The 72,089-nt window shown below is 43.5% G+C and overlaps 1 long non-coding RNA gene across 1 annotated transcript; it reads left to right on the forward strand.

Moving 5' to 3' along the window:
• Positions 1-34,886: 34,886 nt before the first annotated feature.
• On the forward strand, positions 34,887-35,883 carry LOC308480277. The gene is made up of 2 exons (XR_013987986.1): positions 34,887-35,067; positions 35,302-35,883. It is a non-coding gene; the product is annotated as an uncharacterized lncRNA (long non-coding RNA).
• The last annotated feature ends 36,206 nt before the right edge of the window (positions 35,884-72,089 follow it).

Raw genomic sequence — 72,089 nt, forward strand, 5'->3', positions numbered from 1 at the left:
TCCTGTTCCTACTCCTATCTTGGAGCAAGAGGTCACTACTTCCGAGAACATGCTCTGGCGTTAGTCCCAGACTTGGGTCTCTGCGTCATTTGTGGTCAGGACATAAGATATGTCTGTGTCTGTTCAACTGGTAAAGTCAAGGCCAGTCTTGCCATCAAACTGATAAGGGAGAGAGCTGTGTTCTTGTTTTGCATTTGCTCAACGGCTAAAGTTTATGCATTTTAGCTAAGGAGAAATGGGGATTTTGGTGCAGTTTAAAAACTGCCTGCACAGTCAGTTTTGGGGTTTGGGAAACCCATTCCTTCATTGGAAGGCCTGGAAGGGGCACCTAGGCAAGCACAGATAGATGCATGATCATGTGGACCACCTGTGTAAAGTGTACATGTGCAGTTTGCTGCTTTCAGACCTGTTGGTGAATGCAGAAAGATCTGGAAGCAGTAAAACCTGGACACAGCAACTTGAGATGTGGTCAACTAGGTGTGATACAACTACCCTCTCCATCTTTTAGTCAAGACATATAGAAACAGTTGTGCTGCAGTGGAGTTAATCATATGCAGAGATCAGTGAGTGTACAATATTTGGCACGTTTGGCAAATCCTCACCATGATCAACACCAGCCCGGAAACCTATGTCCCCACTGTGGAAGGACGTGTGGGTCCAGAATTGGCCTCCACAGTCACTTGTGGGCACACCGTTAAGACCGTGTTCATGAAAGACAATCTTACTCGGCCACGAGTGATCGCCAAAGAAGAAGAAGACGACAGTCTGTGTACCTATATATATGGTAGTTGAGCAATACCTAGTGGTAGTTGAGCAATGACCCATCTAGTTCAACATTCTGTTCTCACAGTGGCCAACTAGATGTCTATGGGAGGCCTTCGAGCAGGACATGAGGGCAACAGCTTGAAAGACCTACAATGGCTCCCAGTACGTTTCTGAGCACAATTCAAAGTGTGGGTGCTGACCTTTAAAGCCCTAAACGGCCTCGGTCCAGTATACCTGAAGGAGTATACTGTTTATGGCAGTGGAGGTAGAACATAGACACCCTGGCTATTAGGATGGATGGCCTTCTCTGTGAATCTGGCTAATGCTATTCTAAAGCCTTCCAAGTTGGTGGCCATCACTGGCTCCCGTGAAAACGAATTCCACAGCTGAACTATGCGCTGTGTAAGGAAAGACTTTCCTTTAATTAGTCAGTATACACTCTTTCGCACGAACACACATCTATATGCAGAGAGTGCTTACGTCTGTGTTAAAAGTAATGTGTGAACAAGCCCTTATGTTTGTAATAACTGGGTGGAGGGGTTATTCTGGTTCAGCAATCTGTTCAACTAACCTCATGACGTCCAGACAGCTCCTTCTTCAATGGTGGGCGGGGTGGAGAAGAGAGAAATCAATCCAAGAATGCTCAGTGAGCCTCTTAAATTGCAAAATTTGTCCAGAGGAGAGAACCTTACGGTAATATGTTGCTCACCATCCTTAGCCTCTCCTGAGTAACTGAATATCTCAGAGTGCCTTGAACTCCACTGGCCCTGCAGGCAAATGATCCAACACTCTCCCAGTGAAAGGCTCTCTCTGTCACATCACAGCATGTCGTTTTTTCTCAGATCAGAAAGATGCTTCACAGTCTTCCTGTATGCCCATAGAGAGGCTACTTTGCCAAGGCTTTGGATTAAAATGGGCAGTTAAGAGGGAACCTTTTGTTTAAATAAGCATGCTAGGAGGAAGGCATATATATATATATATATATTCATGAGACATAGCATTATTGAAAACCATGGGAATCGCTCCAACAGACTTCTGCTTTAAATTACATTCAAGGAAACATTTGTCTCACCTTTGAAGAGCCGCCAGAAGTTTCAGGTACAACAGAAGCATGGCTGTAAGCGGAACAAGCTTTCAATGGGAGTGACCATCAGTTCAGGGGGCACTAGAGAAATTCTGCAGGAGGCCATGATCAGAGAAATCTTCCACTTCTTCTATTGAACAACAGAAAAAAACCCAAAAAACAAACCAAGAGTCTGATGCTGTTACTGAAGATGTTTCTTTCAGCTACTCTGACTGTGCTATTGACATATATTACAGGATATAAAATCCACAAAGAGAACTAGGATATAGTGTCTCCCTTTTTGTTTTTCTAAAAATGAGCACTCACACTTCAAATTGTGGGTGCCCTTTGCGAGATTGCATGTGGTGCTACAGTTCCCAGGGAGCTTACTGGCAAACAGGGGCTGGCTTGCCTCTCAGTGTTAATTTTTGGAGGTTCATGCCCAGCCTCAGCAGTCAAGTTTCTTGCTGGGAGGTGGGGCCAGCCCCATTTATAAATAGCGGGTGGAGCCCACAATAGCCAGGCAGTCGGCTCTGGCGATTCAGCAGTGAGAAAGATTAACAGGGCCATCCATGTAGCAATTTTGTGCGAGTTCACAGTCTCGAGTGGCGGTTATGGCCTTGGGTGGAATCCTTTAGTCTTTTCTTCCCTATGGGGATGGGGTGGGGCATGAAGTGGTGACTCACCCCCCTGTGGTGGCAATTCCAGGGTCCCCCTCTTAAAGGGATTATACATATGGGTGTCACTGGCCATACACTGAAAGGTTGTCGGTGAACTACCCTGCGTGCGGGGATATGGGCTGGGCTGCCTGCTACACTTAACGTCTCGCAGAGCACATCCATATCCCATTTACCCTGATGAGTCCCATTTCCCCCCGGCTAGGGGGCTGGGAAGGATACACACCCAAGGCCTAAACCAAGATCTTCCTACATTCAGAAGTTTAATAAAGTTGTGGTCTAATTTTAATTCCATATAATGTTGTCAAAGTCTTTATTCCTTCCTTATGATCCCTGGGGGCTGGGGCTGTCACTGCCTGGTCACGCAAAGGGAAGTACTGAGGCAATATACTAGGACTGTGCCCCAGACTGCATGAACTCTGGTTCAGCACTTTGGGGGAAAGCCTACTTTAGTCCAAGGTACTTCATAGGCTGCCTGATTCAGCTCAGTTCTATTTAAATAGGCATTGTTTCCTCCTCAGGCATGATTATGAGGATTCATTTATCTTTTTTCTTTTCTTTTTTAATGTCCCAATTGGGAGGAAACTGGTCTGAAAATTACAGGCACCAGAGAGATGATTTATGGCAAGAAACTCTCCATAATACAAACAAGTATGTCCAGGGATTTTGCTTTTTTTTTGCAGTAGGCACCTTTAAACTTTATTTTGTGGTAAGAGGATTCACTTTCCAGATAAAATAATTCCCTCTGATTACAAGCTTGACCAGTTGGTGAGAATGGAGTTTTCCCTCTTCCTTCTCTCAACTCTGGTCTTCGCTCTGCCTTTTTCCACAATTCCACCCTGGCTTTATGGCATCAATGTAGGTTTGGAGATTTTACTGTTGCTTTTAGCAGATGCTTGTCAGCAGCATTCTTTTTATGCCTGTATCACCAAGACCCCCTTCATGGATCACTGCCTTGCTGTGGCGAAGGGGCTTGAATAAATCAGAGAAGCTATGAGCTATGCCGTGCAGGGCCACCCAAGATGGACAGGTCATAGTGGAGAGTTTTGACCAAACGTGATCTACCTGGAGCAGGAACCGGCAAGCCACTCCAGTATCCCTGCCAAGAAAACTCCATGGACAAAGGCAACAGACTCCCTGGAAAAGACCCTGGACAAAAACTCCACGGACAAAGACTCTTTTCCAGGGACCCTGATGTTGGGAAAGATTGAGGGCACAAGCAGAAGGGGATGACAGAGGACAAGATGGTTGGACAGTGTTCCTGAAGCTACCAGCATGAGTTTGACCAAACTGCAGGAGGCAGTGGAAGACAGGAGTGCCTAGCGTGCTCTGGTCCATGGGGTCACGAAGAGTTGGACACGACTAAACGACTAAACAACAACAAATCACCAAGGCATCCCTGCTTTGACTCATGCCATCTTGTACAAATCCTGTTTTGCTTCTGACCAGCTAAAAATCCTTCTGTGATACCTTAGGATTCAAAATTCATCCAGATCTGATGGACACCACTAACTGAAATAAACAAACAAATTTCTTTGGTCTCCTGGGAAAATTAGTCAATGAAGCCCACTGTTGTATGAGAATTAGTTATCCATATGTACGTGTATATACATGCACACAAAGATAATTGCACACAAACCAGCATCAAAAAATCTACCAATTAACAGGAACTCTGGTGCAGATATTAGTTTCCCTGTAATTGAAGAGACATACAGGATTGGTCGTCTGAGTGGAATAAATTGATACAGGTGGGAATACTTGCCTATCCATTCTATTCAGAGGTGCAGGTGGACTTAACTGCCTCCAGTGGTGGCAGCAGGAGCTATCTTTAATTGGAAGCTGTGGTTAGTTTTCCCCATAATGCTTAATGACTTGCTGTTTGGAAGCATGGGGGGGGGGGAGAGAATGGCACTCATCTGGGGAGCACTGAGCCTGATGAAACATAAAACTGGGAGGAGAATAGCAGAAGGAGACCTTGTATCAGCAGCTGTTGAGTGGAGGGAGCAATCTAGAGTGTGTGATGCTTTGCAAGAAGCTCCCTTTACCTTATAGCAGGGGTTGGAAAACTAAGGGCTGCGGGCCGGATTTGGCCCAATTGCCTTCAGGATCCGGCCCGCAAATGCTCCATGGATCGGCCTAGGCAGTGGGGTTCTGTTTTTTTTTTCCTTTTTCTTTTCGGCTTCCTTTTTTTTATGCCGCCATTTCCCCCCTCCCTCTTACGCACCTCCTCCTCCATCCCTCCTACTTAAAATGCAAGCAAAGGCGGGTGCCAGTCATGGCCAATCGCCTGCAAAGCTGTGTGAGGCCCTGGCCAATGGGTGGGTGGCAGCTGCACAGCGGTTCAACGAATGAAAAGCCGCGCCAGAGCCCACCTCAGCATGGTGCAAGGACTGACCAATCAGTTTCCGCGCTGCACTGAGGCAAGCTCCAACGCGGCCCCTCACTCGCCAAGCCACCACTGACCCTCAGGCCAATTTGACTCAGGCCTTGGCCAAGTCCAGTGGACAATCCTAATGGTTTTTATTTCCAAAACAGTAATATAGTGGATGTTTGCAACATCTATAGAAGAGACACAATCCTACTGGAATATATATTATCTGTATTTGATGTATAGCATTACATACTCATTTTCAGTCTTGAGTTGTTGCTGAAAGTCCGAGCATGCCATCTTCCCTTTTATTGTTGCAGCGGACCAAATTTCTGAACGTTTGCTGATGAGAATGGAAAGCTGTTTTGTAGGGTTGTACGTTGGCCTTCGTGTGTGAGCATGCATGCATGCGTTTGACCTGAAAAGGTTTGCCAAAATCTTCAATCAGTTTCGTTGCCTTCTAAACTCCATTTCAAAGGAGCACATTTGCTTTCAACTAAGATTTCCCAAATCCTTGTTCAACACATGGATATAAATCAGAAAGATTTCATCCTGCAGTCAAGGGTCAGGATCTACCTAGAGAGTGGTGTTGATGATGTGGATGGGATACAAGCCAACTCCATCACAAAGGCAAGCTGGAAAAAATATTAAGATTAGAAACATTTCAAGGTCAGCTGTCTTAGCAATGTAATTGGTAAGCTATTGCTGGAATTTTTAGAGGTGTATTTTGAAGATAGCTTAGCACATCATCAATTGAATTATAAACATGAGGGCGGTACCCAGTTCTGCTGACACAACATGAGCCCCTGAGCTGACCTATGGACCACCCACTCTGCCTAAATGATCTAGGGCCCATTTACCCAAAGTAACATATTTCCCTGTACACATAGGAATCCATAGGAAGCTGCTTTATACTTAGTCAGACTAAAGGTAAAGGGACCCCTGACCATTAGGTCCAGTCGTGACCAATTCTGGGGTTGTGGCGCTCATCTCGCTTTATTGGCTGAGGGAGCCGGCGTACAGCTTCTGGGTCATGTGGCCAGCATGACTAAGCCGCTTCTGGCGAACCAGAGCAGTGCACGGAAACACCGTTTACCTTCCCGCCAGAGCGGTACCTATTTATCTACTTACACTTTGACGTGCTTTCGAACTGCTAGGTTGGCAGGAGCAAGGACCAAGCAATGGGAGGTCACCCCGTCGCAGGGATTTGAACCACCAACCTTCTGATTGGCAAGTCCTAGGCTCTGTGGTTTAACCCACAGCGCCACCTGCATCAGACTATTGGTCCATATAACTCCATATTGTCTACACTGACCAGCAGCAGCTCTCCAGGATTTTAGCAAGGAGTGTTTCCCAACCCAACCTGGAGGTGCCAGGGATTGAACCAGGGACCTTCTGCTTGCAAGACACATGCTCTACCACTGAGCTATGGCCCTTCTCCTAACATGTACTGTTCCATATGCTACTTGAGAGCTGCTGCCTATGGAGACCCTGCTGACAACTCCATTATTTGATGAGGTTATTTATTTATTTATTTATTTATTTTAAAAATTAAATTCTTTATTGATTAAAAATTTACATATCTATACAAACATTGTATGCTATCTCTTTACATATGAAGAAAAAGAAAATTATGTAGAGAATAGAAAATTTATAAAGGAACAAAAAAGAGGAAAAGAAAAAAATAAAGAAATAACAAAGATACGAAGTAAACAAATCAAAAGAGGAAAAGAAAAGACAAGACAACATTATTTACACAATAAAACTGTTCATCGACACAATCCTTCCCCTCCTGCTCATTATATTGTAATATAAACATTCTTTTTTAACACAGATTTGTATTGTATAATATCATTTCTTTCTACTTTGTATATATTCCTCTAATCGTTTTCTTTACAAATATCACTCAGTTTCTGCTTGGAATTCTGGAATTATTTGAACAATAAAGTTTTACATAGTTCTTGAATATTATCCATTCTCTAGTTGTTTTTTGTTTCGATATTCCTCTAACTGATCCCGTGAGGTGACTGCCTCAGGAGTCAGGATTCACAGGGGCAGCAGATCCTAATGTGGATCTTCAACCCCCCCCCCCCTAGTTCCTGATGTAAATCTTCACACACGCCTTGTTCCCTGGAAGACATACTGGTGCCATTTTGTTGTTTGCTTCAGGTGCCAAAATGTATTGGGCTGGCCCTGGGTTTGGGGGTCTGCAACTTATCATAGGGCCTTCCCAGCAATATCACCCCAGTTCTGGCATTCACTCCCCTCACAGATCCAGGAAGACTCATCTTTTAGGAATATAGAAAGATGCCTTATACTGAAGCATTGGTCTTCTCTCTAGCACAGTGGTGACTATATTTACTAGCCGTGGCTCCCCAGGGGACACTCCCAGCCATACCTGAAGATGCCAGGAACTGAAAATCAGACTTTCTGTATGCAAAACAGGTGGTCTGTCCCTGCGTTATGGCCCTTCCCCCTTTTTCATGCCTTCTGAATATTAAGTAATTGGCTTGCGTGTCAATAAAGACAGATGCTTAATGTTTTAAACTTGCAGAACTGTACTGAACACTTATGTCTTATCATTTATGTCTTAGAGTTGTAACCCTGAGCTTATAGAACAGAGGCCAAGATATCAGTCTTAAAATAGATAGATGAATGAATGAATGAATGAATGAATGAATATACTCTAGTGCAGGTACAGCAAGGGATGGGGGAGGAATTTGATTCAGTTTGCATTTAAAGGAAAACCTACCTAATTTGCAAAACAAGATGCAAAACAAAACACAGCCATTGTTTTGAATTCTCAATTCTCTGAATTTTGCCATGCACTTCTCCAGAAAAGTAGCATGTACAAAATTGCATATATCAAGGTAAAGTGTGCATAACATTTCTGTATAACGTACAAAAATGCATTGTATTCAGGAAAATCTCTTTCCAAAGATGTGCATTTTAATCTGCAGTGAAATGCTGAGGATTTTCATGAGGACCTTTCATAGAGGAGAAAAACGAACTGATGTGAAAAAGTGGATAACCAAACAATGAGTTGTAGCCAATGCTAGTCTTACACAGAGTAGACCTGCTGAATTCAATGAACATGGCTAGTAAGAGTTAGTTGGATAAAACCCTTAATAGTGGGAGAATGAGAAACTGAAAGTTTTGTCCATGCCTAGTTTTAGCAAAACCATATCATTCTTAGGAAAGAATGGAAAATTTGCTTATACACTGGTCCCACCTCTGGTTTAGACATCAAACGTGCCAGCTTTGTAAATGGGTTTAGCTTCTGCACCTCCATTTGTGCCCAACCAATCAGAGGCCTTTGTCTTCTGGGCAAAATCAGGCTCCTCCAAAACCCTCTTTTTTTCTGGCCCTTTACATTTCAATTGAGAAGTCAACAAGAGAAGGAAGAGGGAAGCTATATTTGGCCTACAGAAATGCCTGGGTTCTTGACAGCATACCAATTAACTGGCTAGGAAATTGGATAAGACAGAGGAGGGTGAACAATGAGGTGTTGTTTGGATTGATTACAGAGTGACTGACAGAGGCTGACAAGGCTTCCTGTCTCCTAAATTGAGTTTTGGACTTTTTACAATGGTATCACTCATGTCAAGCTCAGGCCTATCACATTCACACCTCTCCTTCCCCTTAATTTTGACATCATCCTAGGTGTTTCCAGGAACGCCGCATTGGATGGAATAGGCAATGAGGAGAAGTCACACAATGTATAGATGACTGCTTCTTCACTTTTTATGGAGGTCTATGAACACAGATTCCCTCAAACACAGTGGTACCTCAGGTTACATACGCTTCAGGTTACATACGCTTCAGGTTACAGACTCCGCTAACCCAGAAATAGTGCTTCAGGTTAAGAACTTTGCTTCAGGATGAGAACAGAAATTGGGCGGTGGTGGCACGGCAGCAGCAGGAGGCCCCATTAGCTAAAGTGATGCTTCAGGTTAAGCACAGTTTCAGGTTAAGTACGGACCTCCGGAACGAATTAAGTACTTAACCTGAGGTACCACTGTAATGTCATTTTTATCATGCACTAAAGACACACCTCTTTTCCCTGACTACTGAGATTCACTTTTATATTTTATATCAGATATTTGGCTATAAACCTACAGCCCCTCCTAGCCCATCCCAGCCTTTTCCTCCATGCTAAATACTGACAATGGTATTAACATTTCTGCTAAATCCGTCTAGAGCTCTGTTCTGCCATCAGCTCTGTCACCTGCCATCCTTTCCTTATTGAATTCCCTTCCACAGTCACCTTTCCCTTGTTCTGGTTTGCCCCGTCATTATTTTAAGAAAACATGAATGGTTGTCAAAGTGGCAGGCCCCTTTCCACGCTGTCTGCAGTATATCAAAGGCAAAGCCAGTGATAACTCATAACTGTTTTCCATTCAGTGATAGAATGCACCAATTTTCCTGCTGAGTCGCCTCAAATTCAATTTCCCATTGAGAATTCATCTAAATTACTTGTCCATGAATTAACAATGCCGAATGCTAACAGAGACATTGAATTATATTATTTTTCAACTGCTAGTCTTGGAAAATGTAATTGCAGCTGACAAGGTGTGCTTTCCTCTTTTTATTTTTGACTCATCTCACCTTAAAAAAAATCCCGACCCCCCCAACCCCCCCCAAAAAAAAACAATGAGGAAGAAACCTGCTCTTCTCTCTCAACCAAGTCTCAGTTTATTTCAAATAAATCAAGTATGTCAGAGTGACCACAAGAAACCAAAGCTAAACTTTGCTAAACTCTAGGGCAGATTTTTAGACTTCAGCCTAGAAGACTGGGGTGTGTGTGTTTGTGTGTGTGTGTGAGAGAGAGAGAGAGGGGGGGGGCAGAAGCCAGGGAACCCAAAAAGCACATGTCTCCAGAGTCAAAGATAAGCAGAGCCAACGAATTCTAGTTTTGTCCCCATCCTCTTCCCTGATGAGTTCTACAAGGGCAAAAATAAGGCTTAGGAGAAGGAGGTGGCAGACAGGCAATTCCACCCCCTGGACTGGGTTCTAAGTGAGAAAGCAAGTAGGCAATTGCTGGCTGAAGGCAGACAGAGGTTGTAGGGGCAGTGCTTTAGTCTCCTGAATATACCAACCACCACTGATCCCAATCATGGTGATGGTGACTCCACGTAGCCTGATTTGGCAACATGGTGATGTCACTGGGCACGAGTAATTAAGCTTTCGCAGCGAATGGGTGGAAATTCTTGTGCCCACTGCTGCAGATTTTGCCTGGAAGGGAGGGAGAGCTCTGCACAAACAGTCAAATTTCACTTTCTAAAGAATATGAAAATAGAATCAACCCCATTTCACGCTGCTGCAGCTAATTCTCCCCAAGTTGGTCTGGTCTCGTAGCTGATGCCACAGCTATATTCTACGATGCACGGCAAAGCATATTCACAACACATCTTTGGCATCCGAAAAGCCCCTAGAAGGCCAGAAATGACTACGGTGGCATTTTGATTTGTTTCAAATTCATTTTGTATTATTTATTTTTCATCAGCAGACACTAGTGCCACATGCAGCAAGCTGCGCTCAAGGCTCCAATTCAAACAGCTCCTGGAGGAATTTGGGCAGAATTCGCAACTGCAGTCCAATACAAGAGGCAAGGAGGTAGCATCTCATAACCAGTTCTTGGCTATGGCAGCCGCCGTCACAAAGCTGAGAAATGCTGCTCCAGAAATCTCTCAAGCATATGGCATCTGAAATCTGAACCAGTCGGAGGTTCCTGCTTAAAATGACGTTTTGGCAAGTTCTCTTGCTGGAGAGAGTTCAGCTTTTTCTTTTTCTTTTCTTTTTGGCCTTGCAGGGATAGGCAAACTATTGTCAGGTCTGCTGTGCCATGTTTTCTGCAATAAGCCTTGTATGACATGCAAAGGCAGAGGGTCTGTAAGCTGAAACCTTTCACGTTCACACTAAGGCACGGCACACATACACACATTCTGTTTGCTAGCAACGTAATATTTTCTTTATAAATGAATTCTAGTTGATTCTGTGATATTCTGTATCCAGGGTGGGGAACACTTTTCAGCCCTGAGAGACAACCTTCTGAGGACCATGGGTTTGTGGTGAGAAGGACAAAGGCAAAAGTGGGCAGAACAAGTAACACAGACTTTACTTTTCTTCACTAGGTCAGCTTCTTCACTCTCACACTTCCTTCTCTATCTCCCATCCAGGGAAGCAAGAAGCATTCTCAGAGTTCCAGGAAATATTCCAGCCAGGGAAAAACACTCAAGGAGGGTGCAAAGCAGGAATGGTGTGTACTGTGGCTCGGGGTGGTATGTTGCTGAAGTAAGAGTAGCAAAAAACACAGCTAAGAAGCCATCCTGAAGCAAAGTTCTTAACCCAAGGTACTATTTCTAGGTTAGCGGAGTCTGTAACCTGAAGCGTATGTAACCTGAAGCGTATGTAACCTGAAGCGTATGTAACCTGAGGTACCACTGTACATACAACCGATTAAATAGGTTTGCGCTCTCTCTCTCTCTCTCTCTCTCTCTCTCTTTCTCTCTCTCTCTCTCAGATTATAGCTGGTTGTCTTACTACAAAAAGTGATTGACCACCCCCAATATGATTTTAGCAGCAATTGTTTTCTAGTCAATTTTTTATGCTTGAGAGAATACCAATTACATTTTGATTATGTGCATTATTCAGGTGTCACACTCCAGCTATCAGGATGTGTTCATAGCATTTCTTCTGTCTTTAGATTTCACATTTTCCTCTTTCTCCTCCACTCTATTTCAGTCCACTTTATATCCACCACATTGTCAAGCTGTGTCATGCATCTATAGTCTCATAGTCTCTTACCCACACATGTGCAATATGAGTTCCTAAAATGGATTTATACAGAAAGGCTACTGACTCAGTTAAACAATAACTAAGTGTGCTCCTATAGCACTTTGCTCCTATAGCACTCTTGTACAGTGGTACATCGGTTTAAGAACAGTCCTGTTTACGAACGATTTGGTTTACGAACTCCGCAAAACCAGAAGTAGTGTCCCGGTTTGCAAACTTTACCTCGGTCTAAGAACAGAATCCGAACGGTGGAAGAGCACCAGTGGCAGGAGGCCTCATTAGGGAAAGCGTGCCTCAGTTTAAGAACACTTTCAGTTTAAGAATGGACTTCTGGAACGGATTAAGTTCGTAAACCAAGGCACCACTGTATCTGTAGCATATGAAAGCATTCCTGTCTGTTTGGGATCTACTCTGGGTTATTTCAATCCAATACTTTATTTGGGCACAAAACTGATCTGTTCCCATAATTCCTGACCAATGGACCTGACAGTTAGGGATGATGGGAGTTGTAGTCCAAAAACAGCTGGAGACCCAAGTTTGGAAAACACTTCCATAGAGGATTGAAAGTTTGGACACTCTCTGATTCACCTCAACACACCTTGTTGAAGAAGCAATCTGACTCTGTAATGTGAAAGCTATCCTGTATCATTCTAATTTGCCTTGTTTGGGGTGCACCCCTAAACTTTGCCTTGGGGTGATTTTGTGGTGTCAGTAGAATTCATTATGTTGTTTAAGGATGTGGTGAAAATTCTGATCACATTTAAGGACAAGTGTATCTAGTTCGCTTCCCAAAGGATACTTAAATTGATATGTAGTGATCCTCCAAAATTTTCATACCTCTGAATTTTCCAATGCAGTTTTCCAACCAAACAATGTAAACAAAATGCATATATTAGGGGAAATAACATGCAGAATGCATATTATATGCAATACAGCGACATTGCTTGCAGAAAATGAGTACATTAGGCAAAAATGGTTTATGTAGAGAAATTCACTCTAGAATGTTCGTGAGGACATCAGGAGTGGGGAGCTGCAAAATGATGTGAGGAACTGAACTTGAGACTGGAGAAATGTGAAACTGAGAGAAACTGACACTGACAGATTCACTCATCTCTAATGTTGATAGAGCTCTGTCTCTGCATGATTCCTACAGGACCCAGTGTGGCTCACTGCTTTCTGGTGCAACTGAGTTTTCCCCTTTCCCTTATATTGCCACAGTGTTTCTGCAGAATTAATTGCAAAATTAAAATGTGTTATGCAGATGCTGGTTTTGATAAGTCCCAGGGGTTGTATACAAAACTGGAAACTGATTCCTAATGTTCTTCCATCAAAAAAACATCAATCCCACCAACAGGTGACAGTAGGAAATCATGTTTGAAACCAGATAAGTATATCTCAGGATAATTGATTGCACGAGTAATAGCACCCAGAATGATTACACAGTCTGGTACTTACAAAAAAATAATTACACTTCTGAAAATCTAAATTAATTTGTACACTCCTGCAGCATTTTTAAAAGTTGTTGACATTTCATTGTAGTGCTCCTAATGAAATGAAAATTATTAATAATTGTTTCTGTTTAAGTGTGACAAATGTCATTTAACTGGAGACAGGAAAGAGCCATAGACAGGGCATTGCCACACAGCTAAGCTGGCAGCTTTTCATTCAGAATCATATTCAAAACAGCATCTGCCTGAAGGCCAGGCCAAAAACAAAACAAAACCTATGCTAGCCACTCTTTTGCTGGCTAAACAAGCCCATAATTAACACTTTGTCTTAGTCAATCACACTGTTCCATTCAAGACAAATGTACAGTTTACTGGGTAGTGAAAAATCTATGCGGTCTAGATTCCATGGGTCCGGTTAGTCATCTGCTTGACCAATTAGGTGAAACTGTCAATTTTAAGGGGAATTTGAGCCAATCCTATTGTCAATACTGTGATTTTTGAAGAAGGCTAACTTTTCCCAAATCAATACTCTAATTCAGACAAGGTTGCTTCAGAGACCACTTGCTTTTCCGAAGGCATCTTTAGTCATAGAACACTCAGGACAAACAAACTGGAACAAGAACAGTAAAAAAATTGTGTGTGTGTGTGTGTGTGTAGCCAGAAACAGATCTGCAGAAACAGATGTCTTAGGATGTTCCTATTTTCATCCGAGAAATGGTGCAGGGTATGTAGTAATGCTCATCCAGCATCCAGCGATATGGCTCAAAGCATATTTTCATGCAGAAATAGACATGCATTCCCATCCAAGGCCACCAATTATTATGTGCAACTGGTTATCTGCAGCTCAAACTGGTTCAGCCTACACTACAAATGGGAGCTTGGCACAAATTTTATGTAACAACAATAACGTTTCAGAGAGAAGAAATCTGAATCATATTTTTCCCCAAGAGAAAAGGATACAGCGTGGGATCTGAAAAGCTAAATTGCATGTGGCTATGGCCTCAACGGCAAACCTAGACAGCATCTTAAAAAGCAGAGACATCACCTTGCCGATAAAGGTCTGTATAGTTAAAGCCATGGTTTTCCCAGTAGTGATGTATGGAAGTGAGAGCTGGACTATAAAGAAGGCTGATCGCCGAAGAATTTATGCTTTTGAATTATGGTGCTGGAGGAGACTCTTGAGAGTCCCATGGACTGCAAGAAGATCAAACGTATCCATTCTGAAGGAAATCAGCCCTGAGTGCTCACTGGAAGGACAGATCGTGGAGCTGAGGCTCCACTGCTTTGGCCACCTCATGAGAAGAGAAGACTTCCTGGAAAAGACCCTGATGTTGGGAAAGATGGAGGGCACAAGGAGAAGGGGATGACAGAGGACGAGATGGTTGGACAGTGTTCTCGAAGCTACAAACTGTGGGAGGCAGTGGAAGACAGGAGTGCCTGGCGTGCTCTGGTCCATGAGGTCACGAAGAGTCGGACACGACTAAACAACAAAATGGCCTCAATAGTCACATAGGGGAAGGTTCTCTTAGACCTGGCCAATGGTCCATCTAGGGCAGCTTCCTGTTCTCACTGTGGTCATGTCTGTGGGAAGCCTACAAGCAGGACATGAGCACAACAGCACTTGGCTCACCTGTGATCCCTGGCAACTGGTGTTGAGAGGTGTGTTGCCTCTGCCAGTGAAGGTAGAAAGTGGTTTGTCCATCTTCAGGCCCTATCAATTGGCTATTCTAGTTTTGGCCCTTTCTTATGATGAACCCGAGCCAAATTATGGCTGCAACAAAACTGTTGTTCTTTGGACTGCACCGGTAATTGGATCAGCTCCCCTGGTATTTTCTGATATCCAATTTAATAGCACTTTTAGCGAAACCTTTCTATTTGGCTTGCTTTCTATTTTTAACGTGGCTGTATAGATCCTTCCTTGGTGTGTTTTTCCTCCTCGTTTCACATTGGGCAAACAGTGACGGATTTCCCCCCCTCCACTCCACCCTCCTGTAATTAACTTCTGAGCAGCTGAGATGGCAAGAGTCCTATCAATTAATCAATATATTCTTGTTTTCTCTAAGTGCCAGCTGAATAATATTTGCAGCTGTACACAAATGGTGGCGTGCTGCGCTGAAGGAACTGGCCCGGGTCCACGGCGATTTCTGAAGGAAGGCATCAGTTTTGTACAAATCAAAGCATCTCGCAATGAAGGCCTTATTAATATTTCAAAAGTTTTCCTCATTTATTCAGAACTTATTCGCAGACCCTGACTGATGATAAAACAGGCTCCGTAGATGCCTCTCAGAATGGAGTACCCTGCCTTGGCTGTGCATAGAAAATGAATATGTCTCTTCTCCCAGAAGCTGCTGTAAATCTGAGGGGCATATTGGCAGGCATGAATTGAAGAGCTTGAAGAACCTTTGCTGTAAATGTATCCTTGCTTTAAGCGAGACGGGGAGAAACCTAATACGGTATATGTGTTTGTGGCATCGTGTGGGTCATCTGAGGTGGGGAGAACCCTTGCCAAGACTCTATTATTATTCCTCCCTTCCTTAAACAGGGTTGGGGGGGTGAAGGGGAGGAATGCTCAACCTGACAGTGCCCCCATCAGTTCTCTTCTCAGAAGTTTTGTGTAGGCAAATCTAACCACCCAAGGAGTCTGGTAGGAGTCTTCCTCATTTTAAGCATCAAAAAACAGGTGTGAAGAAAGAGAGAGAATTGGCTAGAGGTGCAGCATCCATGACATCCTCGGAAGGTGGGGGGACCTCAACAGCCTGGGATCAAGTTAACTGAATGATTGCCTCCCCCCATATCTACTTACTTGGACCTCTAGAGCACCTTCAGAGGATGTCATGAATGGGGTGAGGTAGATAGGGACCAGATAGAAGGTTTTTTCAGTAGTGCCTCCCCATTATGGAGCAACCTCCCCAGACAGGCTCACCTGGTACCACCTTTGCTGTCTTTATGGTGCCAAGTGATCACCTTTCACATGAACCTTTCAAATACCTGATGTGATCTGGGGTTCCCCATTTTTAAAATCCATGGTTTAACTTTGGGAGTGCAACAGATATAATTGTTATTGTTGTTAATCATTCTATTATTACTTTGTTGTGAGGGAGCTCTCTGCTTAAGATAATATTTTTCTCTCTCTTGCTAATTATGCTGTTCTAAATGTGGATGCTACATTTGACTTCCTTTAGTAATGTTTTCTTTTGAAATCTGTAAGATCATTTTTTGTGTTAACTTTGCTGCGTTAAATGTGCAATGTGTAGCTGACCTCCTTCGTAACGTTTTAATTTGAAATCTTTACGGTGGTGTTTTAGTTTCCTGTTAATTACGTTGCTTTGAATGTATACTTTATATTTGACTTTCTTCAGGAATGTTTGGTTCTGGATTGTTTTATCTGATGTTTTAATTTTGTTTTAAATTGCTTGGTTTTCCCCCTTAAAAATATGAAGTGGCTTAGAAATGAAATGAGTAATAATAATAACAGCAATAATAGAAGAAGAAGAAGAAGAAGAAGAAGAAGAAGAAGAAGAAGAAGAAGAAGAAGAAGAGTTTGGATTTGATATCCCGCCTTTCACTCCCTTTAAGGAGTCTCAAAGCGGCTAACATTCTCCTTTCCCTTCCTCCCCCACAACAAACACTCTGTGAGGTGAGTGGGGCTGAGAGACTTCAAATAAGTGTGACTGGCCCAAGGTCACCCAGCAGCTGCATGTGGAGGAGCAGGGAAGCGAACCCGGTTCCCCAGATTACGAGACTACCGCTCTTAACCACTACACCACACTGGCTCTCAATAATAAACACATTTGCTACCTCAGCTTCCCTTGCATCTGTCACGAGAGTCATAGGGTATGAGAGGCAGCAGCAGCAGCTCAGGGAGGAAGGCCTTTCACTTTGGCAACTGATTCGGAGCCAGGATTAATTCTTCAGATATCAACAGCGGCCCAAAGGTCCAATAAAAGGGTAACGCTTGGAACATGGGAAGGGGTGGGACTTATTTACAGCTTTGCCCCACCTTAACCTTAATAGCTATTATACCATTTTCTTTTTTATTGTATTTCATATCTGTTGTAAGCCACCTTCAGAACTTTGGTTAGTAGGCAGGGAACACTAATAATAAATCAATAAATAGCATTTGAAACTAAGTGCTTCCTAGGAAGAGGCAAATCTTGCCATCAAATGTACTCTGCGATTCACCAATTTCTGTCTCATGAGCAATGTCAACGCACACGCAGGAGTCAGATCAGGGGCCCCGTCAATCCATGTGCTGCTCTGTCTTTCTGTACTATTTTTCTGTGCCTCTGTAAATATTCTAGTCCATGGGTTTTACAAGAACTGAGGTTGCCTAAATGCTGTCTGCAGTAGAGCAGCAAAGGATTAAAACCTGATTAACAAATTTAATATGTTAGTTTCTGTTCTTGAGACCTCCCCCCTAACACAAACAAGCACCAGGAAGGCTGATTGGCCCGCTGTGAAGCTACTGGTGTTTGTGTAAAAAAACAATCAATGCACAAGCAAAAATACATAACACTTGGCCACCTCTTTAGTTATTTTAGGAAAGTACAATGAAAACCCTCATAGTTGCTCCCTCTGAAATTATGAAACTAATGCAGATTTTGGAGTTTTAGTTATGTAAACAAAGGTATTGCCCCATTTGGATTATGGAGGAAAGCAAGTCTATTTTTCTCCTCGCCTCAAAAGCCCCTGAACCTTCAACATGGCAGGCTTAACCAACTCTGAGAGGGACTCTTCTGCTTGCAAATTCCACCCATTCCTGCCAAAAAGAGGGGGAGGGGGTGAAAGTCCCCATAAGAATGAATGGGGCACAGAATTTGTTCCATACAGAATGTCTTAGAACCCAAATCACAGATCAAAGTGGGCAGAGCTCAGCTAAGAGGAGTTTGGTTTTTTGTTTTTGTTTTGATGTGGAGGACAGACACAAAGCAAAAGTTGGGCTCTGGGCCCTAGCATACCCTCCAACTGTCCCAGTTTTCCCAGGACAGTCCCATCCCATTTGCTCCCCCACCAGTGCCACCACTACTGAGCTCAAGGAGGAGGAGTTTTGTCCTGAGTGATGGTGGCAGCATCCCATTGCCTCTCCATGGATGCCACTGACAGCAGCCTACTCCCTTGGGCAGCTCAGCCTGCCTGCAAAATACCATGGACTCCGGAAATAATTGAGACAGTTCTGCAATTCTTTTCCCAAGCTCTTTCCTCTTCCTTTTAAAAAGTTTGCATGGATTCTCAGATAGTAAACCAATTAAGTGCTCACCGTCTCTGTTATAAATAATTCCAAAAAACTGCACGAGAGTTTATCTAATGCGAGCCCATGACAACAACAAGAAAGAATACATACTCGATCTCTTTCTCAAAGCACAAGTTGATCTTTGAAGAAAAGGGTTTATTTTGATTTTAAGAGCATCTGGCTGAGGTGCTATGAACACTTGGATTGAAGAACAGCTTGCCCATATCAAGCCTGTGTGCAACAAGAAAAAGTACTCTTCTACATCTCAGAAAATCTGCAATCTGTATGAACTCTTAGAACAATGCTAGTTGCTAGAGATTTTTTTTAAAAAAAATAAGATACAAAAGCTTGCACACTCTCCTTCCCATAATAATTTAATCTTTCTCCTTTGATAACTCATTTGATAACATCTGTTTAACTTAACACCTGATTACACTCCTAGTCCAATATAATGTGTTGCTTTCTACCAGTATGCTATTGTTTGTGCCTTATTTTGGATTCCTCTTCCATGCTCTGTTGTATTGACTCTCTCCAAAAAAACCCAGAACATTTTGTGCTTCTTCAAGTTTTGCACTCATCTCTTTGGTATTTAGACTCATACTTCATTCTCTTCTGTTGTTTCTGGTATTATTTTCTTGGGCAACACTTTCTTGGGCAAAGTGTTGCAGCAGGTGATGGCATCTCAGCTTCAGATTTTCCTGCAGAAAACTGATTTTTCTGACCCATTTCAGTCTGGCTACTGGCCTGGTATGCTCATAACACTCGTCCCAATAAGGGTGTAGACTTAAGTATGCGCCTTACATTTAGAGTACATGGCTTCACCCAAAGAATACTGGAAGCTGGAGTATACCCCTCACAGAATTACAATTCCCAGTACTGTCAACAAACTACAATTCCCAGGGTTCTTTGCTAGAAGGCAAGTGCTTTTAAATGTGCCTAAAATGTATGGCATGTAGGCAGCCCTAGAGCAGGTTGGATGAGAGCCAACAAGATGAAATGATCCAAGCAGCCATTGGGGTTGCTTAGCCAGCCCCACTTTCCCCCTGTTTATAGGGTACACATTTATAGGCAGTGTGGGAGCACACTGCTGTGGACTTGTAAAGGTAAAGGGACCCCTGATCATTAGGTCCAGTCGTGGATGACTATGGGGTTGTGGTGCTCATCTCGCTCTATAGGCTGAGGGAGCCGGCATACAGCTTCCGGGTCATGTGGCCAGCATGACCAAGCCACTTCTGGTGAACCAGAGCAGCACACGGAAACACCGTTTACCTTCCCGCCGGAGTGGTACCTATTTATCTACTTGCACTTTGATGTGCTTTTGAACTGCTAGGTTGGCAGGAGTAGGGACCGAGCAATGGGAGCTCACCCCATCGTGGGGATTCGAATCGCTGACCTTCTGATCAGCAAGTCCTAGGCTCTGTGGTTTAACCCACAGCACCACCCATGTCCCTGTGGACTACAATGTCCCTATTTTCATCCGAGGAATGTTGGAGCGTAGCACTGAGCTATGGCTTTTCCTCTCTGGTAAGGAAGAACAAAGAAGTGCATGCTCATTGGAAGTACCATGTACATCAAATGCCTCCGGACTAATCTGTAAATCTATTTCATGTTTGATTACAAGACAGTCAATATTTTTGTCTGATACACATTGCTTTCGGCCAGAAGCCCAATACGACTTTTAAATCTAATCTGAGTAAATAAAATGGATTGATTTGCAATCCATTTTAGGGACCAAGTTAAACAACTTCCTCCAGCCTATTCTCTTGCTAATCTAGTTCTCTGCTTGCCTAGCTGTTCTGAACATGTGGATTAAAATATCCAAATTACTCCAACCAACCTAGGATCAAAGATAGGGACCAAATGTCAACTCTGTTACCTCCCTATAGCTTCCATCGCTTCCTGCTGTTAGAGGCCACTTACTAGGACCTGCAGACTTCTGGTCAATCCTTTTGCCTCTGTGTAGTTTGATGTTTAACTCAAAGTATTTGTTTTATTCACTATGAAGAAATATGAAACGGTTAAGGTTGGCAGCGATATTTCTGTGCTGTTTGCCTAATTAAACATGGCCAGCATTACAATCCTGCTGCTTCCTCATCAGCATGAAAGACCTTCCTGTAACATTTACAAAGATCTAATCTGAATCTCTCTCTTCATCATTAACAAGCCACAAAATGGATCAAAATATTTCTGTTCAATGAAATGAAAAAATATTTTTTAAAAAATGTTTTAGAGAGAATTCAAATCTGTCTTCATGTAGAAAAATGGAGGGTCTAATTTCCATAGATTCTGCAAGAGAATTAATTTAAGCAATGCAAGGTAAAGGTCAAGGCAGTGTGGAATTCCAATGCAGACGGTGTGGGCTGTGTTCTTATTTTAGGACTATTTTGCATTTAAGAAACCAGCGATTTACATTTCAGAGCATATAGAGTAAATGGAGAAACTCTGGGTGCTATGAAGAAGTGTAATCAGAAATGCATAGTCTGTTAAGAACTGGACTGTGAGAGCGGCTCAATAACATTTAGGGTTTTTTTTCTGTGGGGAGGCAATCAGTTGGAAAACAGGGGAATCCGGGATAGCTGCCTCTAGCTACCTCATGAACAAATCCTGGCGTCAAATGGCAATCCATGGGTTTACTCATGGAACAACTATTCCCCCAAATCACTTGGGACTCAGCTACATTAGTCAAAAAGCAACATTTTGAATTCATTATAAACATGCAACACCAAATGGAACCAGAAAGGGGGAAAAAACTATGTGATTTTTACATAGTGTTTTTTCCTTTTGTTATAAAGCGTGTTCTCATTAAAGGAGAGCACGTGTTGCGGCTGGGGCTAGGCAAAGCACCCTGTAGTTGCCAGGCAAAATTGAAGGAAAGGGCCTGGCAAGGATTGGTGATGGTGTTGCTGGGGCAATTTGTATGTTGCCACTTTGGGGGTGGAGATCAGAGGATATTTAAGGAAGGCCCACAGAGAGTTGCTTTCTCTTTCGCTGTGGGCATCGGATCACCCGCCCGCCCTCCCTTGTTGGGCTTCCGCTTGACCTTGCTATGCCTGTCATGGGGTCGTTTGCATTGGTGCGAGGGCCTGGTAGGAATTTTGCCATTTGGCTGATTAGTGTGTGCCATCTGGTTTTTGCCTACCGCGTAGCAAATCGTCACAACTTGTAAGGTTGGCGGTTAGGCATTGGTTTAAATTGGTTGGTGGAGGGGTATGGATTGGCTGTGCCTGCCCCTCAGGTGATGCTGCTGCACGGGAATTCCGTTAAAGGAATTCAGGGGCTTACCATCCTTTCGTCCAAACCCCTGGAATCGGGTTTGGGCCGTGTAAGCCCCTAGGAGCATGTGGGGAGAAGCTGAGGGTCTGTGTCGCAGCTCCAGTTATCCCCTGATCTTGTTCCTCCACACTGGCTTTCGCTGGAATCCGGAAGTCAGTGCTGTCCCCATGGCGGGGGGACAGCTAGTCTTAACCAATGCCTAAGCAACCACTCACAATTTTGTATGATAATAAAGTTGTGGCCAAAAAATTATGCCAAAAACCTTAAACAAAAATTATGTGTGAAGTGTGAGTTATTTGGGATAAGGGTGTTTTGGGGGACCTCAGCACGCAACAATCTAATTTCTGACTTATTTCTAGCGTTTTTTTTCCTGAGTGTAGATCCACTCTTCGACTGGAGTGCACTGGAGAAATAATTTACTGTGGATAAAAGCTAGACTTGTCTATAAAAACTAACGATAAGACCTGCTCTCCTGAGCTCTGAGAGAGAGCTTTGAGAAGAGAAAAGGGAAACAAATATAGTGTATTTATTTTTAATTTTTTTTAAATTAGGACTGAAGCAACAGAACTACTCAGAAGGTTGGGCCTCCTCTGATCCACCTTGACAAAACTTTAATAGCACAATCCAACTCGGAAACATAAGAATCTGCCCCAAATAACCCTGATTCAGGGAGTGAACAGAGCCTAAACTTTAAACTGCAGTCCTATACACACTTACATGGGAATAAATCCTATTGAACTAAATGGAATTTGGGCATCTATAGGATTGTGCTGTTAACATGAACGTAAAGTGAGGATGCAATGTAACACGTTTAAAGGATGTACCTATTGTTTTAAGATGGCACTATGACTTTACTCATGAATTCATTGATTTAGATCAGGGGTAGTCAACCTTTTTATAACTACCACCCACTTACGCATCTTTCTTGATGGTAAAATTTCCTCACCGCCCACCAATACTTGATGGAAGGATTCAGCTTGTACCACAGAACCCCCTACCGCCCACCTAGAATCCTGAAATGCCCACCAGTGGGCAGTAGGGACCAGTTTGACAACCCCTGATTTAGATGGAGGAAGAGACTTACCAAGTCACATTCAGCTGGTGAAATTCTGAAATATCAGATCCATGTCAGAACAGTGAATGCAAGGACATTAACACCAAGTGACATTAGGCATAACACCTATGAAAAGGAAATGTGCAGCTCTATAACTGTAGCTGTAACACAACTAACCCCATGTTGTATTGGCAAGACCAGCCCTACCATTAGCAGACTGTGGTGACTGCCTCAGCCACAAGATCAGGCATCCCCAAAAATGGCCCTCCAGATGTTTTGGGACTACAATTCCCATCATCCCTGACCACTGGTCCTGTTAGCTAGGGATGATGGGACTTGTAGTCCAAAAACATCTGGAGGGCTGAGTTTGGGGATGCCTGCACTGGATGCTGTAGATTCCACTGTCGACTTGGGCTGCTAACCCTGGCTGTTGCTTCAGTTGTGGTGGTGGATGTTGGAAACACACCCAGGAAGGCTGCCAACTTCCCAGAATACTGTGGCATCTCTCCAGTGGTCCTCCCTGGCTGTAAATCTCCCTAAGTCCAGAGAGACCAGTGATAAGCGACCCCTCTCTCCTGAGAGGAGCACACTTGTCTTCTGGCACATCGTAGCAGAAGAAAGACTCAATCAGTAGCTCTAAAACTACTTTATTTACAGTCTATATATACAGAGAGATAAAGCTATGGTTTTCCAAGTTTTTCCCAGTAGTGATGTATGGAAGTGAGAGCTGGACCATAAAGAAGGCTGATCACCGAAGAATTTATGCTTTTGAATTATGGTGCTGGAGGAGACTCTTGAGAGTCCCATGGACTGCAAGAACCTATCAAATCTATCCATTCTGAAGGAAATCAGCCCTGAGTGCTCACTAGAAGGACAGATCCTGAAGCTGAGGCTCCAATACTTTGGCCACCTCATGAGAAGAGAAGACTCCCTGGAAAAGACCCTGAAGTTGGGAAAGATTGAGGGCACAAGGAGAATGGGACGACAGAGGATGAGATGGTTGGACAGTGTTCTCGAAGCTACCAGAATGAGTTTGACCAAACTGTGGGAGGCAGTGGAAGACAAAAGTGCCTGGCATGCTCTGGTCCATGGGGTCACGAACAGTCGGACACGACTAAACGACTAAACAACAACAACATATACAGAGAATCCATCAGCATGTCTGTGGTCTCTCAGCACCAGTACAGAACTGCATCACAATCAAAAGTGAAACTAACTTCCAACAGTACTGAGACTTCCTTTCTCACGCTCTCTCAGACACTCACATGATATAAACAAAACATAGTGCTACTGCTGGAGCAGCACTAATGGATAAAAATCCTAATAGTTGTTACAATGGGGAAGTAAAATGCTTTGGGTCAGCTTTGAGATCCGAGCACATGGAGCAAAATAATTTGCATAGAATTAAGTCTCTGACTGGAGCAAACAGTTCTAGAAGAAAGGCAGGCTTTGGCGTACTCTGGCTAGAATTCAGTTCAGAGATATACAGTCATACTTTGGGTTAAATGTGCTTCTGGTTGATCGCTTTTGGGTTGCGCTCCGCAGTGACCCAGAAGTAATGGAACACGTTACTTCCGGGTTTCGCCCATCGCGCATGCGCAGACAGTCAAAATGATGTCACGCGCATGCGCAGAAGCGGCGAATCGTGACTTGTGCAGTCACGGGTTGCGTTTGCTTCTGGATGTGAACGGGGCTCCAGAACAGATTCCGTTTGTATCCAGAGGTACCACTGTATATTTTTTTTTCTTATGGAAATCCATTACTCTTGAACATAGGAAGCAGCTGATTCATACTGAGTCGGAGCAGTGATTTATCTAGTTCCCTATTGTCTACACTAAATGGCTGGCAGGGGCTTTCCAGGGTTTTAGGCAAGAATATTCCCAACCATGCCTGGAGATATCAGGAATTGAATCTGGGATTTTTAGCATGCAACGTATGACACCTACTGCTGAGCTTTCCCTAGAGTAAATGGAGTGAACAATGGTACACCTTCTGTAAATAATCACACATCACAAGCTTAAAATAAAATTTGCATTTTTTCATCGCTAAGAACCAGTTGCAAAACTGAACAGGCAACCCTACTTTAAACCTGCACCTTCCCCCCTCCCCCAGCAGTAGTAACAAAATGTTATTACTTCTTAAAGATTTATTTCCTTATCTTTCTTTCTTTTTTTTCAAAAAAATGCCAATCATACAAAATATTGTAACTTTTAAAATTTGTGTTATTATGACTCCTTACGCCCTGTGAATAATATCATACTAGCTGGTGCTTTCCTTGTTTAACAATAATACAAAAGAAAGAAATCGGATGTTCAAGAGCTCAGAGAGCCAGTTGCAAGGCATGCTTAGCACAGAAAGTATTTAATCATGGAAATCAAGTCCCCGCCTCCACGTTATTTTTCTTCATGACAACCTAAATACATATTATATTATATGTGGATCGGGAGATCTAACATCGGTACGCATTTCAGTTTATTGACTCATTTTATCATACACAACTGTCACCAGTTCTTATTAATCTGTCTCCAAAGGATTAGACGGGGGGGAGGGGAATCTGTAATAAATATATTTGTTCCTCTAGAGCTGAGGCCGAAATGAAATTCTTAGTTAAATGTATTGTGACGTTGAGTGGGGATATCTGAGTAGGAGGAGAAACTTTCTCATCAAACCCCATGGAACAAAGTGGCCTTTGGACAAAGACTTTCCTACATATAATTTGTTAAGATTGTGCCAAACATTTCTCCTGCATTCCTTCACCTTGGCCATCTCCATCAATTGATAAGGAAAGGAATTATGAAAAATTATGAAAGGGAATACAAAAACTCAGGAAAGCTTTATTGGTTGGGATGTGTTGTTGTTGTTGTTGTTGTTGTTGTTGTTGTTGTTGTTGTGTGGCTAAGGTGTGTGTGAGAATGTCCTTTCTTCCTGTGTCCTGTGTGAATGTCTGAAGGTGGTTGGAGGATGGATGGCGGCTAACAGATTGAGGTTGAATCCTGACAAGACAGAAGTACTGTTTTTGGGGGACAGGAGACGGGCGGGTGTGGAGGACTCCCTGGTCCTGAATGGGGTAACTGTGCCCCTGAAGGACCAGGTGTGCAGCCTGGGAGTCATTTTGGACTCACAGCTGTCCATGGAGGTGCAGGTCAATTCTATGTCCAGGGCAGCTGTTTACCAGCTCCATCTGGTATGCAGGCTGAGACCCTACCTGCCCACGGACTTTCTCGCCAGTGGTGCATGCTCTAGTTACCTCTCGCTTGGACTAATGCAATGCGCTCTACATGGGGCTACCTTTGAAGGTGACCCAGAAACTACAACTAATCTAGAATGCGGCAGCTAGACTGGTGACTGGGAGCGACTGCTGAGACTATATAACACTGGTCTTGAAAGACCTACACTGGCTCCCAGTACGTTTCTGAGCACAATTCAAAATGTTGGTGCTGACCTTTAAAGCCCTAAATGGCCTCGGTCCAGTATACCTGAAGGAGTGTCTCCAACCCCATCGTTCTGCCTGGACACTGAGGTCCAGCGCCGAGGGCCTTCTGGCGGTTCCCTCGCTGCGAAAAGCCAAGTTACAGGGAACCAGGCAGAGGGCCTTCTCAGTAGTGGCGCCCGCCCTGTGGAATGCCCTCCCACCAGATATCAAAGAGAAAAATAACTACCAAACTTTTAGAAGACATCTGAAGGCAGCCCTGTTTAGGGAAGCTTTTAATGTTTAATAGGTTGTTGTATTTTAGTGTTTTGTTGGAAGCCGCCCAGAGTGGCTGGGGAAACCCATCCAGATGGGCGGGGTATAAATAATATATTATTATTATTATTATTATTATTATTATTATTATTATTATCATCATCATCATCATCATCATCATCATCTTTCACCTGCTCTGCACTGTGCAGCCCTCCTGGGTGCCTGAAAAAAAAGCCCTGACATCCTCAACCAGACTTTCCTGTGAACCCAGGAAGGTGGGGAGGCTGCATATTATGTATCCAAGTGCTGGTGGCAGTGGGAAACTTCCAGGAATGGAACCAAGACCCACAATGCCAATGTAGGGATAAATGGATGGATTCGTCTATTTTCAATTGTCGTCAGTTCTGCATATGTCCATTCATAAGTCCACACGCTGTCCCATTTCCACATTAATCTATAAATTATTATTTTGAATGCATGTCATTTGGCATTATGTGACCATATTTTTTCAACAAAATACAATTTTGATATATGTGTATTTTGATAATTTGTTTGGCTTAAAATTGTATCACACAAGTCAGAAAACTGAAAATTCCCTCTTCTGCTGTTTCTCCTACATTTAGTTTTAGAGATAAGCTCCTTGGGGCTGTCTAGAGCACTATGCATACTGATGGTGCTGTATTTTATTATTATTACTGCTATTATTTCTATCTAATCAAAGAATCATATATAAGGCTCTCTTCTGAAGCTTAGTCGAAAAATGCCGCCTTGCATCAAAATCTGATGTGACTTACTCAGTGCTTTTTTCTGGGGGTGCGCAGGGGTACACATACTCCTAAACACTTTGTGAATCTAAGTTTGTCCTCATTGAAGGGCAGTATTTTAATATGAGTAGGAAAATGAGAGTACCCCTAAACAATTTTTTAAGGAAAAAAAGCACTGGACTTACTTCTTCCAATGAGAGAAACCACTTCTCTATGAGGTCTTGTTCCCTGGCAAGTTGGGGAGTGGTTCCAAAAAGCAAAATGCCAAAGTTATCAAAAATAGATCTTTTATTCCTTCTAGCTATGCTTACACGCCCACCTGTTTGTTTAGATTTGAATTATCTCTATGTTCTGATGCCAGAACAAAACTGAAAATAATTAACAGGTGTTTTAAAATATATTCCAAGTAAAAATAATTCTTCTGTTGAATTTGATTATCTTTCTGGGAACTTCTCCATTCCATACTAACAGGAGAGAGAGATATCTCTTTTGCAGTATACCTTGCCACCTTATGTAGGGAGAATGACAATAACTTAGTGGTAGAGCATCAAATTCTGCATTGAGAAGGTCCCACATTCCACTCCAACATCTCTAGGTAGGGCTGGGAATGGCCCTAATCATAAACCCTCAACAGACACTGCCAGACAGCATAGACAACAGTGGACTAGATGACCCATTGTTCTGACTCAATATAAGCAATATAATGCAGTTTACTATTTCCTAAGCAATTATTCATGCCTCCTCTATCCTCTGAGCTCCTGTAATATCTCATCTTCTCCCTGACACCATCTCTCCCCCACCTCTCTGCCTTTGCACTCCCTCATCTCTGTTCACTTTGGCATATGCCAATTCTGGGACCAGGTCCAATTGGTTATGTTGTTCTCCACACTTCCTTCATGACAAGGTTAGCTCTCCACCTCCCTCTGGCTTCCCAAGCCATCTCGACAATAACCACCAATAGTGGTTCCATTACCAGTTCATAACTTTGAGCACTCAGCTTCAGGGTCAACAAAGCTTGCAACATTTGGGACTTTGGAGTTTGGAGAAAAGGTGAGTAAGAGGTGGCATGATAGAGATTTATAAAATTATGCCTGGCATAGAGAATGTGGAGAAAGAAAACCCTACCGATGGTTGAGAGGCTGCTAGATTTATGGCCATATCAGTTGTGGAAGTGCATGTAAAATCCAAGAACAGGAATATATTATTATTATTTATTCAGTTTACATGCCATCTTTTCTCAAAAGATCCTAGGGTGGTGCACAACATTAAGAACACATTTTATGGAACCTCAATAATAAAAACATAATAAAAAGCATAATAACAGACAGCATATAATAAAATTACCATAATAACACTCGCCCCTTTAGCAGGCCTTAGATTATTAGAATGTTTTTGCCTGGCACCTAAATGCATGTAATGATGGTGCCAAGCAAGCCAGTCTTGGGAGAACATTCCACAGTTGGGGAGCCACCACGGAAAAGGCCCCTTTTCATGTTGCCACCCTCTGAATCTGTTGAGGAGGGAGGACATAGAGAACGGCATCAGATTCAGTGCAGGGTCTGGGTCACTTTGTATAGGGAGAGGCAGGCCTTAAGGTATTAAGGCCCTGAGTTGTGTAAGGCTTTCAGCATACCCTACAACATGCTGCAGAGGAAAATAGGGCTGTGCCTCTTTCAGAGCTGAGCGAGGTGACTTGTGAGAGAGCACAGCCTCCCAAAATGGGCGTCTTTTGGGGCCTTGCTTTCACAGGAGGCAAAACAGGACATCCTGGGATCCAATCAGAAGTTGGGAAGGTTTCTGGGATGTCTCGCTTAAAGCGGGACAGTTGAGGGGCATGTTATAGATCAACACCAACTAATTGTCAAGGTTGATTAATACAGTGGTGCCTCGCAAGACGAAAATAATTCGTTCCGCGAGTCTTTACGTCTTGCGATGTTTTTCGTCTTGCGAAGCACGGTCCGTCGCAACTGCGCCTCTTGAAGCGGCTTTAAGAAAAAAGCGCCAGACGTTTTCGTCTTGCGAAGCAAGCCCATAGGGAAATTCGTCTAGCGAAGCAACGCAAAACTGAAAAAACTTTTCGTCTAGCGAGTTTTTCGTCTTGCGAGGCATTCGTCTTGCGGGGCACCACTGTAATCAGTAGAGATGCATATTTTAAAATTTTTCTAATGTTGTAAGGTAAAGGTAAAGGGACCCCTGACTATTAGGTCCAGTCGTGACCGACTCTGGGGTTGCGGCGCTCATCTCGCTTTATTGGCCGAGGGAGCCAGCGTACAGCTTCCGTGTCATGTGGCCAGCATGACTGAGCCGCTTCTGGCGAACCAGAGCAGCGCACGGAAACGCCAAGATGTTTAAAAAGGAGTTGAGAACACCATATGGCCTAGGCCCTTCTGTTTTGCTTTCAGATTTTTCCGAGGCTACACCCCCCTCACAATTAAGTGGTTTGTGAATTTGTTTGATGCACTTTCCCCCAAACCAGCTTCCATCCGATTAGAAAATGGACACTGCTATTGAGCTGAGGGGTGTACATTTCAGGCAACCGTTGGGCATGGGCAGATGACAACGAACTATCCCCACCCACTTTCTGGTCTGTACAGGAATGTAAGAATGTGACAGTGAGAGGAAATGACCTTTCTGCATCTCAAAGGCGCTAATGTGTACATACGCTCAGATAGAAAAGGATCCATGCAAGCAGCCTCGGTTTCCATTTCCTCCCTTCCATTTATCTTCATGTTCAAAGTCTTCCCAATATTTGCAAGTTCTCAGATGAAAAGCAACAGCACATACCATAATGAGGTACTATTAGGATGGAAGGCCTTGCCTAAATGACCTTCCAAAGCACCCAGTCAACAAAGTAAACTAGGAATGAGTTCTTGTATTCACTTTGCTAACTGATGCGTATTGATGTATTGTGGTCCACAGTGGCGTGTCTATGAAGTTTCTCATCTGATCTGGCAGACTATTCCACTGAGACATAGTAAGCCTTGGAATGTACATGTTAGGAGATAAAGTGAGCAGATCAAGGGATATTCTAAGCCAGTTTTATGGGGATGCTTAAGCACTGATCACCTCTGATTCTCTACCCCACTTTTTTCTGCATCGCAACTGGCCTGAAACTCTTGCTCAGACGACATTTCCCCATATACCCCCATCACCAGCATCAAAGGAACTGTTTCCACCACCAAACCTTGCAACCTAACAAACATTGCTCTGTTTTTGTGCTCCTCCTCTAACCCACAGGTAGCAAAGAAGCACAACCAAAATAAAAAGAGTATTTCAATGGGTTATCAAAAATGCGAGGGCTACTTGCTGCAAAATGATAGCTTTAAACACAGCAGTGTTTGCTATTTTTCATAAAATTAAGGGAAGACTTTCAAACATTCATTTGGTGAAAGGTATGCATTGCAGGTGAGTGGGATCTATCACATACTAAATTTATATTTGGGGTGTCCCAGTATATGTCTGTTCTGGATTTGAAATGGTTCCGTATTTTTTAATTGCTTGGTTATATAAAATAGTTTTGAATGCTTTTACTGTGAAACTGCTTTGAGATGTTTTATGGGAAGTGATTCATGAATGGAATCAAATAAATGAATGAATTTTAGCAGAGGGCACAATCCTAGATAGCTCAGTTGACAAAGCACGAGACTCTTAATCGCAGGGTTCAAGCCCCACATGGGGCAAAAAGATTCCTGCATTACATGATAGCTTCCTTCCAATGTTCCTAGTACTTCCACTTCGTCAGTAAGTTCCTCTCTGTTGGTGAGAACCAAGTCCAAGATAGATTATCTCCTTGTTGCTTCTACCACTTTCTCGGAAATGAAATTGTCAGCAAGCCAATGGAGGAATTTGTTGGACCTGACATTCTTTTCAGAGTTTGACTTCTAACAGAGTAGTTGAAGTCTCCCATGACTACTAAATCTCTCATTTTTGAACGTCTGGTAATCTGCTGCAGGAAAGCATCACCCTAGTCTTCAGTTTGGCTTGGAGGTCTATAGCAGACACCCACAGTAAGTTCACTGCTGTTTTCCTGTCTACATTTTTTACCCATATACTCTCAATCTGCCTTTCATGCTCCAGTTCATGGATCCCTTCACAAGTGCACACCTCCTTTAAATATAATGCTGCTACTCCTCCCTTCCTGTTGAGTCTATTCCTTTTGAACTAGTTATACCCCTCAATTTCGCTAATGTCTATTAGGTCATATTTGCCATCCTGTGGCAAATTCATCTTGCTTGTTCCCAATACTCTGTGCATTAGTATAAACCATGAGTCTGTGGTAACCAATTGACGGAAACCAGCCGTCATTTTGGGGTGCAAGGCAAAGAAAAACACACACAAAGGCAAATATTTCCATGGACGGAGGGTAAAAAGCTCCTTCCTCTCTCTCCTCCGATTTTATTATCCTTTGTTCTCTCCAGCCGCATGGCTGCATTCCAGTGTCTCACGTTACCTACATCCGGTCAAGGCTTTTACCCACCCACAAACGATATAGGGTTACACTGCCCAGAGGGGGGGGAACATAACTCCATATGAGGTCATGCATTCCAATACATTGTAAAGCTCAGAGTGCTGGTCAGCCGAGGTCAGGGGGCACCCTGCAATATTACAAGCCTTTACCATGGCTATGACTCCCACATGCCCTCTTTCTTTATTTAATTAATCAGTACCAATACGGTTATATCGAGTGCGATAGGCGACTCTTGTGAGACCGGAAGCGGGCCGCGGACTGGAGAACCATGCAGTACATATAGAGATTATAGAAAGAATACATTGTATACAGCAACACAAAATAACGCAAATAACTACTATAATGATCACTAAAATCAATAAATGTCGAAGCCAACTTCCATCCGGAAGCCAAGAATATAAGAATTCTGATTCCAAGCTGCATGGTAGCTTCCTTTCTAGTTTATTAGCCATGCACTGGTGTCACTTCTATAGCACTGAAATTGGTCATTGTATGTTCCTGTAAGAGAACAAGAGCTATTAAACATGAATTTCAATGTATACTGACAGTTTGGATGTATGCCCCATGATTCTTTCCCCTCCTTAATTTGAAAATAAATGGGTGCAGGCTCATGGAGGGTCAAGTGTACTGGGGGCCAAAAAGATTGCTTAGGGGATATAATATTAGTAAATCGAAAAGATCCATTGACAGGCACATCATGAAACATTATGCCTAAATGACTCGCAAAAGGGTGGCATGTGCATACATAACCAACATTTAGAAGCATGCAATAAACTGGTAAACATAATCATATCTTGTACAAAAATATTATTCCTCCATATCTTATGATAATTTTCTACCCTAAAAGTCTTATTCAACAATGCTGTTCTTATAGTTCGAGAGTGGCTGAGCCGTGGATGCTGCCAGCCAGAGTAGGATTCAGGCGACAGCTGCTTGCCAGCCGATAAGGTGAAATATGGTGGTTTCAACTGGACTGGGTCATCTGCTTCTCTTCCTTGTATAATGGAGCAGCAAAGGATGGCAAGGCAAATGGTTAGGAAGGCGCATCCGCGGTTAAAGACTCGCCATGGCCGCACGCATAGAGCTGGAACCCACAAAGGCTTGTCCTCGACGTCCACTGCCGCTTACCCTCATCCCCACGTGATCAGCGGGACAGGTCCATGCCATGTGGGATCAGGCAAGCGTCGGTACACCACCAAGGGGCAGGGGAGTGCCTCCTCCTTCCTAAAATGCAATTAAGCGGGGGTATGGGTCCTAAGATGTGGACATAAAAATATGGTTAAGTACAAAAAGAACTTGGTGAACAGCCGAAGGGATATCTGCTGTTGGTATGCTTCGGCCGCCAAGCTGTTTAAGCAATAGTGTTTTGAACGTCAGGTGTGCTCTTTCCACTATAGCTTGACCTGTGGAGTTAAAGGGTATGCCATGAGTTAATTTCACATTCCACAACATACAAAATTCTGAAAATGTTTTAGAAATATATGCTGGACCATTATCAGTTTTGATACGCGCAGGTTTACCCATGACTGAGAAACAGCGGATAGTGTGCTGAATGACATGCCGAGCTGTTTCCCCCCTCATGGGCGTAGCCCATATGAATCCCGAGTGGGTGTCCACCGTGAGGTGAACCTTGGAGAGTGGAGCCAACACAGGTGTGTGTGTGTGACATCCATCTGCCAACACGCCAATGCAGACGTGCCCCTAGGATTGACAGCATCAAAAGGAATGGCCAGCTGAGATTTAGAACAAGAAGCACATTGGGAAACTATATCCCTTGCTTGGGCCAAAGGAATAGAAAACTGCTTTGCCAATGCTTTCGCAGGAAGGTGAAAGGTGTTATGACATAGTATAGGATCAGAAAAGAGAGAAAAGGCAGAAATGTTCTTTAGTGCTGCATCTGCTCTTGCATTGCCCTCTGCTAAATACCCTGGGTGCGATGTGTGGGAGCGAAGATGTGCAACATAATAAGGGAACTCTCTGTGCTGAAGTAAGGCCTGCAGGGCAAGAAACAAGGAAAACAAGTCAGAATCCAAGGAAGGAGTTATATAAGATATTGGTAAAATAGCAAAAAGGCGATATACATACTGAGTATCCACAATAAGATTGAAAGGTTGAGTAGAAAAGGATTGAAAGGCAAGAATCACAGCCGCTAGCTCTGCTCGCTGGGCAGAAGACTGAAGGGGTAAATAACCATTTCCATTTTCCTCCCTCCTCCCATGTCACCACCCCCCTACTTTTCGTTCCATCCGTGAAGAGGGTTAGTGCAGAGGGGAGAGGTGTGAGAGACAAGGGGGTAGCCAAACATAGGTGACCTGTCTCAGAAATGTCAAACGGTCATCCTTTGGAGGGTTAAAAATGATGACACCTATAAAATCAGCCAAAGCAATTTGCACGGCAGCATTTGTGATCAATAAATGCTGCTGTTCAGTCTGTGAAAAAGGCAAATAAATCGATGCAACATCAAAACCGCTCAAAGCTATCGCTTGTGAATGTCCTTTGAAAACAGTGTCTGATGTGGATTCAATTACTGAATAATGTTCTTCGATGGGATGTGCGGTAAATGTAACCATTCTATAATGCAGATAGTCTTCTTCTTGTTCCGCCTGAGCATATAAAATTCCTGTTGGCAACAATGGTGTAGCAAACACTGCCAGATGCAGCTTGTATGCAGCACCTCTAGGTGGCGCATGCGGAAAGGTTTCAATGCTTCACTCACAAAATGTTGACAAAGTGTAGGGGAGTTCCGCATGCCTTGAGGCAGGACAATCCACTGATATCGCTGGTTGGGCTGCGAATTGTGATATACTGGCAATGTAAAAGCAAACTGTTCCTTGTCTGCTGGAGCCAGTGGGATGAAGATGGTTCAATGTGGCCGAAAGTCAATTGTTCAGAAATAAGCTGTTCAGAAACAAGATGGTGTCATTGCTGTGGATTTTCCTTTTGGTGGAGGCCACCGTTCTACCCACACTGAGGTATCGGTGATCCTGGTTTGCCACGCTGGAAACGTTGTATCGGTGGCTACAGGCTGGTTTTTATTTTGCGCTGCCACCAGCAGATGAGCTGCTGTACCTACAGACTGACAAATGCGAAGCATGGCTGCTGTGTCTGTGGCAGGATTGTGTATTATCGGTTGTAACGCAACCTTACAATCCTCATTGGCATTTCCAAAGGCCAATTGTTTGATAATTATTTGTTTGGCTTCAGGATTTTCCATTTGGCTACTCACTGCTGTAATCAGCCTGTCCATAAAGGAAGAATATGATTCTCTTGCCTCTTGCCTGACTGAACTCCACCTTGACTGAATACTGGGTTCTGGGATTTTTCTCATTGCTTGTTTAGCAGCAAGAGCAGTATCCCTCAATAAGATCTGCAGCAGTGTGGCTTGTACTGAAGCCTGAGCGAAGGGCCCACGCCCCATCATAGCATCCATCACATCTGCGAGGGTAAGATTAGGATTATTCCCTCTTGCTTGTTGCAGTAAGGCAGGAGCATAACCACGACAGGCGATTTCCCATTCATGAGCAAATAATTCACCAGCTGATGGGGGTAAAACTGTACGTGCCAAAAGCTTGATGTCATCTGGCACCAACAGCTGGGCTAATGTGGCTTCCAAAAGCGCCTGTGTGAATGGTGCTTGAAGTCCATTTGTCCTGACTGACAATTGGAGCTCTTTCAAGATTTTAAAGTCAAAAGGTTGGTGCTGGGCTTGAGTTCCTGCTGGAGCACCAGCAGGGGGCACAATAACAGGGAATGCCAGGGTATCCTGAGATAAGGAACAGGCAAGGGCTGCACGTTGAAAGGGGGTAGCTGGTTCTGCTGCTGAAAGAGCAGGGTCATTTCCAGCCAGACCACGGTATTTTTGCAGGATTGGGTCCTCTGGTGAGGAACTGTAATCTGGAGGTTTGGGTTCTGGAGCTGCTGGCAGGGCAAGGATTGGAACAGATGGCAGAACAGCAGACTGAATTAAAGAAGCTGGAGGTTGTGCTGGCAATGCAGCCAGGGAGATATTTTTTGGTGATAAAGAACCCATAGCATATCGAACCTTGCACCAAGCATTTAAAATTCGAACACCTATGGAGGGATGCCCATGAAAATGTGTCCCTATTTTGTCCCAAAGTTTCAGTTCCCATGTTCCGTCCAAAGGGAACCAGGAACAGTGTTCATGAATGCACAGAATAAGCTGTATCAAATCACCCTCTGGAACTTCCAATTTGTTGGAGGAGAGGAGAAATTTTAAGTCTTTTAAAAATTTCTGTTGGGGAGTAGTCAAAGAGCTGCCCATTTTTCAAAAATCAATATAATAGAAGGGATCGAACTCACCGGGATCTTTTTAAGATGATTAGCGCTTGCAATCCTTGCCGGACGTAGTGAGCCGATGATAAGCACTGCTTGGATCGAAAATCCTCTCACAGTTTCTTTTAAAATCCTCTTAGTCTGCCTCAGACTGTTTGCTTCAAGTTGCTTCTTTTTTCTCTTTTAAAAACCTCAGCCGTATCCTTTTATTCTTCCTCAGAGAGGGCACCACTTGTGGTAACCAATTGACGGAAACCAGCCGTCATTTTGGGGTGCAAGGCAAAGAAAAACACACACAAAGGCAAATATTTCCATGGACGGAGGGTAAAAAGCTCCTTCCTCTCTCTCCTCCGATTTTATTATCCTTTGTTCTCTCCAGCCGCATGGCTGCATTCCAATGTCTCACGTTACCTACATCCGGTCAAGGCTTTTACCCACCCACAAACGATATAGGGTTACACTGCCCAGAGGGGGGGGGAACATAACTCCATATGAGGTCATGCATTCCAATACATTGTAAAGCTCAGAGTGCTGGTCAGCCGAGGTCAGGGGGCACCCTGCAATATTACAAGCCTTTACCATGGCTATGACTCCCACATGAGTCATTCCCTCCACTGTATCCTTCTTGTAGTTTCCTGGCCTTTAGCAGCTTTCTGTACCACCACATCAGTTTTCTATGTCTCAATGAAGCTATTATCCCCAGTACCAGCTGCTCCCCTGTCATCTGTAATATTGGCTCCCTTCCTTTCCACTCAGGATTTAGTTTTAAGCTATCTTGATCAGGTTCGCAAGACTCTTAGCAAACACATTCTTGACAACCACTGTGAGGTGCAACCCATTTCTTGCCAGAAGTCCTTCCTCAAGGAAGTGGAAATCATGGTCCAAGAAACCAAACCTTTCCTGATGACACCACCTGCCCAGCCAGTGGCTTACTTCCAATATTTTCATCCTTCTTTCTGGCCCATGACCTTCAACAGGAAGGAGTGATGGGAAAACCACCTGTACCCCCCAAACCCTTCAGCTTCCTATCCAGAATACCTAAGACAGACCCTCATCTTTAAAGCACCGTCTATAAATCTTCCGTATCCCCCTTACCTTGGCAAATGACATAACACTCAGCCGAGAAAGGGAATCTTTTGAGAAAGCTGGCTTTGTCAGAATGCCGTTTAAAACCCTCTCGCTGTTTGTGCTCACTGCTGTGCTCATTGTTAGAATTTCCTTTCAACAGACATCTGTAAGCATTCAAGAACAGCAAGAGATCCTTTTCTGTTGCTGAAATCCCTGTGTGGTTTCTTTCTAGCATCTGTTGTCCCTATATTGTTGAGAGGGAAACATCATGAGCAGAAATCGCTGATAGATGCTGGCAATCCAACGGCGGCTTGTGCATTGGCCAGTGGCTGTGAGCTGCATGCCAGTTAGTCCAATTTAGTCAATAGGACTAAGTCCAAGAACCCCAGAGCTTCTCCCACCCCCAACCCCCATATGCCTTTCATTTAAGGTTCCTGTGCATGTTGTCTGAAAAGAGCCGGAAACCTGTGTCTATTCCCTCCCATTCATATGCTGAAAGGGTCATATTTAATATTTGTGCACACAAACTATAGTACTTCTTTCTTCAGAATACATTTGACTCTGTAGGGCTATTTTCCTTTTGTTGTTCATGCTAACTTTTACTGGCCAGCACATGATGCCTCTATTGATAACTATTTGAGAATATTTTCATTAGTTTGCAGCCAGCTAAGCCATACTCTGAGAAGACCCATTGGAATAATAGTCCTTCTTTAAAACAACTTTTTCTTATATAACAGTAGCATGCAAAAAACAAGGCAATTCATAGAAGTCATATTTATTTTGTTTAGTATGCAATACTCTTTAATGTTATTAATCTTATTTTCATAATATATAAGGAGAACGTAAAGGACAATGCATTATTTCTTCTCAAGCTACCAAAACTGTCCAGGAAAGTTTTGTGAAGCTGGTATGGCAGTCCCAGTTTCAATAGTTCTTGACCATAGAATAAATCCATACCACAGCCCCATGAAATCATATTGCACGTTTCTTTGTTCTGTTGCTTGAACTTGCTTTGTTAATCTTCCCATTAAGTTGTATTTGGTTTTCCAATTCATTCCTATTGCCCGCCTTGCTGCAGCTAATAACATTGATAACATCCCTTTGTATGGTACATCTAAATATTGGTCGTCAAATATATTCCACAACACCAGTAAGAACATAAGAAGAGCCTGCTGGATCAGTCCAGAAGCCTGCCCACCTAGGTCAGTATCCTGTTCTCAAAGTGCCCAACCAGATGTTTGTGGGAAACCCCAAAGTGGGATCTGAGTGCAAGAGCACTCTCTCCTGCTGAAGTCTCCAGAAACTGGTAATTCAGAAGCATTGCTTCTTCTAACCATGGATATAGGGCATAGCCATCATAGGTGGTAGCTATTGATAGCCTTCACCTCCATGAATTTGTCCCAGTCCTCTTTTAAATCTTATAGGCTGGTGGCCATCACTGACTCCTGTGGGAGTGAGTTCCATAGTGTAACTGTTGTCATGAACGTGGCCCCCCAATGCACAGTGGAAGAGTCGGCCTAAGAAACTGAGCTAAGAGAACAAGGGGCTGACTCTGCAGATGAGAGCTGTTTGTCAGAGTTTAGAGAGGACAGCTCAGCCCGCCCCCTCCTTCCCAGGAAAGAAGCTGTTAGCTCCCAAGGAGAGGAAGAGTTGGAAGATGGCCAGAGTGTTGCCAGGCAACCATCAGATAAACCAGAGTCTGAGGCTGGGTCTTCTGGGAGTGAGGAGGAGATGGGCCAGCGGTTCAGTCCCCGTACTGGGAGGTGGGAGAAGCTCAGAGAACAATGAAAGGGAAGGAGAAGAAAGGTGGGATTTTGGTGTTCTTCCTGTTGGGGGAGGGATGATGAGTCAGACTGAGCAACTACTGTTAATGAGCACAGGCAGAAAGGCTGAGCTCTGGATGTGTTTCTTCTTGTAAATAAACTTACACAAAACTAATGGAGAGTTGTTGCTGCTTATCAGGCTGTTTGCTTGCCAGAGATCATTATAACTGCACACTGCTTGAAGTAGTATTTTCTTTTGTCCGACCTGAATCTTCTGACATTCAGCTTCATTAGATGTCCACAAGTTCTAGTAATCAGGAAGGTGACTAGCTTATGCCCATTGATATCAGCTGGAACATGGATACATACACAAACATACAAAGTCGTCTGTAAGCAGCCCATTCCTAAGTTGCGAGTGTAATCCTGTTGTCGATCCATTTATTAAAGGGGACTGTATCTTTATTCTCCCAGTTCACCAATACCAGTCTCTTGGCTCCCATTAGGGTACATAGAATCCATTTTCATTGACCCAGTGTTAACTGATCTGTAGGCTTGCAATCGAGGGAAGATGGAAGGCTCCACTAACCCACCCAAGTTATGTCAGCCTCCAGGAACAAACAGAAGATTACTTTTTTGCACAAGTGCAGTGGATGATGCTCAATGTCAATATATGTGCAATAACACAGGGCAGGGATGAGAGGGGAGCTGAGGGGAGGTAAGAGCAAGCTGGCAGGAGCTAGAAGATCCTCCTGTTGCTAAGATCAGACAGTGAGAAGATAGAACTAGCCCGACTTGAAAGCTTTTGGAGGGGTCAGAGTTCTCCACTGGCCTGTTCTTGCTGGACTGACTAGTTTGCTTGCAAGGCTGGTTTGATGTTCATCTTCTGAAACTTCCTGCCTTATCCTGACCCAGCAGTAGATATAGGGCTTAGACCACCCCATAGGCCTCTGATCTGCTGCTGACAATTTCATTCCTCAAACAAATTGTGATGCATTATACAGGGTGAGAGTGTGCATGTGTGTTAAATATTTTAAAAGACTCCTCTACATGCACTATGCCTCCATGAGAAAACACAGTCAGATCTGCTTCCAGCTCTGCATTGCCAGAGAGAGAGAGAGAGAGAGAGAGAGAGAGAGAGAGAGAGAGAAAGAATTCATTTAGTTTGCAACATTTATATACCATTTGATTAGAATAAAACCTCTAAGTGAGGGGTCAGCAAACATTTTCAGCAGGGGGCTGGTCCACTGTCCCTCAGACCTTGTGGGGAGCCAGACTATATTTTGAAATAAAAAATGAACGAATTCCTATGCCCCACAAATGACCCAGAGATGCATGTTAAATAAAAGGATACATTCTACTCATGTAAAAACACACTGATTCCCAGACCGTCTGCGGGCCGGATTTAGAAGGCAAATGGGCCAGATCTGGCCCCAGGTCCTAAGTTTGCCTACCCATGGGTTTGCAAAAAAAAATTTAAAACATCACAATTATCAGCGAAAGGCAGTTAAAAACATGTATTTAAAAACATCCAGAAGGTAAATAAAATTAAGAGTAAGCAACAGGAGCTTAAAATAAATGCCAACATTTTGTTTGAGGTCAGGAATGGAAATTGCACAAGCAAATATGAGCAGTGTTTACTTTCTTTTCTTTTTCTTTTTAGTCCTCAAATGATACGTACATAAATAACCATGGGGCATTTCACATATTACTTTTTTTAAAAAAAAAAAAAAATCTATTTTACATATACAAGCGGAATAAAAACATAAACATATGTTTTAACTCCCCTTGTGAATCTTAATATAATGATTTTCCCCTCTGCATCTCTTTCATAATTCCATTCTTATAAATACTTTATCATTCCATAGTTCAAATTTTTAATACAAGTTTTAGGTCAATCCTACCAATGTGTGTCATTGTTTACAATAGTTTTTCAAATAGGTTATAAACTTTCCCCATTCTTTATTAAAGAATGCCTATCCCTGGTTTCTAATTCTTCCTGTAAGTTTTGCCATCTCGGTGTAGTTCATCAGTTTTATCTGCTACTCTTCCTTGGTCAGAGTTGTACTATCTTTCCATTTCTGGGCTAACAGAATCCACACCGCCGTGGTCATGTACACAGCAGCGGAGGAAGCCGCTTGGGTGCCTGGGGTCGTGCGCCCAGGGGTGTGGCGAGCCACCCATAGGGGCGGGGTGCACCATGGGGCCTCCGGAGTCTGCCTGCTTCCTCCCACTCAGCCACTCTACAGCTTGGGGGGGGGGGGAGGCAACGAGCGGACCATTTGGGCAATGCGAAGCCTGCACAAGCCCAAGCCACTGTGTCTCTCTCAGAAGAGACTTGTTGCTTGGGTGTGCTGCAGGGCCTGTGGTGAGTGCTGCTTGGCATTTTGTCACCCCCCTCAGTAGTGACATCTGGGGCAGTCCGCGCCCATCGCACCCCCCTTCCTCTGCCCCTACACGTACATGAATAGTTTCATCTGGTTCTTTAGAATCTCTGGACCTAAGAGAAAACCTTCTGGTTTCTTAGGAAAAGTTTTTATTTCCTAAGTTTTTATTTTTTCAATCCATTATATATCATTTCCCACAAGTCTTTTATCATCTTACATGACCACCACATGTGATAAAAGTACCCTCTTTCTCTTTCATTTCCTGCATGGACTTCGATTTGTACATTTTAGCTAATTTGCTAGCAGTTAAATACCAACGATACATCATTTTCATATAGTTCTCCAGGGGCATTTCACTCTTCCACTGAAATGCATTCAAGTTACTTCATAGAATAATCGAATAGTAGAGTTGGAAGGGACACCAAGGGCCATCTAGTCCAACCCATTGCAATGCAGGAATCTCGACTGCATTAATTGCATAGGTTTAGGCCATAGTGGATAGAGAGATGAATAACGTAGATTTTAGAAGAAGTCAAACTAGAGTGAAATAGAAACAGGCCTGATTGCAATGAAATCTCCACGAGAAAATATTTAGCCAGGCTACCCTCCGCCATCTACAATATAAAGTGGTACATTCCCAGAACGGTTTTACCATCCCATTTATTGCTAATGTGACCTAGATCTTAGGGCAGTTTTCCTCCCGTTCTGTTCAGTCCTGTCCTGTCCAGTGGGGGAATGAGAATGCTAAATAAGTTTTGCTGCTCTCCAAAAGTCTCTGCAAACCACATTCAGATTTCCCTGGACTCTGTGATTTTGCTTGAAGCAAAAGGCAGAGGAGAATTTGATGGTTCCAGCTTGGGGGGGGGGACGTCTTTGAAGGAGAACAAAAAACACGACACCACAACAACACTAGCAAAGCTTCCCCGAGGGGTTCTGCACATCTCTCTCTGCAAGCACGGAGCACATTGTGCTATCAAGTGATTCTTTGCTGGAAACCAGACGTGCCAGAAATATGGTTTTCTTTGATTAAAAAGATGGTGGCACAGCTATGCTGATATCGTGATACTCTGGAGCCTGGTAGTGCAAGATTTTGCCAGCACGTGAGCCTCACTTTAACTGATTTACATAAAGCTCACAGGAGTAGAATGTGATACTACTCAAATAACATTATTCTTCCATTGTGCTGTTGGGTTTATTAATAGCTGCCCCATAAACAATAAAGCCTACTCGAGCATGAAATGCGTTTATGTGAATGTGCTCATTACCTTGACATTAAAGCACTGTGGATTTTAGGTACTATAACGCCATTTATTATATGACTCCATCCTTCCTTCTGAGCAAAGAGACCATGGAAGGGGGAGGAGGAAAAGGCCAAATGGAATAATTCCAGCCCAAAGTGTCAGTGATTTTTTCCTGATGTATTTAAAACAAATACCTGCTCTCCCTTCAAATCCTTTGATCTTTCAAATTAACCTAAAATGCACCCCCCCACACACAAGATTTGTAATGACATGGAACATTTCCCCTTTGGTGATTCGGAAGGCAGAACCATGAGTGAAATAGCTCATCTTTGCCATTAAGTATATAAAGGACAGAATCGAGGGATGAAAGCAAAATGGAGACACAAAGGCCGTTTTCAACATTTGAATCTTACAAAATGTAGTTCAAGTACGTGCCCGCCGGCCAGCTTTCAAATGCTTGAAATATTTTTTTTTTTAAAAAAAGGTGTCATAGAACAGGCTTTTTTCCTTGGTCTTAACTAATATGAGGGCAAGTCGCCTTTTATCGACTCATGGCTCCTAAAGTATACATGTGTGGATTTTTTTAGTTCGCACACACACACACCCTTTCATTTGTTTCAGGAATCAAAGTTCTGTGTGTGTGTTTGTGTGTGTGTGTGTGTGTGTGTGCATACGCGCTCTTGAAAAAGACCAAGTGTACTTTGAAATATAGCTCTGCTGACATTTTGCAAGAATATGAAAGGCAAAAGTTTAAGTAACTCTGTTGCTCCTTCAGCTTAAATAGACTCTCTGTCAAGAAGACATAGGCTTACATCTTATATCCACAGCCTTCATTGTAACATAGATGAACCATATCCATCTCTCTGCCCCTATTATTCTGTAAGATTCAGGGGCCAACTTCAGCTTCCCAAGGCATTGTGTTTGTTTGTTTGCTTATTTATTTATTTATCTAGCTAACTAGCTAACCCTGCCAGCCTCTTGAAACATATCAATCAAAACCTAGGGATGAGGAGTGAATTCAATTCAGTTACACATTTCATGCTAAAGCTGTCAAATTTGCGCTTTCTGAAAGAATATGAGAACCGAAACACAGCCAACGTTCAATCAGAATCATGAGTTTTCCAACCAAACGGTGTTGACAAAGATGCATGTTAGGGTGATGTGTGCATAAAAAAGGACATATTAGTGAAAATAACATAAAACATATTTGGAGAAATTGCTTGCAAAAATGTGCACATTTGTCAAAACGGCTTACAAAAATATGTTTGTTTGTTTGTTTGTTTGTTTGTTTGCTTGCTTGCTTGCTATTTTAAAAAATCTCAAATTGCTGCAGAAATGTGGAGAACTGAATTTAAGATTTGAAAAATGGGAAACTGAACCAACCAAAATTGACAGATCATTGTATCTCCATTGTGACCAAACTGAAAACAGAGTGAAAGGACCCTAAAACTGTAGCTTCTCGAAACCCAAAACTCAGATGAAACATTGAGAAATAAAAGCAGAAGCCCCCAATCTAAACACAAAGGGATATATCCAACACAATCATTCCGCTAGGCCAGTGGAATTTCCCTTCCCTCTGCTTCTCCTAATGGGCCCCTTCACCCACCCAAATTCTGCCCAAAGGACTGGGAGAACTCTCAGAGAAGATTTGTGGGTTCAGGGGGCCCTCAGGAAGAGGAGAGGGAAGGGAACTTCCATTGAACAAACAGATGTCATTCATTCTGATCATGCAATGACTTCATTGGATATCAAAAGATGTTGACATAAACAAAAAAATCTAGGAGAGTCCATCAAAGTCGTGGAGAAAACTGGAAATTTCATTTTTTTAAAAAAATGATATTTATTAAGGTTTCAAAGAGAAAATTACATAAATAAAAGAAAAAGAAAAAAAAGAAATAAAAATGAAAGAAAAATACAAAATACAGAAAAAAGATAAAAGACACTTAAAAAAAACACATCAATCTTTCCATGCCTTACATTCATTTCCTTGCTTCCCTGACCTCCTCACACCTCCCTTTTTTGTATTCCAGTTCTATTGGTTAATTCAGCAATTCCTTTCCCTCTTTGTTTTAATCTTAAACCTTTAACTTAATATATTATAACTTTGGATTTTCACCTGTTAACAATCCATTTTTACATACACCTTTATAACATTGCTGCTTAAACCACTTATCTTCATTCTGACATCATTCTAACATTCATTAATTTTGCAGTATTTCTGTAAATAGTCTTTAAATTTCTTCCAATCTTCTTCCACCGACTCTTCTCCCTGGTCTCGGATTCTGCCAGTCATTTCCGCCAATTCCATGTAGTCCATCACCTTCATCTGCCATTCTTCCAGAGTGGGTAAATCTTGTGTCTTCCAATACTTTGCAATAAGTATTCTTGCTGGAAAACTGGTAATTTCAACCCAGGCCTTTCCAATTAGCAGGGGAGCCGACTTAGGCCACAGGTTATGGCTGCCCAGTGCGCATGACATCATGACATCACATTGTGACAGGACGTCGTGATGTCATGAGCACCCCCAGCCTCAGAACCTGACTTCCAGTGCGACCGGAAGTAAGATTCAGAGGTCTTGCAAGGCCTTGGAAAGCATATATGAGATCTTGTGAGGCCTCAGAGATGCTGTCCGAAGCCTTGCAGGCACTGGAAGTTGTGTCAGGGGCCCTGAGGTATGGGTGTTGTGGGTGCTCGGGCATGCAAAGACCCCTATAGTTGGTGTCCCTGCCAATTAGAATCCATCATGCTCTCCACTAAACAAAACTCTAACTCTTAAATAAACTTAGTTGAGTACTAGAGGCTACACCCAAAGACTCAATGTTATTCCTTTTGTGATGACATTGGATGAACAGTACATCTGAAGTAATGAAGTAGGCTTGGCCTTTCCCAATGAGCGACATCAGTGATGTTCACTTAGTTGTGCTGAGCATTTCTCTCTGCTCTTTTCATTGTCTCAGGGACCACCTGAACATATAACAGGGTGGCGTTTGGACCATGGTTTAAAAAGCCACTGTCCCAGTTCACACACACAAGAAGCAACATTGATAAATTTAGAGGTGGGGTACCATTCCACAGCCCTTCCACCATGTAAATAAAATTACATGTGAGGTGGAAGCTCCAGACAATACCAACATACACGATGGCTTTACTCCTACTATCTTACCTCCTTTTCTCACCTCCCTGTATACCTGAAGGAATGTCCTCATCCCCATTGTTCAGTCTGGACACTAAGGTTTAGCTATAAGGGACTTCTGGTGGTTCCCTCATTTCAAGAGGGGAAGTTACAAGAGAACCAGGCAAAGGGCCTTCTCGGTAGCCATGCCTGCCCTGTGGAACACTGTCCCATCAGATGTCAAACAGACAAATAATTATACAACCTTCTATAGACTCCTGAAAACAGCCCTATATTGGGACACTTTTAATGTGTGATGTTCTGATGTGTTGCTGCTGCTGCTGTGTTTCTGTATACAGTGGTACCTCAGGTTAAGTACTTAATTCGTTCTGGAGGTCCGTACTTAACCTGAAACTGTTCTTAACCTGAAGCACCACTTTAGCTAATCGGGCATCCCGCTGTCGCTGCGCCGCCAGAGCACAATTTCTGTTCTCATCCTGAAGCAAAGTTCTTAATCTGAAGCACTATTTCTGGGTTAGCGGAGTCTGTAACCTGAAGCGTATGTAACCTGAAGCGTATGTAACCCGAGGTACCACTGTATTATGTCAGAAGCTGCCCAGAGTGGCTCAGTCAGATGAGTACAAATTATTATTATTATTATTATTATTATTATTATTATTATTATTGACTAGGGGGATAATTGAAGAAAGCAGGCCATTGGGTATATAGATTCCACACAGACAGCCCACCCTACATGAGATGTTATGGGATTTGTAGAGAAACCCATCTCCTCCCATATCTGAACTGCAACGTCATCCGCTGAGTCTACAAATTGGGTCTTAGAATAACAATGACCGACCATGTCATTATACAATAAATGTATCTGCAGGGAAAGACTGATGAACATATTTTAGTGCTGTGAATGACAAGTGTTTCCAACCAACCATGACTAAAAAGCAGACATAACCCTTTTTAATTATATGAAATCACCTCCTTCCTGCAGCCAGTTTACCCTCTTGATTATACCCCTGGGAAATAGGTTCAGTGAAAGATGTGTGGAACTCTCTCTTAGTGTTGCTTCATATTAGATACATCCTTTTGCATGTAACCTTGAAAGAAATGAGTGATGAGGCAAATTCAGAATGGGTGAGTTTGAGATAAGTGGGGATGAATCTCAACCCCCTTCCAAGTAGGTTTCTGGGCAAACAGCTTTCCCTTCTTTTTATTGGCACAAAACTTGCTTTGTCTGCATCCTGCTAAGATTTCATAGCAGCATGGAGAAAGTGTGCAAGCACAGATTTCTATTTTTACTTTTGGTCCCCCACCCCACCCCAGAAAAAGCAGTAATTTTCTATCTATTTGGGACTGTAGAAAACATCCTTGTTTTTTTTTCCCTACCACACTGCACATCATATGGTTAGCCACTTACCTATAGAGGAAATCACACACATACAACATATGCACCACAAAAGATTTTCTCTTTAATTCAACACGAACTAGAACATTATAGCTTCATTCCCAAGTTCGGCATGTTACTTCCCTTGCAATTTCACGGAGAGCTGGGGGTGGGGGGGTTGCTCTTCAGTTGTGCTATCTAAAATAAAGTCAAAGTGACATTTTTTGACGAGAATACATTGCCGGCTGCTTTGTCTTGCCTTTTCATTTCAGCTTTGTTAGATCTTTTGTTTCTTTGATGCTTGGAATATTGCACCATTTGGCTCTAAAACCTACATTAGAAGAGCATTAATTAAAGGCAGGCACGGCGCAATGGAGACACTGTTAAAATTATGCTTGAAGGTACAATGTAATTAATTTTGTACAAGCGAAACATAAAAGAGATCTGATGAGACCAGAGGAAATAGCAGCATATCCTCACCAAATGATAATGAGAAATACAATTGCAGATTAGACACAATATGAAAGGACATATGGACTAATTAGACTTCAAGGGAGAGAGTCAAAACAAAAGGGGGACCTGCTAAGTGTTCATCAAAATTAAATAAAGTAAACATAAGTTGGATCCCACCCCACCCCCTTTTCACCCCTCCTCCCTATTTCTTCGGCTAGGGCCGAAGTGTACCTGAAGGAGCTTCTCCACCCCCATCGTTCTGCCCAGACACTGAGGTCCAGCTCCGAGGGCCTTCTGGTGGTTCCCTCCCTGCGAGAAGTGAAGTTACAGGGAACCAGGCAGAGGGCCTTCTTGGTAGTGGCACCCACCCTGTGGAACACCCTCCCATCAGATGTCAAAGGAAAAAACAACTACCAGATTTTTAGGAGACATCTGAAGGCAGCCCTGTTTAGGGAAGCTTTTAATATCTGAAGGAGTATTGTGTATTAGTATTTTGTTGGAAGCCGCCCAGAGTGGCTGGGGAAACCCAGCCAGATGGGTGGGGAATGAATGAATGAATGAATAATAAGGGCACTGAGCCACATGAGCATGGAGCAGCCCTATCTAGAGATCATGAGGATTGAACCTGGGACTGTCTGCACAAAAAGCAGATTCTTTAGAGCAGATACTCTACAGCCCTTCTCTGGGGTTACAAGAGCGCCTGGTCTCCTGAAAGGCTGCCAGTTTTGCTGCGTGCCTAGTTTCTTCACACCGCACCTGGATTCAGGCGACCATTAATAATAATAACAGCAACCCATTTTCTCTCCTTCTTTAGAAAAGCAGCCCTAACTCACAATCTGTTATCATTCTGCTTCGGAACAAGCTTCTCTCATGCGATTTCAGAGAGGAAAATTGAAATCTGTTAAACTGTCCGGCATCATCAGCATTTAAGTCCAGGCTTACAAAATTGCAGAGTGAAAGTTTCATTCAGCAAACCCAGCCAAGTGGGAACTGATGTTGTCTAATATAACACAAATAAGAAGTTGCCTAACTGGGTTATTGATATGTGATGTGGTTTATATGTCAAGACTGACAGGCATTATTAAATATAGAGGGGGCAAACAAGGAAGTAAAAGTTTCATTGAAAAATGGCCTGTGTTTATTATGTATGGGAACAATATTGTTGCCGCTCTTCAGCAGGGGTACATTTGCCCTCACCCCTCTTCCTCAAAGAGGGCTCTGTTGGTTCCCAAAGGGAGGCTGTTGAGGGGCAGATCACGTGAGGCCTGATGTCCAATCAGGAAGGGGGTGGGCCAAGGCTTTATAAGCCTACTCCTTAGCTCTTCCTCTCCAGCTTTTGCTCCCTAGATAGACCTAGTGTGGTTTTGTTAGTTGACCATTTGGAATAACTGGTAGGAACGTTTTTGTGAAGAAGAAGAAGAGTTTGGATTTGATATCCCGCTTTATCACTACCCGAAGGAGTCTCAAAGCGGCTAACAATCTCCTTTCCCTTCCTCCCCCACAACAAACACTCTGTGAGGTGAGTGGGGCTGAGAGACTTCAGAGAAGTGTGACTAGCCCAAGGTCACCCAGCAGCTGCATGTGGAGGAGCGGGGATGCGAACCCGGTTCACCAGATTACGAGACTACCGCTCTTAACCACTACACCACACTGGCTCTCTTTTTGTGGGGGGTGGGAGTGGAATTCTTCAATCAGCCCTTAGGATCCTGCCTTTCTTCACCTACTGCATACTGCTGGGACTCATTGGATTGGCATTCTGGGGAGAAGCAGGCAATTTTATTTTCTTCCTTTGGTGTACCTTTGATTCCCTTGTCATCCGAAGACCCAACTGCTTCCTTAGCTGGTTTCCTGCTTGTATTGTTTTGGGTTTTTAATTTTTTTAAAATTTTAAATGTTGTGCTTTATGCTTTTAGTGTTGTGCCTTATTGTTTCTTTGTTTGTTTGTTTTTGTCTTTCTTTGGCCAAAGTTTGCTTTTCCCTCATTTCGACAGTAGGTTTCCCTCATTTCGACAACACTTCCATTTTCTGAAGGAAGCCTTGCCTCTAATATCAACCTTGACTTTGACCAGGCATCTTCTTGGCTCTGGCGGTACCTTTCTGCCTTATGCATTCTCATTGAGTTTCTGTCACTGAAGCTTTGAACAATCCCAGAGCATTTGGTTGCAATTTGACTGTCTTGACTTTGCCTTTTAGCTACCTTTTTACCAATCCCATGTTAGGATATTTCCGTTCCACCTTAAAAGGGAGCAGGCTTTGTGAGTCAGAGTCTGCGTATTTCCTGTTCACAGGATGTTTATGTTTTCTATTGCTTTCGTTTCTCTCTCTGTGTCATAGACACTGATGCAGGCAGTCATGTTTTTCTTTGTTCTGATCAACGCTGAATAAAACTTGTAAATAATGCTCTCCTGAGTGCGACTTCTGCTGTGCATTATCTGCTGATAAAGAGTGTGCATCGGCTCTAGAATGTTCTGGAGCTCATGTTGCTAATTGCTGATACTGTGTGTCTACGGGAGATCGATGGATCGTCTGGCAGCTGGCTTGGGGGCCATGATGGACTTTATCTCCCTGGCAGTATCCCAACATCCCATACCCTCCATCATTCGTCAGATGTAGATAGGGACATTTCTTCTTTTTTTTCAATTGCGTTTATTAAAGATTTTCTTGGGTTACAAAAGTATGTAAAGGTAAAGGTACCCCTGCCCATACGGGCCAGTCGTGTCCGACTCTAGGGTTGCGTGCTCATCTCACTCTAGAGACTGTGAGCCGGCGCCGTCCGAAGACACTTCCGGGTCATGTGGCCAGCGTGACGAAGCTGCAGCTGGTGAGCCAGCACCAGCGCAGCACACGGAAACGCCGTTTACCTTCCTGCTATAAAACAGTACCTATTTATCTACTTGCACTTAAGAGTGCTTTCGAACTGCTAGGTGGGCAGGAGCTGGGACCGAATGACTGGAGCTCACCCCGCCGTGGGGATTCGAACCGCCGACCATACGATCAGCAAGTCCTAGGCACTGCGGTTTTACCCACAGCGCCACCCGCGTACAAAAGTACATACATTGTCTCTATTTTCAGGTCATAGAGGCTTTTCTATAGATCAGTCACATCTGATGTGAGACATTAATGTTGTATACAGTATAAGGTTGGGGAAGATGAGAGGTGGAGAGAGAGAGAGTGGCGGGAGAGAGGGGTGTATGGTAAATTTATATTCTTTTACTTAATGTATTTGTGAGGTTTTTGTGCCATTGTCACATGGGTAGGTTCTCTTTCTATTCATCTATTACCGGTAGTTTTCAATGGCAGTGAGAGAGGTTGGGGACCCCAGGGCATGCTTTGTTGTCTCATTCCCCTCCAAAAGACCCTCCTCAACCCCTCATTTTTGTCATCCCCCCCTGAGAAAACACATTAATCACATCATTGTCTACTTGACCTTTTTCACTGGAGATGGTAGAAACCTGAACCTGAGATTTTCCACATGCAAAGCAATTGCTGTATCACTGAGCTTTGTACCATCCCCTGTATATTCCTTGCATGGGGGGACCCATGGATGAAGTCATCACCTCACGTCAGAGCCTACGTGTTCAGCATGAAATTAATTCTTGGACACCCAAAGAAGAAATACCTCTATTGGCTTCAGATTATTTCTGAAGCCAGTTTGGGGGTTTACCCCTCCCTAATTAATAAGGGGCCTACTCCATAATGACCTCTCAATTGGCACTCCTCTCTTCCCCTTCCCTTTAATTATCACTTAGTTAATGACATCACCTCCCAAGATACTGTTCCAACATGGACGGGGCATGGTTCAGTCCTAATTAGTGCCAGATCCATCCCATAATACAACCACCTCTCATTAGAACAATGTAGTGCTCCTTCAGCATAAGAATACTTCAACCCGTCTTCGATCTCATGGGGCTAGGTATTCAAACAAGTTATCCAGTCTTAATTAGGCCGCACAATTACTGTCATTGTGCACGGCAATGTGCCTAATTACCCACCACTATTCACAGCTATCTAATCTGTGCACACAGTCAAGGTAACAGAGCTGAGAAATTTCATGTGTGGAGTCCCCCCCTCAAGTGTGGGCATGCCTGCTTTGAATATTTTGAGGAGAATTCTGCCAAATCTATGGGAGCTTTGCCCCTGAATTCAGCTGCATGGCAAAGTCTTTATCTCTGTTTCCAGCCCCAAATGGAGAAATGCAAATTAAGGGTGTGCACTGACCACAAGATTGAGTTTGGTGCTTCAGAAAAAAGCCTGCTACAGCCCAAGATGGACTATAAGTTGCCTGATTTGTTTTAAGGTCCATTTGACTTTTCTTCCTTTCCAGACTTTTATTCACTATTGAGGATTCAATAAATGGCTGTAAGTGCTCTCTGAAGTGGTTAAAGTTTTCCAAATGACAGGCAAATAGGTCTAGAAGATTTTGTGCCGGACATCTTTCAACACCAAACACCACCACCACCAAATCTATAACTTTTTTATTTTGAGATAGAACTGGATGAAATTTGCAGGCAAGCTTAGCCCTTAGCCCTGGAAATTTTCTCAGGCAAAAAAAGTTTTCTTAGAAGTTTTAGCTCAGCTTTCATTTCTACAGGTTGTGAGGAAACACTGCAAATCCTATCACCCCATCATGTGTCCCTTCAAGAAACTCCCATCTCCAAACATACATTTTCTGGATACATATTTGTTTCAAAGAACACATAAAGCACTCACATACACCTATTTAAAATAGAGTATGGCATTGTACTGAGTAAATATGAAGAATTTGCAGTTTGTTCCAATGGCTATGTTCTGTCTCTACTGTTGGAGGCAATAGACCTCTAAATGCCATCTGATGGGACTCAAAAGCCTGGGACTTGAGCTCAGACTCAGAACCAGAGAAGTCTCAGTCTGCACAGTCTGCATCATCTGAACCAATTATGGGGCCTGACCCTGAAGAGTTCCAGTCTGCACAGGTTCCCCTGCAACAAACACCAGCTGGGCCGAGTCACGGGCCTGAGCCTGCCCTGGCTCCAGATGTGGGGATTACCTTGTTGCCTTCAGCTGGGCCATCACTTACAGCTGCTCCACCACCTGTTGGGTCAGGGGAAGCTGAAGCAGCCCCTGGGTCTAGTAACCCACCGACATCTCCCGAGCTGCAGAGACTCAGGTCAGAGAGAAGGAGAGACCTAAGTACTCGCAGGAGGAGTGCTCGCCTTAGGGTGAAACAGGGAGGTGAGTCACCAGGGGATCAGGACTGGCCGTTACCCCATCAAAGATAAAAGGCTGTAGATCCCCACCCCAGGTTGCAGGAGCAGCATTGCTATTGGCCAGATCCTGCCTGAGATCCTGTACCTGTCCTTGCCTGGTTTCCTGCCTTGTGCCCTGCCCTGGCCCTGTCGGACTGAATCCTAGCAGAACCTTCAGATTTTGGACTGGTCCTGGACCGTTTCTCACAGGTTACCCCCGGGCCCAGCACAAGTGAGGAGAGTGGTGCTGTTGTGCTCAGGTTCAGCTGGCAAGCTTCCCACGGGCATCTGGTTGGCCACTATGAGAATGGAGTGCTGGAATACATGGGCCTTTAGCCTGATCCAGCAGGGTCCTTCTTATGTTTATACATCGTGCTTCAGCACCAGTGGTTCCCCAGCTGCTAATGCTTCTTCCTCCCTTGGTTAGTCATAAGGGTGACCCCACCAAATTGGAGCTAACAGCACAAAGCTATGCAGCCAAATAGATTACAAAGGACAACTGAGAGCAAAGGCAATGTAAATCATATAGCTAGGAAGCTGCCTTATCCCATTGGCCCATGTAATTCAATATGACCTGCATTGACTGGCAGCTATTCAAGGGGCACGGGTGGTGCTGTGCTCCAAACCACTGAGCCTGTTGGGCTTGCCGATTGGAAGGTCGGTAGTTCGAATCCCCATGACAGAATGAGCTCCTGTTGCTCTGTCCCAGCTCCTGTCAACCTAGCAGCTCGAAAGCATGCCAGTGCAAGTAGATAAACAGGTACCACTGCGGCGGGATGGTAAACTATGTTTTCATGTGCTCTGGCTTCCGTCATGGTGTTCCGTTGTGGAAGAAGCTGTTTAGTCATGCTGGCCACATGACCTGGAAAGCTGTCTGTGGACAAACACCGACTCCCTTGGCCTAAAAGCGAGATGAGCGCCACAACCCCATAGTCACCTTTGACTGGACTCAACAGTCCAGGGGTCCTTTACTTTTACCTTTTATTCAAGGTTCCAGACAGGGTTCTAGCTAAGCCCTTCCTAGAGATGCTGGGAATGGAACATGGGACCTTCTGAATGCACAACAGATACTGTACCATTGAGCCATGACCCTTCCCCAAGTTCCCAGCTTTTCTTCCATGGTACTGCCATGTTAGTTATTTAAGGCTCACCCATTATATTGGTAGCATCTTTCCCACCCATACCCCACTAACAGCTGGCTGGCTCACTTAGCCATATCTGCTGTGACAGCTATGGCCATCCAACAGTAATACTAGCAGACTCCGCCAGGGGCACAGGGCCCTGGCATTTGCCTGAGTGTGCCACACACCTGGGCCTGATCTTGAGTATTATTATTTTAAAACAGCCAGATGATCCTCTTGTTATTCAGTACAGTCTGGGTGGCGAGGGAAGGCTGGCTTGTAAATTTAACTAACCGAACTCCTCTGAGAAGTAATTCATTTAACTGGAAAATATGGTTTAATGGTCTATGGAAAATATAGTTGACTGTATGTTCCATTTCCCCATGACTTATGCTGCTACTGAAATAATTATTACCTTCTACGTTAGGGAGCCTTAAATACTTGAGCATCTTAGTGCTGTTTAGGAAGAATGTTCCTTGTATAGTTGATCAAGCAAAAACAAATGATCACACACACCCTCTCCCTACAAATACATTATTTCCTAGTCATTTAAAATAGGATCATTTATAGCCTGTGGGAATATAACAGAGCAGAGGATTCAAACTCACATCCATTTTTTTAATGTTAAGTTCACTAGTTGGGGGAAAATATCCTTAGCCACTGCCAATTAATCTGTAAACATTTATTTATCATTTAGAACACGCATGTGTGTGTATCAGTGTGCTTTTGCTGTCTGCTTATCGACTTCTGGAAGTAAGATGTTACAATTCAAAGTTGTTAGCTGATTTCTAATTGCCACATACACTGCTAAATAAAGAATTAGGAACATAGGAAGGGACCTTATACCGAGTCAACCATTGGACTCCATCTTCCATCATGCCTGGTGGGATGCCAGTTGGAGTCTTGCAGCATCTGGAGGGCTGAACATTCCCCATCCTTGGTCTAGGGTTTCAGACAGAGTAGTCTCCCAGCTCTACCACTGAGCTGCATTGTTGAGAGAGTATCGGTGCATTTCTTGATGGAATTGCAAAACAGTTTTTAAAACAATAATACTTGCAACAAACAGAGGCAGAGTGGGCACAAGAAAGCAGAACACCTCGCTGTGTGGGCAGGGCTGGTCCAGAGCATTTTACTGCCCGGGGTGGACAAGCTATAAAGAGAGGCAGTGTTGTGTAATGGTTAGCGTGCTGGACTGACTATGAACTGGGAGACCAGGGTTTGAATCCTCAGTCAATCAACCATAATGAACAGTGAGTGACCTTGGGCCAGGCACTGTTTCTCAGTTTAACATGGGGTTGTTATGAAGATAAAATGGAGAGTGAGAAACTATGTACACTAACTTGAGCTCCTTGGAGGAAAAGGTGGGATATAAATGCAATAATTAAAATAAAACAAATATGCACACGCAAACACACACCCTGCCCATTTTACATATAGAAATCGTGTGCAGCAGCAACTAAATCTAACCCACCCCCTTTGGTCACACAGAAGTTGAAGTTCTTAACCTGAGTTGGCAATCAGCTGCGCAGCTCTCTGGATCATAAATGTGTTGGGCACTCTCACCATATCTATACCTACCCTGGTTCAAGGTATAATACCCTGATTTAAGGTACAGTCATACCTCATGTTATGTCCGCTTCATGTTATGTTCTTTCAGGTTACATCCCTTGGCAACCCAGAAGTACCGGAAAGGGTTACTTTCGGGTTTCACCGCTCTTGCACACACAGACGAGCAAAATGACGTCACACGCATGCACAGAAGTGGTAAATTGCAACCCGCGTGTGTGCAGATGCGCCGCTGCGGGTTGTGCTCTTTTCATGTTGTGAACGGGCCTCTGGAATGGATCCCGTTCGCAACCAGAGGTACCACTGTATAATAATAAGCTTAAAGAAATTCCGGTGCATTTTATTCCTTTAAATCTCACTCACTCAAGAACCAGCTTACCCATTGATTTAACATGAGTCAAATTAAATTTAGATAATATGGCATGTTGTGTCTGTGTGCATGCATGCATGCATGCATGTGTTTGTGTCAGGTTGAAGGCAACATGAGTAATGCCCAGTAGACTTAGGTATATTGGAACTTGCTTTGGTAAAATTGAGTGGCAATTCTAGACTGATCCAGCTTGCACAAAGCCATTGGAAAAACCATGCCGGAACCAACATGCAAAAGAATAGTTTTCTTACCAGTGAGTGAATATGAAACAGGAGCTGAACAAACACAATAATATTTGTGGGTAGCGGATAATGCATTTGGAGAAGAGATCTCAAAAAGCAATGTCAACAGGAACAGATGCTAAGCGCAACACTTGGAAATTTACTATTGCTTTGCCCTCAGTCATCTCCTTGCCCATTCAAGGAAACAGGCTCCTCAGAAGTATGTGTGTGTGCCTGTGTGTCTTTAACCAAGTCTGCAGCTTGTTTCAAATTAGGATTGTGGTTGTGGCCACCTGTCATTACACAGGCAGCTACGATTAAACCATCAAAGAGGTATTTTGGGTCCTTTGATGTAGGCTAGAATTGTATCTGCTGCAGAATGATGATTAGATTAAACATTACAAATGTATCCGTAGGGGATAGGAGCTCCTCTCTAATGCTTGATCCATCCCAATTTAATTTTAAATGTCTCTTTATCGTTTTCATAATGCTGTTGCACTTCCACATATATATAGGCAGGAGTGTCATTTTTCTGGAGGGAAATGTCACAGATGGGGGGAAGTAATAATAATAATAATAATAATAATAATAATAATAATAATAAAAAATTTCTTCTACCCGACTGGGTGGCCCAGCCTCAAAATATAAGGAACATGACAAAACATCACATAATGCATCTATTTTATAGACTGAGGCGATGCCATAGATCACTAATGGCAGAAGCAGATGGCATAGTTGGTAAGTGGTACTCACCTGATCTCCCATCAGTCATGTTGTTGCTGCTTACCACAAGGTAGAGGCAGAGGGGTGAGACAAAGGTAAGGTCTGTATGGTGCGAGCACGCCAGCAGAGACAATCTAGTATTCCCGCTGGTGTGCTTGCACTGTGTCGGCCTCGCCACCTCCTTCCCCCACTTCCTCTATAATCAGCTATAAACTATTGTACAAACTTGCTTAATGTTTGACTGTATGTTTACATTGTATATTCACTGGGGGGGTGTTGTGGGGGTACGTGGGGATCGTTTGTTGTACGCATTTTTCAGAATCTGAATAAGAAGTTTTAAAAAAGAAAGAAATACCAAGAGAAGGAAGCATTCAAGTCACCAAGTAAATAAAGCAAAGGAGACTTCAACTCTTTCTCTCAACAACTTTAAACCCAGAAAACTAAATTTCTGGCAAGTCCTATTCTTCCAGGAGTTGTGCCATCTCTAGATACCTCCCCCTACCCCAACAAAAGGCCACTTGATTTTCATTACTGTGTTGTTGGTTTTTGTCCAATACTCCTTTGCTCCAAAACACCTGAACAAAATGATTTCAGGGAAGCAGAGGTACAAGACACATGAATGGATGTAGAATTAGGGAGCAAGCCAGACGCAGCTGCTTCTCAGACACAGACAGAGGACCCGGCTATAAGAAGAATGGTCTTGAAGTGGGCTATTACTGCAGTATGTCTTCAAAGATTGCTTGGAAGACTGACAAGAAGCGTGGATTGCGCATTATGTGCATGGAAACCCACAACGGTAATAGCAAAAGAAAGCAAATCCCCTCCCATTTGAACTGCTGAAAGATTATATATATATATATATATATATATATATATATATATATATGAATGAATATGAATGAGAGGGGTGGGGTGGGGAGAAATGTTCAGCTTTTGCATGTCATTTAAAAAATCTGCACAACTTCTGAAAATAATAAAAATTAAAATCACATTTGTTTTCATTTGTCAATAACTTTTGTCATTGTTTTTCATGTAGAAGGGAATGTAAAATGACCATGGGGATGTATAAACATTTGAATCAGTTATTTATTTTAAAGGAAGTGTTTGTTTCTTTTATAAAGGGTTTATAGTTAATCGCTGTGTTAAGGCGTTTCCTTCCATGCCCATATTCACATTAATTCACAGGCCTATATGTATGTATCTATAGATATACATACCTTTGTTTATCTGCATCAATCTATGGCAGCTGTGGGGAAATTTCTGAACTACAATGCACACCACCCCGGTCACTGGCCGTGTTGACTGGGGCTGATGGGAGATGCCTCTCTTGGGCAGAAGATTCCTTATCCCCGATACACTACTTGATTGTAATAATAAAAATAAAAAAAAACCTCAAACTGGTTTACAAGAAAGAACAACAGCAATGCTTTAAAACATACAAAAAGTTAAAAATACTGATTTTGATTGCCCACCTGTTGATCAATGGCTATCACAGTGCTGCCAGATGATGTGGTACTTTGAAGCTCCAGCAATCACCTGATCATATCTGTCCATTGCAAAGAGCCCTGCACGGTCCTTTGAAGTCCTGGTGATCACCTGATCATTGGTGCTTCAGAAGTCCCTTTTGACCTGCCCTGGCCACCTTTTTACCTGTCCACACATATATGATGTCAGGTGACTGGGAGGTGAGCTTGGCATATCCAAAACACTGTGTCCAGTTCTGGGCACCACAATTTAAGAAGGATGTTGGCAAGCTGGAATGTGTGCAGAGGAGGGCAACCAAGATGATCAAAGGTTTGGAAACCAAGCCTTAGGACAAACAGTTGAGGAAGTTGCCTATGTTTAGCCTGGTTAAGAGGAGACTGAGATATGAGAGCCATCTTAAATTTCTTAAGGGGTATCACATGGAAGATGCAGCAAACTTGTTTTCTTTTGCTCTTGAGGTAAGACTTGAACCAATGGCTTCAGGTTACAAGGAGATTCCAACTAAACATCAGGAAGAACTTTCTGACAGTAAGAGTTGTTTGAGAGTGGAATGGTCTCCCTCAGAAGGTTGTGGAATCTCCTTCCTTAGAGATTTTTAAGCAGATGGTCATTTGTCATGGGTGCTTTAGCTGAGATTCTTGCATTGTACGGGGTGAACTAGATGATTCTATTATTTTAAATTGACTTGCAGGCCAAAGGAGGGGGGAAGAGATTGGAGTTCCTAATTCGTACACCCCTACCCCTACCCCCCTCATTGTCTCTGGAAGAATCATGGCTTCCAATCTGTGTTCCATTCCTGTTGCAAACATAATAGGTCAAAGTGAATCTCAACCTTAGATGTTGCAGGTGAATCCGGGAGAGACAGATTCTGTAACCATTTCCTGTTTCCAGTTTCTGGGACTAAGCTCTAGCCTATGTAAAGGTAAAGGTAAAGGGACCCCTGACCATTAGGTCCAGTCGTGGCCAACTCTGGGGTTGCGGCACTCATCTCGCTTTTTTGGCCGAGGGAGCCGGTGTACAGGTCATGACTAAGCCGCTTCTGGTGAACCAGAGCAGCGCACCGAAATGCCATTTACCTTCCTGCCGGAGTGGTACCTATTTATCTACTTGCACTTTGACATGCTTTCAAACTGCTAGGTTGGCAGGAGCAGGGACCAAGCAACGGAAGCTCACCCTGTCCCAGGGATTCGAACCGCCAACCTTCTGATCGGCAATTCCTGGCTCCGTGGTTTAAACCACAGCGCCAACCATGTCCCCTAGCCTATGTACCCAGGCTTAAATTAGGCCCTGCTACTTTTAAAAGATGCTGTTAATTTTGACCAGCTGATTGAGATGTGCATTAGTGAGAAAACTGACAAAAGGGCAGCAGCTTATAAAAGGCTCCATTAGCTTTTATATGGGATGACACATAAAATGGGCATTTGTTGTACTACACAAATTTGGACCATAAGACTTTTATGTCACACCTCCTCACATCATGCAGGCACTTCTTTTCTCCATTAAATGCCAAAACAATGGCTATAGGGGCAAATAAACATTTGAGCAGGTAATTTATTTTAATGGAAATAGCCACGTGTTTGATACAGAGCTTACAGTCAATCATCGTGTTGTGCCGCTTCCTGCCGTGCTCATTATCCTAATGCACGCCTGTTTAATCTGAGCTCCCAGGTTTGTTTGGTGTGTGTTTGTTTTCTTCCCGCTTTCTGCCTAAGTTATCAAAGTCATATAAGATTGGAGTGGAGCTGACTGATGCTGTGATGTTTGGTCCAAGCTAAGCTGAGCAATATTAATGATGGACTACCCACAGTGGTCAGGTCAATAACCAACAGGTGGACAGCATGGAAATTAAAGTTCCTTCCCTCTGCTCTGCTGCCTCTACCGATGTATTAATACTGGATGGCACTGAAATATTCAGATCACCATCACACTGCCTTTATTGTTGTTGTTTAGTTGTTTAGTTGTGTCCGACTCTTCGTGACCCCATGAACCAGAGCACGCCAGGCACTCCTGTCTTCCACTGCCTCCCGCAGTTTGGTATTAGATATCAGCAGAATGTGGCTGATGAACTTGTTGTGGCCCACAGAAACATGTGGCCTACAGAGGACCAAAAAGGCACTCCAGCACAGGCAGGTATTACTGAGAAGGAGCTGCTATGTTTGAGAACATGAGGCTCCATTGGCTGAGTGACCATTTTAATGAGTTTGCCTTTGGCCTCAGAAGTGGCAATAGTAGGACCGCTTGGCTGATTTGCATGTCACCTCCTAGCATCCTCCACCCAGCAAGTTGCTGTGAATGAGGATGCCTTGATTACATGTAATCGCCAGCAATCATATTTATAGAGTGATGGATGGTGTCTATTAGCAACACATTATTGTTTGATAATGAAACACCTTTACTCCTTCCTTCCACATATTATCATTTTGCACCCTCCTGCCTGCAGTGGAGGAAAGTATATGTGGGATTATTATTAGCCACAATTTAGCAAGAGCTATGTTTTACTTGTCACTCATCAACCTTTTAAAAGCAATGCAACTGGCAAAGTTCTGAACTCTCTCCTCCATGTTAACTGAGCTTCATCAGACAAAGCAGAGGAGGTGTCAAGGATTATGGAGCTTGGGAGGGGGAAGTTCAAGTCTCTAAGTTAGCATCACACAGCCCAGAGGCTTCCTGATTCTAGGAATCAAATCATCCCAAAGACTCAGCCCCAGAAAGACCCCCCGGTACAATGCACTCTGTCTGCCCTACATAGGTAACTGGTCTATTTGTCTGCTACTTGCTTGTTCTTCTTTTCTTTGGCAATCACTCGTGGCTGAGTAAGATTGTCTTCCATAAACACGATTTTAACAGTGGATCCGTAAGCGACTGTGGAGGCCAATTCTGGACCCACATGTCCTTCCATAGTGGGGGGCAAAGGTTTCCGGGTGGGAGTTGATCATGGTTTACCAAGCGTGCCTTCTTCTTAGCACGTTTCTCCCTTTCGTCCTGAGTTCGAGTGTCTTCAAAGCCCATGACACCTTTGGTAAAGGCTGTTCTTCAATTGGAGTGCTCGTAGGCCAGTGTTTCCCAGTTGCTGGTGTCTATACTGCATTTTTTTAAAGATTTGCCTTTAGACAGTCTTTAAACACTCCAGTTGTTTGCTAGAAACCTGAGTGCCTAATCTTAGGGAAAGAAAGAGTTAATCATTATCTATATTATATCAAAAAAACTTTATGTAAAGTCTTTATCTGGTTCCTTCTCTCACAACAACTTTTTCAATAATTTCCAATTTATAAGTGGATAATTTAGGCCAAGATAGAGCCATCTGACCAGTTAGCAACTGTGCGGCAGATTACTGAATCTGTATGTTTCATATCCAAATCCAACATGCAGCCCATTAGTCCTCACTGATCCATCAGCCACTTAATATCATGTCAAGATGTGCTCCAATGCCATTTTAATTACAGCAAAGAATTTAAACTATTTAAATTTCAAAGTAGTAGTCAGGAAAACTTGGAGAGACCTGCTGAGGTCCACATCTGCAAAGTGTTTCAAGTCTGGTAAAAGTTTAGTACAATTTCTAAGGGGTGCTGCTGCTACTGAATTTTATCTAAAGTGAAATCTGATGCAAATTTGAAGACCCCTATTCAGGCAGAACATCTGTAGGCATTTCAAGGCAATTCAAAAGAATGTAGTAAGATTTCTCAGAGGGAGTTTGCACTTTAAAAAAAAAGTATTTATCCTGATGAAGGAATTTAAAGTAAGTATCCAGATTGGGGGGGGGGTGTTGCATTTTGCATGAAATGTCTTGTTGTTACGCTATTACTCATTGCCTTAACCTTATGCACAGGCTTGAATCAATATGTTTGAATCGAATGAACTAAAAGGAGAATTCTTAATATCACTTGCGAAAACATCCTGAATCTCAAATATTGCTTTTGAAGTAAAGGAGAATACACCATAGTAACTGATTGGAAGGACTGAAGAGCAAGATTCTGATTGCTTGAATCCCAAGAGTACACCCTATCTTATTCAAAATCACCTTAATATGTTGCAATTTTAAAATAACCAAGAAATGAATGATTCCAAATGAGAGAGTTAATTAAGGGGCGACCACAACCACTCTGTAGGGAGAAATCAGAGTGCTTAAGACTGTGTAGGAGTAGAATAAATGGCCCAGCGGAACAAGTCGTTCAGCATTTATCACATGGTTTGCATGGATCCAAAGCTTAGCTTAAGCCTTCAGCAAAATTTCTGAAGAGGATACCAGCAATATCATGGGGAAATTGCAAACAAACAAACAAAAGGTTACTCTAGGGAATTAGACCAGGATCCTGGCTAATGGAAGGAAAGGGTCCTTAACGTTGGACTCGAAGCTTTTAGGCAGCAAAACACATCTGCCTGACAGCATCAGGCTTGCTTTTGTATGGTAGTGGGGGGAAATAATCTGAACTAATTATGTGAAGGGCAAAGCTGCGATGAGAAGGGAGCACAACTAGTATAAGGAAATGGATATATTTTCCTCTTTTGCAAAAAGAAGTATTTCTAACCCGATTCTGTTATTTAGTCTTCAATAGAAAATTGCCATGACACACAGGTAGGTGAGAGAGGTATCATAAAGCAGGAGGATCTGTGCTTGTAATTCTCCATCTCACTGCATAGTAGAAGCATATGTCACTTTTGTCCTCTTCTGCTACAAAATAACCCATTATTTTACTTGCCCTTTTTATCCCCACCAAACACCCACATTGGAAGGAATGCTTATTTGGATTTCCACCTAGAGGAAGCATAACGGCACATTGTAGCTTGAAAAACTTTTAAAGATGGATTTAAAGGGGATTAGATAAACTGGCCCCTTCATGGATCACTGCCTTGCCCTGGCGAAGGGGCTTGAATAACTCAGAGAAGCTATGAGCTATGCCATGCAGGGCCACCCAAGATGGACAGGTCATAGTGGAGAGTTTTGACCAAACGTGATCCACCTGGAGCAGGAACCGGCAAGCCACTCCAGTATCCCTGCCAAGAAAACTCCATGGACAAAGACACCAGGCATATAAAAGTTATGGCGCTGGAAGATGAGCCCCTCAGGTCGGAAGGCGTCCAACATGCTACTGAGGAAGGTCCTCAGTACAAAAGTCCGTATAGTTAAAGCCATGATTTTCCCAGTAGTGATGTACGGAAGTGAGAGCTGGACCATAAAGAAGGCTGATCACCTAAGAATTGACGCTTTTGAATTATGGTGCTGGAGGAGACTCTTGAGAATCCCATGGACTGCAAGAAGATCCAACCTATCCATTCTGAAGGAAATCAGCCCTGAGTGCTCACTGGAAGGACAGACCCTGAAGCTGAGGCTCCAATACTTTGGCCACCTCATGAGAAGAGAAGATTCCCTGGAAAAGACCCTGATGTTGGGAAAGATTGAAGGCACAAGGAGAAGGGGAAGACAGAGGACGAGGTGGTTGGACAGTGTTCTCGAAGTTACGAACATGAGTTTGACCAAACTGCGGGAGGCAGTGGAAGACAGGAGTGCCTGGCGTGCTCTGGTTCATGGGGTCACGAAGAGACGGACACAACTAAAAGACTAAACAACAACAACAACAGATAAACTGGTCATCAGTAGGGATGCACAGATCACCCTCTTTCCAGTCTATGGGCCCCTCCAGTTTGCATTATCAGTTTGCTCCATGGTGCTTCCCCAGTGCTATCACGTTACCACTGTTTGGAGGGACTGCCTTGTATGCAACACATTCCAGGTTCAATCCCCAGCATTGCCAGGTAGGGCTGGGGGAGACATCCCCTGTCTGAAATCCTGGAGAGCCACTGCCAGTCCGTGTGGACACTATTGATCTAGATCAGGCATGTCCAACTTCAAGTAGGCTGTGATCTTTATCCAGTATCAAAAACTGGGAGGGATTTACCACACTCTCCCATTGTCACTCTTCAACTTAAACATATTATATTTGGCTGGGGAAACCCTGCCAGATGGGGGGGGGGGTAGAAATAATTTTTTTATTATTATTATAAAAAATAATAACAAATTATTGCCCCCACACCAGCCTCCTCTCAAGACCCCTGGCACTTGCAGGAAGCCAACACACCCCAAAATGTCCAATTCCCCCTTTACTGGACGACAAGCTTTGGAGTAAGCGCAGCTGGAGCTGGAAAGGTGGGGAAAGTTCAGCATCCACACAAAACTAGGAGGGAGAGCAGATGGGCAGGGAACCTAGCGTTTTCTTTCCATGGGCAAGAGAGGGAGGAGGGGCGTCATCGTCTCTCTCCATGCGCCACCCTTCCCGTGGCTCCCTCCGCAGTGCTGCAGTCCATGCAGAGCCCATGTGCCTTGTCATCACTCCCTGCCTCCAGGCCATGGGGCTGTGGCTTGCAGGGGATGCAGGCAAGCACCTCACACCTTTCTGGAGCTGGCCAGCTGGCTGGGCATAGGGCAAAGTTGATGGCCGGAACGGGGCACTTGAGGCAGCTACGAGGAGGCAGAGGCAGCGCCAGAGCAGAAACTCAACCAGCCATGCTGCCTGCGGAGTTGCTCTGTCCACAGCTGAGCATGCGCTTAGGGTGCCTGGCAGCCATGGGAGAGGGTGGCGAGCAGAGGTGATGAAGCCTTGGTTGTGCAATCGACCAAAAGCCATCCTCCAATTGACTGGTTGATTGTGATTGGCACGTTGGACATAACAACAACAACAACAACAACATTTTATTTATATCCCACCCTCCCCAGCCAAAGCTGGGCTCAGAGCAGCTAACAACAATAAAAGTAACACAGTTTACATAAAATCACAATCAATTAATTGAAATGCATTCTAAAATCAATTCATTCTAAAATCAATTCAAAATCAAATTAATGGCAACCATTGGGCTAGAGTTCTGTGCCGATTACCAAAGGAGGGGGGTCAGACTATGCCTTGGCCAAAGGCCTGGTGGAACAGCTCTGTCTTGCAGGCCCTGCAGAAAGATGTCAAGTCCCGCAGGGCCCTAGTCTCTTGTGACACAGCGTTCCACCAGATCGGGGCCATGGCTGAAAAAGCCCTGGCGCTGGTTGAGGCCAGCCTAACCTCCCTGTGGCCTGGGATTTCCAAGATGTTTTTATTTGAAAACCGTAAGGTCCTCCGTGGGACATAGCAGGAGAGGCGGTCCCATAGGTCTGATCTAGATGGATCGAATGGTCTGACTCAGTTTAGAAAGCAGCTTCCTATGTGCACGCGTATACACTGACACTCCTCTACATCCTCCAAAACAAACAAGCAAAAAGTGTGAGCACAGTTTAAGGGCACAATCCAGCCAGGCAAATGCACTCAAGCAAGTTGCAGGGTCAGGGAAGGGTGTGACCTGTGGAGGGGCATGATCTGGGCAGAGTCCTAAAGGCCAGGAAATGAGGTTTGAAGGGCCACAACTGGTCCCCAGAACTTTCCATCTGCTGCCATGATGATCAGGATAGTGGGAAATAGAGATGAAGAACAGAAAGCAACTCCACCTCCCACCCTCTTGCATGAAACATGTTTAACTCATTTTTAATATTCAGCAGAATAATGCAGTTTGGTTTGGCAAGCTACTGCAGCTTATGCTTTGTGCTCTGCAGAGCAAAGTCTGCTCACAGTCTCCATCCAATCTTCCTCTTTTCTTTTCTTTTTTACAGTAGGGACAGCAAAGTAAATTGCAAGTGCAGCTCATATTCTGTTGCCCCGGGGTTATAAGAAATCTCTAAAGAAAAGCAGTGAGAGTTGGGTTTTCTTTCTCTTTCTCTCTGTGCTACGACCTAAAAACCCCCTAAAGATCAGTGTTGACTGGTGCCAATGGCTGTCTTCCTTGCATGAGAAGAACTTTGAGACTGTTACGTTTTGCAAAGGATAATGAGGTTCTGTCCCATCAACCCTCAGAGAAGATTTGCATACCCATACAAGAGATCTGATTTTGTGCGGGGATAGCTAAATCCCAGATCTATAAACATCACCACCACCAGTACTGAGAGGAATAAGAAGAAAGACACTTCCGCAAAGCAAATGCTTATGAACTGCCTCTTTCCATATACAGAGCAAGCTCAGCAGACCCACTCTTGGCAATTGTTCAGTGCCTATGTGTGAACACAGGTGATTCGCATGGAAAACAATGTCCCTGTTTTCTTTCCAGTGATATCGTCTCATATACACAGAGCACTTCCCCTCTCTGGATCTCAGACTGTTTGCATGCTTTAATTAATTAAACCCCACATACTCTCTGAAGAGCAGTAAACACTGAAAATTACACTGGGGGGCACCTGATGCTACAGTACTGGTGAACTGAAGATGATGCACACCTGATCAGTTCCTTGTGTGGGAGACCACTGATGGATGCATAAAGCATTGGGATACGAGTACAGTAATGTATTGTTTCCTATGCATTGCATTACAGCATGTGGAACTCCCCCCCCCCCCCCAATTTCAAACCAATCACATAGAATCATGGAATTGTTGAATTGCAATGCTGGAATCTCAACTAAAGCATCCATGACAGAGAAATGCCATTTGCTTGGTAGAGCTGATGCAGGAATGGAAGAGGGGAAAATAAGGATGCTCCTAGCTTCCTGCCCTATATCCTAAAGCACATGGAAGGTGCCGACACAGTGTCTAACAACAATCCTCTTGGCTCTAGAGGCAAGCTTGTGGAAGTGCCCAAGCCTTCGTTTTTGCTCCAGCTACAGAGTAGGGCTGTTCTTCCTCTCTCACCACTCTAGAACTCATGGATGAAGTTGAATGTTGGAAGATCAAGGACAGAGCACACAGGTGAACACAGGCAGCAGTGATGGCCACCAACCTATATGGAGTCATTTTGGACTCACAGCTGTCCATGGAGACACAGGTCAATTCTGTGTCCAGGGCAGCTGTTTACCAGCTCCATCTGGTATGCAGGCTGAGACCCTACCTGCCTGTGGACTGTCTTGCCAGAGTGGTGCATCCTCTGGTTATCTCCTGCTTGGACTACTGCAATGCACTCTACGTGGGGCTACCTTTGAAGGTGACCCGGAAACGACAACTAATCCAGAATGCAGCAGCTAGTCTGGTGACTGGGAGCGGCCGCCGAGACCACAAAACACCAGTCTTGAAAGACCTACATTGGCTTCCAGTACGTTTCCGAGCACAATTCAAAGTGATGGTGCTGACCTTTAAAGCCCTAAATGGCCTCTGTCCAGTATACCTGAAGGAGCGTCTCCACCCCTATTGTTCAGCCCGGTCACTGAGGTCCAGCGCCGAGGGCCTTCTGGTGGTTCCCTCACTGTGAGAAGCCAAGTTACAGGGAACCAGGCAGAGGGCCTTCTTGGTAGTGGCACCCGCCCTGTGGAGCGCCCTCCCACCAGATGTCAAAGAGAACAACAACTACCAGACTTTTAGAAGACATCTGAAGGCAGCCCTGTTTGGGCAAGCTATTAATGTTTGATGTATTACGGTATATTAATATTTTGTTGGAAGCTGCCCAGAGTGGCTGGGGAAGCCCAGCCAGATGGGCGGGGTATAAATAATAAAATATTATTATTATTATTATTATTATTATTATTATTATTATTATGACTTTAAGACCATTTCATGGAGGCAAAGGCTACCAACATCTAATAGTCCTGATGTCTAGCTTCTACCTGCACTGACATGGGGCATTCTGTCTCCGAATGCCAGTTGCTGGGGATCACAGGTGGGCAGAGAGTGCTGTTGTGCTTCTGTCCATTTTACAGGATTCCCACAAGTATCTGGTTGGCCATTGTGCAAACAGGATGCTGGATTAGATGGGCCGTTGGCCTGATCCAGCAGGCTCTTCTTAGCTTCTTTTGTTAGATTAGACTGTAAGTGCCCAGCTGAGTAAGAGCAAAGGTCCATCTATTTCAGCAGCTTTCTTCCTGCAATGGGCAACTGGATCCCTCTGCAAGTCAGACATGAATAGGCAATGGTCCTCTCTTGCTATTGCTCCCTAACACCTGCTGTTCAGAAGTATTGCCATTGAGATTTCATGACTAATTACCATTGATAACAACCTATCCCCTATTTCCCTTTTACCGCCATCTAAGCTAATGGCCATCTTACGACAGCACATTCTGTAAATTAATTATGGGTTTTCTGCAGAAGTGCTTTATTTGGATCTGAACAACTCTTTATAAGAATGCTGGCAATAAACAAATGACACCTCTTACTAAAAGTGGGAATTTTCAGAATGGGTGAATACTGACTAATGGCTCTATGAAAGCAATAATTAAGAAGTCTCCAAATGCTACGAAGAGACTTTGAATGGAAAAGTGGTTTGATCTAGCTGGAGATTACAAAATTGTGGTCTGTCAATTGGGACGTGTGTTGATGAGCCGAAGTGACCAGTAAAATGGCATCCTAGCAATCCCAGAATTCTTCTCCATCATGGACTTCCATTTTGAATCAGTGGCTTTTCACAAATCAGGACAAGACCATTGTGCAAGCTCAGTCATATGTCTGAAAATTAAGCTTTGCTTTTGTGGCTTCACGGCAGTGCCTGGAATCAGATATATGCTGCTAATTTTGGGGACAAGACCTGACAGAATGCAGCACAGCTTATTTCTACCCTCCATGCAGGAATCTGATCCTCCATAGCAGATTTGGGGAAGAGCCCATTGCACTAGTGGGGATCCTTGTTCTGGCTTCCACTCCTGGAACCGGGTAACTGAATCTGGCCCCAAGTGTCCCAAGGAAAAGGTACAGCCCAAATCTCCTGCCTGACATGCTCATTTTCTGTAAGTAAGGATTTAGTTTTTAATTCAAGAGCCATGTGGCACTGGCACACACACACACACCATGCAAAGTGGTGTCAAAAATTGTACAACTGAGACATTTTTAAACTAGACCTTTAAAAAGGCAGGAAAGGTAACAACAGAACCAAAAAGTCAGTAAAGTTGTCAATTAAATTTGCTGTGAAAAAGCACAGGTTCTAAGAAGCATTTACTTAGCACAGCTACTAAACACTTTAGAATAAATTGTTAGGAAAGAAAACACACACAGCAGTTTTAATCAAATTGTCAAGAACAAAATACGACAATGTATCAAGCTCACTAGCTTTCCCCCTCCCTTCAGACCAGCGTAAGTCTAAATTTCTTATGTAGCATGCTCACAACACAAATAATAGTTCCATAAGCCTCATGCTTTTGAAAACATTATTTCTGTTTGCCCTGAGATAAAATGCATAATTACCAGTTCATTATAAAATGACAGGTAACCAGCTTTAGAAAGGTGCTGTCAGGTTATTTTGGTTAAATGAAAAACATATATACACACATGCAGTCTTCTCTATTGTATTTAAATAGGACAATTCCAAATTACTAGCTATGTTTCCCCCCCCTTAAATAGCAAAAGGTATTTTAATAATACAAGGTAACAAAGGGGAAAAAATATTCCGTCAACATTTCTCTAAAAATGCAACATCACCAAGGTGTGATTTAGGATTAGGAAATTAAGACCTGAAATTTCTAAAGCTGTAACTAATGTGGGTTAACAGGGAAATCATCAACTGCAAAATTAGGAGATGAGAGACATTGGGTCCCCTTCTAAAACACACACACAGTGGCCCTGCAGAGAATCCTGTTCCCACACCTTTGGAGAATGGCTTTTCACTTTTTGAAATATGGCAACCCTACCAAAGGCTCATCCAGCCCAGTGTCCTGTTCCCATAGTTACCAGCCAGAGGCTTAGGGGAAGTCCATGAGCAGCAAATGTGTGCAGCAACTCTTTCCCCACTTGTGATCCCCAGCATCTGGTATTGAGAAGCATGTATGTTCTCCTGCAGTAGAGGTAGAACCTAGCCATTGTGGCTACTAGCCTTGTCATCTATGAATTTGCCTAGTTCTCTTTTAAAGCCATCCAAGTTGGTGGCCATCATAGCATCTAGTGGTAGAAAATTCCAGAGGTCAACTCTGTGCTGTGTCATGTCATATTAGAACAGGTCTAGCATGTACAGTGGTACCTCGGGTTAAGAACTTAATTCGTTCTGGAGGTCTGTTCTTAACCTGAAACTGTTCTTAACCTGAAGCACCACTTTAGCTAATTGGGCCTCCTGCTGCTGCTGTGCCACCGCTGCACGATTTCTGTTCTCATCCTGAAGCAAAGTTCTTAACCCGAGGTACTATTTCTGGGTTAGCGGAGTCTGTAACCTGAAAAGTCTCTAACCTGAAGCATCTGTAACCCAATGTACCACTGTATCTTACTTTGAAAAGACATCTGAAGGTGTATGTAACCCAAGGTACCACTGTACTTTTCTACATGCCTTATACTCCCTCCCAATACAAGGGGGAGGGGATATAGATTCCTATAGCAGATGTCTTTGTTGATAACCTGATAGATCACCATTTGGGAGCGTCCAACCCATGAACCTAATTAGACCCTCCCCATTTGGCCAAGAAGGTAGTTTTGGCGAAGCAGTACCCACCTACCCTCATCTGACATCATGTATTATATCAATGTGAGGCAAGTAGGGGTTGTTTCTTACAGGAGTTGGGAATTGTGCTTTCGTGCACAAACTACAGTTCCCAGGATTCTTGGGGGAGGACGACGACAACGACATTGTGCTTTAAATGTGCTGAGAGCTGTAAAGGGTGCTGAAAGAAGAGCCCTCTTCACTTCACAGGTTTACAATTCCCAAGGTTCTCTGTGAAGAGGAATTTATTTTAAAAGCTCTGGGAATTGTAGCTCTGTGAGGAGAATAGGAATCTCCTAGCAGGTACTTGTGCACCCTTAACACACTACAGCTGCCCCAATTCTTTGTGGGAATTATCTCCAAAAGTGGTATCATAGTCCTTTAATTGTATCGTGTGAATGGGGACAGAGTCAAAAAGGCACTTAGATATGGAGAGACACAGGTTCCAATGGAGTAAAGGTAAAGGGACCCCTGACCATTAGGTCCAGTCGTGACTGACTCTGGGGTTGCAGCGCTCATCTCGCTGTTCCAATGGAGTACTTCCTTTCAAAGGTGGTGGTTGAGCAGTTGGTGGAGGCTACGAAGAGCAAGTGGTGATTTCATTGTAGATTCTTGGGCAGATGTTAGAAAACCATTCATAGCCTTTTTAATGGCCTCCCTCTCTGTTCAAGGCTGTTGGGGGCAGATTTGAGAGGAATTAATTGTCAGAAAGGAGGTAGGCAGGGAAGCAGACTGTTGCCAGGCAAGTGAAGAGAGATATCAAGTTTTGGGGAAAAAGAACATAGAGTCTCTTAGTCCACATGAACAATTCATGCCTCATGTCTCCGTAAGCAGGTGGGTGGCTGGGGCAGAGTGACAAAGCAAAACCAGGAAAGCAGTTTTAGCTGTAAGAAACATAATAAGCTGTCTGGTACTGAATCAAACCATTAGTTTATCTAGCTCAGTATTGTCTGCAATGGCTCTCCAGGGTTTTAGACAAGGAGACTCACATAGCCCTACCTAGACATGCCGCGAATTGAACCAGAGATCTTCTGCATGCAAAGGAGGTGGTCTATCGCTGAGCTATGGCCCATCCCCTGTGGCAAACCATGACTGGTGCATTCTGAGATTCACAAGTCAAAGCCAAACCGTGATTTCATATTGTGCTTTGTTGGCCACAAACAAACCACAGATAGTTATCCAAGGCAGGTTCTGATGTGTAAACAAACCATGGTATAGATTTACATCCAAATGTGACCAATATAAGACAGCTTCAACTGTTCGCACTAAACCATGCCCTCTCTGAGGTCCCTGAAAGATCCCACAGCAACATAATCACATCAGTTGATTAAACTTTTATTTCTGGAGACGGCTCCACACTGTCTCCACACTTCCCTCCCCATCTTCTTCTCTTGGCGCAGGGTGCCAGCCGGAACCGCCTCCCTCTCACAGTTAATGCATTCATTAGTTATAATTGCTTCTGCCAAGTCCCCACCAATCTTAGCCGTCTCTTTACTTAATGGTTTTGATTGGGTGTTCAACACTTTTATCTAGGCTAATTTACTATTCATAGTACAGTGATGGAGTATTCATTTTGTTACCCAGATTACAGCTGTAAATGGATTTATACATCATCAAAGACAGCACCACCACCAGATCATTTAGCATACAAATACCTTCCAGTTATCTGGAAGCTACTATCCCTTTAAAAAAAGAAG

Source organism: Podarcis pityusensis (assembly GCF_964106645.2).
Source record: "Podarcis pityusensis genome assembly, chromosome: 6".
Classification (NCBI taxonomy): Eukaryota; Metazoa; Chordata; class Lepidosauria; order Squamata; family Lacertidae; genus Podarcis; species Podarcis pityusensis.